General features: G+C 45.1%; 2 protein-coding genes across 2 annotated transcripts; both read left to right on the top strand.

The window, feature by feature from the left end:
- Window positions 1–7,638: 7,638 nt before the first annotated feature.
- Window positions 7,639–14,071, top strand: barhl1b (BarH-like homeobox 1b). The gene is made up of 3 exons (XM_012830116.3): window positions 7,639–9,095; window positions 10,882–11,104; window positions 12,212–14,071. The coding sequence occupies exons 1-3, from the start codon at window positions 8,642–8,644 to the stop codon at window positions 12,504–12,506; spliced, it is 972 nt and encodes a 323-aa protein (XP_012685570.1). The 5' UTR covers window positions 7,639–8,641; the 3' UTR covers window positions 12,507–14,071.
- A 31,016-nt stretch (window positions 14,072–45,087) lies between these two features.
- gtf3c4 (general transcription factor IIIC, polypeptide 4) lies at window positions 45,088–50,345 on the top strand. The gene is made up of 6 exons (XM_031578239.2): window positions 45,088–45,432; window positions 45,755–46,942; window positions 47,271–47,858; window positions 48,170–48,300; window positions 49,209–49,297; window positions 50,073–50,345. Exons 1-6 carry the CDS (start codon window positions 45,127–45,129, stop codon window positions 50,135–50,137), a joined length of 2,367 nt encoding a protein of 788 aa, XP_031434099.1. The 5' UTR covers window positions 45,088–45,126; the 3' UTR covers window positions 50,138–50,345.
- Window positions 50,346–72,089: the final 21,744 nt, after the last annotated feature.

Raw genomic sequence — 72,089 nt, 5'->3', positions numbered from 1 at the left:
CACAGATGCACACATACACACACAAACACACAGACACTTCAATGGAATAAACACAGAACATCTATCTATCTATCTATATATAAGAATATAACAGAATATAAAAATCACAGTATTACATGTACATATATCCAAAATGATAAAAACGGTTTATCTGAAGTACTGGCATTATGAATAATCGTATGCACTAAATGGACGTCTGAATACAAAATTGAGTTGTCAAAGCTTAACATTTTATATTTAACAAGTATATCACAATGGTGATACTGTCGTGATTTCCTGTCCAGGACTTTAAGTGCTTGTTTGTGTAGTGTCCTAATAGGTTTATAGATGGTCTTGCTTGCCTGTGACCAACATGATGAAAATGATAAGTTAATAATAATAATCATCATCATCATTCTTAAAACTACAAAAACAGGCAAATAAGATTCATCACCACATTTGTACAATTCCCTGTTCAAAGCCCATATAGAGACTATAGATAAACATGAGATAAATACTCTCAAAAACACTTGCTTACAACTATAATGCTGACACCCGCAAACATATTCACAGACAGATTACATAAAATGTTCATGTCAACAAAGCTACATAGTCTACTAGCTTAGGTAACATTAGCATTGGGTAAATACATAAGGTACCTACATAAGTGGCAGGCTACATAGTTCAGAAAAATAACAAATTCTCCCCAAAACAAAACAAACCAGATAATTACCTGCCCAAAACATATACAACCATGGTGTCACTTTTCAGGCCCTTCAACTCCCTCAGTTGTTACCATCATTACCTCCTGATCCGTTTGGGGCTATGTTGGATTGGAGAGCTAGGTTATAGCTCATTATGCTAACTGCCACACCAACCACTACAAATCAACAACTGCCTGGCTTCATGTACCTGTGGTGGGTGCTTTTACTGAACTGTCAAGCTTGGCTTCTGGAACCCTTTATCTCTTTTGCTGCCCGTGGACTTCTGTGGCTGAGTGGTCAGGTGACTGTCAGCCAGACTGAGAGGAGGAAGCATGTTGGATCACTGTGCCTGTGCAACTCTCGTAACCCACATATCAGACTGTGCTTTTTAATTTGTGTCACAGAGTTTGTGTTTGTTAATCATGGAGGCCTATCAGTACACAGGCCTATCGGTACACAGCACTATCGGTATACAGCCCTATCGGTACACAGCCCTATCGGTACACAGCACTATCGGTATACAGCCCTATCGGTACACAGCCCTATCGGTACACAGCACTATCGGTACACAGGCCCATCGGTACACAGGCCCATCGGTACACAGCACTATCGGTATACAGGCCCATCGGTACACAGGCCCATCGGTACACAGCACTATCGGTACACAGCCCTATCGGTATACAGCCCTATCGGTATACAGGCCCATCGGTACCTACATAGCCCTATCGGTACACAGGCCCATCGGTACACAGGCCCATCGGTACCTACATAGCCCTTGTGGTTCTCCTCCACCATTGCCACCGGGCATTGTGCTATGGAAAATCGCATTCCTATACTGAGGTACAGACACCGACCTTCCAAATCTCTTCGAAATCACAATGCTTGTCTACGGCGACTGCCAACAGCACAGCACAGCTTCCCAGAACAGTCTGCTCTCCGCTTCCCAATGCCTGTCTTCTGCATGCATTCTGTGAAGCACTATGGCTTCCAAAAAGGTGCTATAGAAATCAAATATATTATTATCAAAAAAGAAAAGAAAAAGAAAGAAAAGCCACACCGATGTTGAGTTTATAGTTTGACCTCCTGCTTTATCCAACCTCATTTTGGTTGTAGCCTTTTCTACTTCTGTCTTTCTTTTCTTGTTTTGTTTAGCAGTGCAGGCTGTTGTAGGGATCGGTTGAAACTACAAATTATGGCTGCACTCTCTCAGCCATTCTTGTGCGACTAGCTTGCCAGCTTGAGCAATATGTCTGCCTAGCCTTGTGGAAGACTCCGGTCACGCGCAATGAGTGCATGGGCAGAGTGTACGCAGGTAGGCTGGTAGGTAGGTAGACCAGCAAGAAGGCCATCCAATCATTTCATTCGGGCCGATTGAAATGCTTGAACTGTTGAACAGTTGTAACATGCTTCTGAGCTCCTGTCTAACATAATGCAATGAAACTCACAGACAACATGTGTGATGGTGTCACACTACCTTAAAAATTTCATCAGTGTGTCTCTTGTGTCTCAAGTTATAGACAGAAGTCGTTCTGTGGGGCAAATATGTAACTTTTTGGACTTTGACTGCACAATTGATGCATTTTGATAGGAGCACAACTAACAGGTGGTTCTGGTCAGTGATTTCCGATCTACATGGTAGTAAAATTATTAGCTGCATGTGTTATATTTACATTATTTTTATCAACTTTTCGGGGAAGTCGGCTGGGGATAATTATAACATGCATTACATACAATCGGTGCAAGTGAAATAGGCCACCTTCTTTTGTGAAATTGTGAAACCCTTGGTCTGTAAGTAACTCTCTCGCTGGCATTTTGAAAACAAACGCTGTTAAGACTACAATTTACAGAGAAGCCCTAATCCACCACTGTTTAGGTTTGAATAATGCATGGCTGTTGCCCGTACATTTTATAAACATGGGGACAGTCGTAACAAAAGCACTAATTGCAATTAGGTGAAAATTAGAAAAAAAGCAAGGCACATATACTTGACATAGTGAAGTAAATATAGAGACAAGAAGTGTACATAGCATATATATGCTAAAATAAAAGCAGTCACTTCTGCCAATTGTTTTGCAACAAGGCAAAACAAAATGTGTTACAACTGCCCGATCTTTCCTAGTTCAAACTACAGCTCTCCACGTGCGGTTACAAGCTTAGTTCCACATGCTTCATGTCTAAGATGTCACTGATGTCACTGATGTCAGTTATTGGTGTCCACATTAATCATTTATTAACGTATTCCCATTCCTGGTTTATATTTGACGTTGTTAACTGCCTACTTATAATTGCCAAATACACCATTAAAATGCCCACTTAGAAAGGAGCAAGCAATGTGAATCCACACACCTGCAGACAATAATGCGAGAAGCTGCATCTCTGCCCAGTCAGTTGATGATATGTAGCCTATTATATTACTATTCTAGTGTTGTAGGGAGGGATTATGGTGTATGCTTCACATAGACCAAGTAATAGAGGATTAGTACGATAATTATGCACTCTAAAAACCTACTTCAAACTGGATTTGAACCCTTAACTACCTAGCTCCAACCTGTAGATGAAAGCTAATATGCACCTCAGCCACAAAGTTGACAAAAGTATTGTGTTTATTTGTAAACACCAGAATAGACAACTGTTCAACGTAAATATGTAAAAGCTTGTAAAAGTTAACTGAATGCAGACAGCAATTTTACGAGATAAGCGTAACAACTTAATCTGCAAGATGACCTAGGAATTTGGAAAAAAAGATTCATGGTTGAACTTGAGGTACCCCAAGTCTCAGTGAGTTTCCCCTCATTAAAATGTATAGGTGTGCCAGTCCAGTTTTTTTTTGGGGGGGGGACTACAGGTGTTAGTTTAACGATTCATCGTACCCCTGTGTGTGCAGGATCAAGTGACACATACATTTCCCATTTTGTCTGTTTCCATACAATACCAAAATAAGATATTGTATAGATTCCCCCCTGTGTAATATGATATTTCTGATGTGCTGCTTTTTCAATGCAGACTTGTTTTTATATCATGCCTACAGAGCTCATTGAATTGAATTGAGTTGAATTGAGGGAGTGATGGGATACAGAGAGAGAGAGAGCGAGAGAGAGTGAGAGAGAGAGAGAGAGAGAGAATGGGATACAGAGAGAGAGAGAGAGAGAGAGAGAGAGAGAGAGAATGGGAGAGGGGGGGGTGGCTGCATGATGGATTTAATCACAAGTAGTTTGCAGAGCCAGTCAGCTGGGTCAGTTCTTGCGGCTGGGCCCTTCCTCGGAGGTCTGAGCGGTGTGGACAGCCCGCTCCGTTTGAGGGGAAACACTCAAAGAGGAGCCCCAGCTCCAACTCCCCTGCTGGCCACCCCCTGGAGAGGAAATAAGGGAGGAGTGGAGGGAGAAAAAAAATGAAGGAATGAAAGAGAAAAAGTGAAAGAGAGAGACAGGCTTGCCTGGAAGCGTGGCACCATGGGAAGACGGGCGACCACTGTCTAACCCTGCCCACCCTGCTCAGGGCTGTCCGAAGATATGAGGTTTGCTTTTCACAAACATCCCTGCACACACACACACATACTGTACTCAAACTCTCTCTCACACACACACACACACACACCGAGTTGCGCACTCTTTCCCTCGAGCAATCCACAACCTCCCCCCTTCTCCCTTCAAACACTCACCGACCAGCTCCCACCCCGCTATGGCTAGGCCTCCAATTAAATCAAAAGTGGTTTGTTTTTATTGGTCTTTTGCGCTGACAAGTGGGCTATCATCCTGACGGCTCTACCTGTCAGTGAGCAAGTGAAAATCCTCAGTTGACAATGCCCAATGCTTCCAATTAGGGGAGAATCAGACTCCTGCCGCGTTGGCTCTCTCTCTCCGCCCTCCCCCAAGACCATCCCTTCCCTCCTTCACTGCACGACCCCCCACCCCCATCCCCCACCCCAACACACACACACACACACACTGCACCCCCTCCGCACACAGGCATACACATACACACCACCTCACCAGAACCACCATCCTCCTCCCCAGCTCCCTGCTTTCTCTGCTCATAGACCCACACTGAGAGAGAAGTGGCTGGTCTTTCCCTAGCCTCCACTCCTGTTTCACAGAAATTATATGTATCATGCATATATGAATAGAGTCTATATAGACTCTCTCTCTCTCTGTGTCACACACACACACACACACATTACATTTTCCTTCCGTTTTTTTTCCCCTGCTAGGTATGTCTCCCCTGCAAATTACTGACACAAAACGGGGTGTAGCGCCGGTGTCGCGGGCCGCTGCGGGCTGGCGGTCCGGGCGCTGTCAGGTTTAATGAGGCGATGAAGGTTTACTCCTGCTGCATGCATGTGCTGGAGTCTTTCTTGTGTGACAGCTGACGGGGAAATGTGAGTGTTAACCTTATAAAAGATTCAGCGGATCTCATTATTTTCTGTCAAGTCTCGTACCTGATGGCTTTAAGGTGCGCGGATTTGCATCCCTGACTGGTCCGGGTTGCATCCATGTATTTTTTTTCCCACCCAAAAAAAACACTGTTTGTTTGTTGTCTAAAGTCATCCATTTTTCTTATGAAATAATCTTTTCTCGTATTTTTTGGCGATGTGTGTTTTGTCGATGTTTCAAAGACAGAGATGCCAAAGTGTACCAGAAAGAGGGCATTTGTATTTGTGCAAAACAAACGTGAAAATATAATAAACATGTATACAGTGAATACAAATACATGGAAAGCTGTTAGTAACTCTGGGTTGGTTTTTGAGGTCGGGGCATCGGCAGATCTCAAACTCTGAACCCCTTTTCACGTGGTCTGCAATTCGCACTGAAGACAAAGCTAATCAGGCTACTGATTTCAGAGTAAGTAATAAATCACAAGAAGAACATATCACCAATGAAACAGTCTAACATGAAAAATCGTACACATTCCTCCCTCCTCTTTTAACGATTATGTTTGCATAAGAGTGCAGGTTATTGCCTGCTTTAATAGGATAGCATATGCTTTCTCCTCTGCATAAAATCAAGGGGGATTGAGACCATTAGCGATGCGCACACTGATCAAATCAACCTTGAGAAATGACACCAAGACTCGAAGCAACCTGAAAAAAAATACTCTCCTGTTTACTTTCCTTGGTTGGACGCATTGGAAAACGTGTGTTACAAATGATACCACTAAATTAAATGTAGAACAATGTAGTTTTCTTTTGTAAATCCATTTATCATCCATCGAAAGCCTCTTTGCATGACTCCTGGTGTGTGTGATTAGATCTTGGTTGGGAATTACATGCAGCATGATAAAACAAGCCGCACGGGGAACCATTAGAGAGAACCTGAACGTCCGTTTTTTTTCTCCAAACGTACAGCATTACTTCCCCACCCAGGCCATGTACAAATGTATGGTTCTGTACATTGGACATTTACAGAAATCAGTATTGAGTTGTGGCGGCACTTTAGCTCAATATCAGTCAAATTATCTGTCAAGGAAGTTTTTACATCAACTTCAAAAAACGAAACATTTAAGTTGGACACGCTACAGCAACGCTCTAGTCGAAATATAAATTCTATGCACACCAAAATTAACAAGGATGTTTTATCTCAGCTTTAGTAATGTTAATGCCAATCAATTAAACTAACATAGTTTATTTTCCTAGAGAGTCGAAAGCAAGCAAAAAAAGTACAAGCTATTTGCCAGTTCTCCTGCATATTCCCATGAGCAGTTTAGACTCAAATCAGGCCTTGAAGGGTGGTTGACGATGGCGTGTCACCTAGGATGAACTTGGTGAAATATTCATAAATAACTCTCTTATTGTTCCAACTTATCAAATCTTTGTGAATGAAATACAATCGAAGATGACATCACGAATTGCTACGAATTAATCAGGGAGCTTAAAACGCTAGCAAAGAAATACCAAACCCTAACATCCGCAGTGCAATCGTAAATTATAAACTTAAGTGAGAACACATTGCTCCCCGTCTCTTCCCCCGCCTCGTTGTGACAGCTTGCAGCCGCATCGAGACCCCTGGGGAGCGGGGCGCGGATTCACTAACCTGCCGGTGTCTACAACCCAATAGCGCCTCCAATCTGGTGTTCTGATGGGGGGCTCGATTATTGTGCCCTGTCGGGAGTCACGAGGGGCTAACTGTTCAGAGGAGAGACATGGAGGAGAAGACAATAGTATTTCATGCGTGTTAAAGTTTTGCGTCACGCCGCGCTTTCAGAAAGCGCCGTGACACTCTTATTGCTCATTAGCTCTGCCTCTGCTCCTATTAGACTCGTATTATGAGCTAAACGAGGCGTTCTCTCGATTATCTGACTGCACGCGTTCTGCAAAGCCAGGTTAAAGCTGTCGGGACGGTCCAGAAATAGTGGAGAAAGTGAAGAGTGGAAAAAAGTGTGTCAACAGATATGTGCAGGTTTTTAATGCTGTTTAAGGCTATATTGAGAGTTATGTGTTGTCATATGGAAATAGCCATTGGTTTATAACCACTACAGGCTTATGGTTTTATTCATTCAGCAAAAAAACAAAACAAACAAACAAACAAAAAACAACCACAACAGTTTATAAAACATCACTTGCTTTACAATAATAACAATACTACTACTACTACTACTAATAATAATAATAATTGTAATAATAGTAATAATAATAATAATCACCATAATAGGAATAATCATAATAATGATAATATGCCTCAATGTTTATTTATTTTATACCCAAGAAAACAAATTATATTACATGATAAATTATCCTAAAAATGAATTATGTTATGCAACCAGCACATAACAAAGACTTTAAAAAATAAAGGGGATGAAGTTTTGAATTTTGACAGAACATGATCGAGCTCACACAGTGGGCAAGGAACGACCAGCTAGCGTCCTATAATAAGACTTTTATCAGCCTCATCAATGATGTAATGAAAGCAAACAGTGTGAAAATTGCCTGTAAACAGTTGGATCTGAGTCTCCTAATGAATTCAGTGTCTTTTAATCAGCGTGAAGGGACGACGAGGGAGGGGGTTTGGGCGTGGGGGGTCCAGTTTTCCTCTCTGCGAGCCAGTCAACACCCAAAAATACCCCTCAGCCAATAGAGGCCAGCCGCTGGGGACTCACGTGGACGAGGCGCCCTTAAAAACCCAGTAACGGAGTTTTTCCACAACTTCATTTTCTAGGCTTTCCCTCCTTCGCGCCTCGAAGCCTAAGTCCCCCCCAATGTGTCTGTTTAACCTGCATTACCTCATTTCTAAGTCGTTTCTCTCGCATCCGCTTTTTCGCTCTCTTTCTGTCTCTCTTGTTCTCCCTTTCGCCAGTCCAATTATGTGGCTGGCATTGCATCACTTAGTTGATACAGAATGATCTTCGCTACTCCAGCCAACTGTAGAAGCCCCAGTGACAGCAGCGACTTCCACTGAACTAATGAAAATTTCAACAATTGTCTCTTCAGTCTGCTCAACTCCAGGTAGTCAGTATAGCGTTGTCCTTGGTGCTGAAATCAACTCGTTTACGCCGGTCGGCTGTCAAGGGTGGTGCTATTCGAAGTGCTGTATAACTTGTGAATGTTAGCGTGGTGTCTGGCTAGTATGATCCATTTGATGATAATTCAAAATTAACGACGTCGAGACACTTTCAGAAAGAAAAACTGGATCCAGCAAATCAATTAAATTCGCCAACTGAGAATATCTTCCAGCGGTATCGATTTTTTGTAGGGCGAGGAAACGAAAATATCTGGAGACGGGGTCGATTTCTTCTTCAACTGCTTTAACCTCGTTAACCTGGTGAGTTTTTTTCCTGTGTGTGTTCAGTTACATGAAAATATATCTGGAACAAGAAACTTTCTGAAAGAGTGGATTTTCGGTGGAATTTCTTCCTGGATACGTTACGGTTAATTTGTAGGCTTTTTCTGCCCTACGCTTTTCAAGCTGAACTTGCCCGAATCTCAATGATAGTCTGAGCTCGGGGCTTCGACGAAGCGTTGCTGAACTATGGAGCCGTCTTCTAACGGATCCAGTTTTGGGATCGACTCGCTACTCTCACACAGACCCGGCAGTCCGGTCATGTCAAAAGGGGACAGCCTTGTTGGGGAATGCCGTTCTCCGCTGGAGTTCAGCCCACGGTCTGACTTGGAAAGCGGATGCTCGTCTCCCCCCTCGCCGAGGCGGGAATGCGGAGATGAGGCAGCCCAGCGACAGGGTCACGCACTCGGGCTGCCGGCCCATCTCCAACACGGCCAGATCTCTGCCGGTTCGCAGCCTCGGACTGTCACCTCATCTTTCCTTATTAGAGACATTTTAGGTGACTGCAAACCGCTGGCCGCGTGTGCGCCATACTCAAGCAACGGCCACCCAACTCAAGAAGGGGGCCGACTGGTCTCTAAAATTGCAGACGAGTTCATTGAGAAGATACACAGTAACTCATCATCAGACAGCGAATACAAAGGTAAGGCGAAAAATAAATATTTTCTCTTCATGTTTTGCAAATATAATACACGATGACTATAGCCCATGGACTGAAGAGAGAAATAGTAAATTATATTTTTAATGGTGGGCTAGTCCGTGGTTAATAGATTACTTTTGTTCACGAGTGTTCACGAGGGAACTTATTGTCAAAGCCGGAACTTTTCCAAATGGTTAAAAATGAAATATAAATGTTCTTAGATTGAATTATATATTTCCTTCAGTTTTGTAATGGTTTATTTCGCAGGAGTTAATTAAAGTAGTTTAGTAGCCAAATACCAGAGCTTACGTAGGCTATAGGCCTCTGTGCCACATTTCTTCATTGTTAAAAACTAGACATTCCTTCTGTTTCAGCTTGCTGAGTTGCTTGTTAACAACGATTGCATTATTATTTTTGGGGAAATTAACAACACCCTTGACATTAAAGGACAATATTTTCATTGTTGATCAGAAATGTCAAAAAAGTTTGTAGGTTGATGAAAGAGTCAGTTCCCGAAGTACCTGCGTTTTCTTCATATCTCGTAAAACGCGTGTTTGGGCCACGAGGTGAAGACAGGGATGATAAAGCATGCAAGAGCTTCGCCTCCAGACACATGTCATCAAAGATCTGTCTAACTCACAGCCTGTCACATTAATAGCACCTGGCATTTTCATTAAAAATTTAATGAGGCGCTGGCCACTTATTCATAGGCCAATTACCAGCATCAACATGTTGTAATGTTCTCTATAAACAAAAAAAGGCTTATGATTTATAATTGCTGTAATTACAAGCATGCTTTTGTGAGAATTGATTCGATTAGGAACAATAAAATATATTTTCTAGCAGGGATTACACTGATGCACATATCTTGATTTTGGGGCCAATCTAAATAATTTTACAGTTTCTCATTGAAATTAATGGTGCTTTATATTTGTAACATTAATGGTTACACGAGACCGCTGTCTATAGTCATCCCTAAGTATAGACATCAATTTACACTGTTCAAACTCCAGGGTCACCGCCTATGGGCAATAGGCTATAGTTTTGGGAGTGCAGTTCTTAAAACAGTTTCAGAAAATCACCCATCTCTATCCGATTTTAAAGCCCTTGTAAGGACTCTGGACGCCGCTTTGATTTCGCTGATTCCGCCTCCTAATATTGCTGGGATTTGATGCAATTTGTTCCTGTGCTAATCAGATTTGTAACGCGTAGAGCCGGTTCGCTCTTTATTTCGCCCTTATCCAGGCCACTGTGAAGTCTTTGCCGTCTCGGTTGAAAGATTCCCTTCCCTTGCGGGTCAATTAACCGGATTATTGTGCTCCTTGTGAGACGCTTCAACTATTCAACTGGCAAGATCTCTTGCTTCGCGTCCTTCTCTTTTTTAGGGGTTCAGAGAGAATAGATGTGTTTTCCCTTGGATTAGCCGAAAAAGAGGGCGAATTAGGTATCAGGCCACAGCCACCAACAAACAGCCACCAGGCATCAGAAGCAAGCTCCTCTGTAGACCATGACAGAACATATCCAATTACCTCTTATGAAACATTGAATCAAATTGATTTTTCTAAAAAAAAAAAAACTGTAGTGGATTTTATAACCATTATCAAGGAAATGTTGGCTTATTTTAATGAAGAAATATAATAGTGATGAAATATTTCAAAGATCAAAATGTTCCAAATCATGAACCACTTTTCTAAGTTGTGACTTTAATAATAATAAAGGGGGAAAAAACGTTAACTTTCTGCTGTGCAAAATTGATACATTTCTGATAAAACTCCATTCATGCTTTCAGTTAAAGAAGAGGGCGACAGAGAGATTTCGAGCAGCAGGGACAGCTCGCAGATCCGCCTGAAGAAGCCCCGGAAGGCGCGCACCGCCTTCACCGACCATCAACTGGCCCAGCTCGAGCGCAGCTTCGAGCGCCAAAAGTACCTGAGCGTGCAAGACCGGATGGAGCTGGCAGCCTCGCTAAATCTCACCGACACACAGGTGAAAACCTGGTACCAGAACAGGAGGTGAGCACATTTTAAATATAGGTTCATTTAAATACTGTTGTGCGACACAAAAATAACTACTTGGTGACAAACTCGCCCGAGACAGACAATATAAAGGTCTGACTGGCAGGTTAAAAAAGAGAGGAAGTGTTTGCCCGTTCTCCATTTAGCAGACTAAAGTCTCGTGTAAAGTCAAATCACACATTCTCAGAGGTGACAGAGTTTATATATTACAGAAGGGACAAAGGCAGGTGCAATTTTTATTTTTAAAAGAAATAATAGTTTTTTGTTGGTGACTGCTTTTCCTCTTTTACAAACATCTGGAATACATAAATTGCAAACATGTTAAGAATACTAATAATGTATAATGGGTTGTTTACAATATGTGTCTTATTTATTGAGACATCAGTGAAAATGAATCAGAATTCGTCTGGGGAACGGTCAAATATCGTCAACTAACCACAGGTCCACAACACATGTGTTAGTATTTTAGGTCCACTGAATGTGTCTAAATCATTCTTTTCATTTAAAAATAAAATCGTAAACGACTAGATGGTGCTCAATGTCTTTTCTCATGACATTCAGAACCTTACAAGATGGATCACGTATATACAAACAACAATTGCTGACATAAATTATAAATCAGTGTAGATAGTCTTTATGAATAATTAAAGTTTTGTCATATACCTTCACAATCATTAATATTATCTATAATTTACTAGAAAAGGCTTGTCTCTATTTATTACATCAGTGTAAATAACGACCGAAATAGGCCATGTCAGTGATTTTAATATGTAGCCTAAACGTATAACAATTAAGTACTTACAGTGTATAATAAAAATTGGGTCTGTAAGAAATATTAATAGACGTCAGGAAATTGACTTCTGAAATTAAATTATCTGAATGCATACAAGAGATTCTGTAATGTGTTTATTATTGTGTGTACCAATAGACAGGTCACAGATTAAACATTTGCTCTCTGAGAATCAGTGATTATGTGGGGTAGGCTATAAGTTGTTTGTTTATAAGTTTTTTCAAGTTCACGTTTAAATTCTTAGTTTAGTAAGATGAGTTTCTCTAATGTTGATATGGCAATACAATTAACACGGCTGTTCTTTCTTTGGAAAGGACCAAGTGGAAGAGACAAACGGCGGTGGGACTCGAACTGTTAGCGGAAGCTGGAAACTACTCTGCTCTGCAAAGGATGTTTCCTTCTCCATACTTCTACCCACAGAGTTTGGTGTCCAACTTGGATCCCGGGGCGGCGCTGTATCTGTACAGAGGACCCTCGGCTCCTCCACCGTCTCTTCAACGACCTCTCGTCCCGCGGATTCTTCTACACGGTCTTCAGGGCGGAAGCGAGCCACCGCCTAGCTTAAATTCCCTCTCTGGCGTGCTGTCGCGGGCCACGCAGCCACGATGAGCCGGACACACTGGACTCACATAAAAGTCGGCAGCTTGGAACTCCACGAACAATAGAAAAACAGTGAGGAAGAAAAAAAATCTATAACTGATGACCTATGAATCAAGTCATATCTTTCAAAAAGCCACAAAGAACATATGGACTGAATAATTGAATAATGTTCATTAGGCCTATTTATTATTTATTTATTTTCCCCGATGTATTTATCTTGGATATATATTTATATATTGTTTACCCTCAGATCTTCCTTGTAGGACAGTAAAAGCAACACAGCAACTTCGACAAGGGCGCAATAATGTTGCTGTCACTTGAATCTTAAGATATCAGGAACCATTTTCTTTACCCAATTATTATTATTATTATATTGCCGGGATATTACAATTACATTGAATACAACTGTAGGCCTATTATTTCCTTTTTGGCCTCTAAATCGAGCCATTCCGTACATTTCAGACTCACAGGCATCTCAAGTTAATTTCTACTAGGAAATTCTTGCAAAATTGCTTTTAATTAGGATTAGGAGTTTTCATTAACATTAAAACAATGTACAGAAGAAAACATACGTGTAAATAAGAATATTTTGTGTTATATTCAAAGACAGAACCTTGATTTAATATATTTTCTCGTTCTCTCGTGTGTATCCTTCTCATGATCTCAAAGCGAAGGAGATTCCAGGCAGCAGCACACCTAAGGCTGAAAATGTTACGATTGCCACAGGCATTCTCAGATTTCCTAACTTCAGCTGAATATAACAAATTGACTGATAAATCTGCGAAGAATCAGACGTTCATTTTCCAAGTTTTGATTGCAGGGTCATCGGGACCAATAGGAGGCCAATAGAAGTTCAAAGTCACAGAGGACAGGGCATGTTAAGATGAAAATTGATGTCCAACAGCCACCAAGACTGAACTGAAATAATTTATCAGCATAGACTTTGTGCCCTACCAATGTCCTTCGGTTACGCATCACATTTTTTAAAGGATAAACATCCAAGCATTCCATATAAAATACCACGAGAGGAAGAGTAAGTGGGAGTGGGAGAGAGAGAGAGAGAGAGAGAGAGAGAGAGAGAGAGAGAGAGAGAGGAAGGAAGAGAGAGAGAGCGAGAGATTACATAAATATCTTCTTCGGTGTAAAGAAAAATCAGACACTTTAATAATTAATCAATGGATTCTGACGATCCATTAGACAATAATTATGGTAATGATGAGTGTGTTGCCAATATGGCTCTCCTTCCCACTCCAACATGTCAGGCATATTCAGGCATTAGACATTGTGCATTATTTCTGTCATTGGGTATATGAAACCATCTTGTTACTATTTTTGGTGAAGCTGTATATTGGACATATTAATTTGTGAAGTGATTCTCGTATTTCAATTTATATAGGTTCCCCTGTGCAGCAAGTGCAATTCCCTTTTCTCCTTTCCCTTCTTTTTTTGTTTGTTTCTTTTTTTTACACCCCCAACACACACCTGCAGAACTACTGAGGTTGGGCGGACAGGGGGAGCCGAAGTGAGGAGCGTTACTTTTATAAATGTGCAAATAAAGATCCTTTCATTACATATGCACTGAATGAGACTCGGGTGTGTATCCACGTGTGTAAATGAGTGGGGGTCGTGTTCGGGGGTGTGTGAGAATATTGCTGCTGCCGCTTCAACTCACGGGTAAAATTGCTTTTTCTCACTTCTCTCCCCCCTTCATTGGGGAGATTACGGGAGACAGATTGGCTACGTGCATGGGTGCAGCAGCATCCCCCCCCCCCCCCCCCCTCATTCGGTGCCGGTGTTCGAGGAACACTAGGCCAAGTATCAATCTTTGAGTTAAGGGACTTGACGCCCTCAATCAATGAGAGGGGCGTTGGATAATATTGTGCATCTGCACAGAGTAAAACTGTCGTGTGTTGCACATGAACTGTGCAATTCAGTAATGCTATTTTCATTCCCGATCGTAAAAAGCAGAATTATAAATTTTCATTAATAGTTTTTATTAAGATTAAATCAAACTATAAAACTTCCTCACGAGATATTTACTGTCACAAACAGTCTATTGTAGAAGATGACATAATTATGTCCAAAGCATCGGGAACTTTCTCGCTCTAAATTTCCAGCACACATCCATCCACTGCAAGTCAATCCAGCTGCAATCAACCGCCTCATACATTGGCTCAGAGCAGAGAAAAAAGATAACCACTCTTTATGCTGTGCAGTGGTTGAGATGTCCCACAGCACAGCCAAAACATTGTGTTTCCACAACCAGACGAATTTTCCAGGCATTCTTCGATTAGATATTTTTTAATAACGACTTTAAAAAAAACAACAAGCGACATATCCGCCAAAATGCAGTACCACACGCTCTGAAACTACAGATGGTCCTGAAAGTTCTGGCACAAATGTTCCTTAAGTTCAGATTTAGCCAGCAATTCATTATTTCTCAGCAGAATTTAAGTTAAAACAGGACTATTGCCTAGACTTAAACCGTTAGGCCTACTGTCTCACATGGTATTTATACTAAACCTAATTAAAGTGCATCCCATAATTTGTGGCTGGAGGATTGGTTGCGTTGGTGGAGGTAAATGACAACACCAACAACTTCAGTCGAGAAACATAATGAAATGGCAGTTCTGGAAATTCTATTAGTGGCAACGTGTTTGAATAATTTTAAACATGTCTGTCAAACACTTTGCTCAAACCCCACACTATTTGGTTAGCATCGCGGATTTAATTTGTCAGACCCAAAAAGTTATTTAAAAAAGAATGTCAGTCGGGAGAGGAGCGATGGAATCAACCTTAACCTTTCGGAGATGCCAAGAGATTATGGCGCGGATTTTGGTGTTGCCAAGTTGCTGGCTAAAAAATGAGAAATTTAATTCTGTCTTGATATCTTGATGTCCCAAAAGTGTAATCTTACTGTATCTTTTTATGAATAGATTAGGTATGTCACATTGGCCTGTGTCTCCCGTAGATGTATTTTTTTCAGGGGGGGGGGGGGCACTGGGGACTAAACATTTCGCATAGCGGTAACCAATGGGTATCTCTCTCTCTCTCTCTCTCTCTCTCTCTCTCTCTCTTTCAACGGTCAGGTGTCCAACAGGGACAAGTGGCAAAGAGCGCCACATCTGATCAACTTACGCGCACATCCATTTTATAATGCCAGCACTCAGCACGCATGGCTGAGCAAACGGCCATTTATAGTGCCATTTTCATTCGTTTTTCATAAACAATATACGGATGAAATATTAATAGCCGGCCTAAGTGTGTAATTGTTTAAGTGCCCCAAATGATCCCATTTGGAAATGGATTGTTTCCATGCTCTTTTCTTGAAAGTGTTGGTAGTCTGCTCTTTGCCAAACGAGTCCAACAGCTGGTGACCGGGCGATGCTGACAGTGGGCCGGATCAGCGAAGGGGACAGCTGGTCAGCGGTGCCCTGGGAACCCCCTCCTTTCTCGCCCCCTCCAGTGCGGAGACTGACTTTAAACAAACCGAAAGATCTGCCCGTGATGCCCGGGGTTTGGGGAGTTCAAACTGACAGGGCCACTGAATGGGATATTAACGATTAGACAAAAGACTTTAATAGCTTTTAATTGAAAGTCGATAACGGGTATGATCGTGCGTCCCCCGCTGCAACTTTCGCATCGCACATGTCACGAGCCTCCCCCGGCGGTCCCTTTGACATTAGCTTCCTCGTTTCCCCATATATCATCCGTAATTGAAACATTTAAAATACAGCTAGGCCGCAGTAACGAAGCGCAACGAAGTTAGCCTATTATTTAAGATTTTACAGAACCTGTTATGAAAATATTTTAATGAGAAAGAACTGACAACATACTACAGTAATCGGACAAGACTGTATTTAAGAATGTTCTCTGTGATCTGATGCTAACTTAAAAAGGATGGCGACCTCTTCAATATTAATGAAAAAAGGGTTATTCTTGCAAAGTGCGCAGCTGATTGCAAGAAAAGCTGGACCAGTCTCGTTAAAAGATGCGGGGGGTTTTGCATGTGAAAGGATCCTGGTAAATCCCCCGGCTCTTAGCACGGATTGTCCCCGGCTCAGGGTTAATGAAGTGCGGATAGAGTCTCGCTGGGGCTCCCGACAAACAAAAACACAACACGGAGAGGCTTAGAGCCGACGGATCAGTGACTGTGATTATGCTCATTGACTCAGAATAAAAACCAAACAAAACAGCCTTCACATGAAATTAGGAACCAATCAAAGCAATATTTGCATTCTGATGTGGGCGACTGTCATTTTTAGACAAAATATTCTCAGTGTCCCTCACCGTGCAAAAACCATGTGGGCCTTCGCCTTTCCGATTTTTACATAACAGGAGACTTTATTGTAATTGTCAGCGAGGTCAAAATTATTATCATAATTTTTTAAATCAGTATGTGGCGGTTTGAATCGTTAATAACAATAACTGACATGAAATGGTACTTTCATTACTACTTTTACAGGGGTAGTTCAGCATAAAAGACATCGTTGTGGAGCAAATAATGAAGATCGACTATATTATATAATTCTTGGCTATGTGAAAGATCTGAGTTAGTATACATACTAGCAAACATACATTTAGAATCATTCCATTAAAGATCAGAAAATCAGACTAATACAAAATAATGTTTTGTTATTATTATTGTGATATTAGGTTAAAAATAACTGATAAAATAAATAATTAGGCAAACAAGGTCAAACTAAGAAAAAAACACAATACAAGGCAGTCCATGTAGAGAGAATTGTCCACATATAAAAAAGGATATCGCACTGTGAAATCATGCAGCACAGTGAAATAATTTTTCACTGCAACTGCATACGCAATGGGTACACAATAAAATAGGTGCGGCCACTGTTTTGTGTCTTGGGCTTAATTTAATAGAATATTAACTAATCCTGTGTTGTCAACATGTGTGAGCTCACCTAGCTGCTCTGCATGCTATATGGGAGCCTTCTCCATACAGTAATGCTTTGGGAGGAGAGGCAGGGAGGCAGGTTACAGAGAGATCCACACCCAGGGATGAGCACAGAAAGTGGGGCAGTGGGGATACATGGGTCCCTCTCACCTGCTGGTGAGTCAAGGCTCCAGGGTGACCCTGTCGAGGGTAAAAAGCTTAAGTGAACGATATTAACTATCTCTCTTATCCTCTCACCATCTCTCTCTCCCTCTCTCTCTCTCTCTCTCTCTCTCTCTCTCATACACACACACACGTATGCAGAGTGATGGATGGCTGGCCACAAACACTCTAAAGTGCCTTATGACAGTATCTGTCAAGCAGGCCATAGAGAAGAGAGCCTGCAGAGGATGACATCAGTAACACTGGTAATAGAGGGAATGATGAGATGAGATGAGAGGGATGTTTTGGAGAGATGGAGGACGCGACTGTAGAAACACTGGAGGAGTGTAAACATTTGGGAGAGTAAGAAGATAGCAGAGGGATTGTGTGTGTGTGAGTGTGTGTGTGTGTGTGTGTGTGTGTGTGTGTGTGTGTGTGTGTGCGTGTGTGTGTGCGTGTGTGTGCGCGAGATAAAGATATACACATAAACACCACAGATTGCCAAGAAGAAAGAGAAAGGTGTAAAGAAGGAGAAGCGGGGAACATGAGTGAAGGACGGATAGAGATACTCAGAAGAAGATATAGGAAAACTGTGATATACGTAGATAGAGAGAGGAAGAACGTTAGATAGAGAGATGGAGTCCCCATGGCACTGCCCTATGTAAGAAAAACTAGTGTAGCCTGAAGGTATGATGTGTTGGGAAAGTAAAGCCTGTGTGTGTGTGTGTGTGTGTGTGTGTGTGTGTGTGTGTGTGTGTGTGTGTGTGTGTGTGAGAGAGAGAGAGCGAGCGAGATAGACAAAAGCAGACAACCCCAGCAATCATCTCCCCAATAAAACCTAAAGTATTCCAAACCCAGGTGAGGGTCACAAGTATTGACATCCCAATCTCCGCAAATAATGAACATTTTTCTCACTGGCACACAGAGGGAACCAGACACACAGAGGGAGAGGGGTGGGGGTGGGGGTGGGGGTGGGCAAGAGGATGTAATTAAGTGTACAACTAGCAACCAGCATGAGAGACGCCTGTCTGAGGACACACGTTCACACACACACGCTCACACACACACACACACACACACACACACACACACACACACACACACACACACACACACACACACACACACACACACACAGACAGACACACACACACACACGCTCACACACACACACACACACACACACACACACACACACACACACACACGCTCACACACACACACACACACACACACACACACACACACACACACACACACGACACACACATCCATTTTAATCTGAAACCTCTGCATATAGATCTCAAAAACTCATATAAAAGATTTGTATACACATATAGCTCCACCAGGAGCACACATGTACTGACACAGCAGATACAAAGAATTACAACAACAAAGGTTAGGGGTTCCTGTCTCTCATTTCACTGACCAAACCTATGGAGAGCGTGACAATAGAACTCGATCGGTCTCTCACACACACGCGCGCCCTCTGGTCAGGAATAACTACCTTGTCACACAGTAGGGGGGCATGTAAAGCACACTACTATAAGATGACAGGGTGATTATCTAATCAATAAGTCTTGGTTAGAAAAAGTGCTGCGGTCACTCAATACCACCCACTACCCCCCCCCCCCCCCCCCCCCCGCCGCCCCTCCTTGCTTGCTCTCTCACACCCACCCCCCCGGCACACAAAACCACAGACACATGACACATGACACAGAGTGGAGAGGATGCCTCTGCTGTGCATGGATAACATGTCTGTGTGCCCAGTTGTTGTGGAGTGGCCACACTGACTATATACATAGGTGGTTAGGAAGTCAGCAGCGTTTATCATGGTGTTGGTGTCCCTGTGTCTCTTTTACATGGTAGTGCTTACATGTTAGTGTGCGTGTGTGTGTGTGTGTGTGTATATGTGTGTGTGTGTGTGTGAGAGAGAGAGAGAGCTGCTCTGCAGTGACCCCAGCTGGCTACGTCACATCGTTACCCGCAATATTGTCATCTCTTTGTGTAGTATGAAGGGACAAAATAAAGGGAAAATACCTACACCACATATATGTACACACGCACACACACACACACACACACACACACACACACACACACACACACACACACACACACACACACACTCGCACAGACACACACTGAGAGAGAGAGAGTAGTGTCACACTGTTACTTTGTGATTACAGAAAAGTAGACGTAGTGGTTTCCTTAGCGATGGAGCAGGGTTAGGGTTGTGTAAGACTACCAAGGTCCTGTTTCACACGGACAATCACTGTGTTACACTGTACTTAATGGTACAGTTACAGTGCAAGCAGGGCTATGAATTATAGATTAACATTCGATTTCTTTTATTTTTGCTCTTACTCCTAATTGCTTTCACTGCCAACGACAATAATTCAGGCCAGGAATTTGGCTCCATCACAGGCCACTCAGTTTACGCAAACCACTAGACTGCTAATTTTAGTTGTCTAACTTTATTTGCTGATGTAACAGGTACCTGACTAGTTATGAATCTGGCCACTATGTTTATCTGTTATCCAGATAACAAAATACAGAAATTTGGGACTGACCAACATGTCACCTGTCTGAATACTGGGTTTCCAAGGTATGCTATGGCTATAGATGCACCCTCAAAAACTCACTAGGACCACATTAGTCACAGCACATACACATACACAAGGCTAGACACACAAAACAATAAGCCTACACTTTTTAGAAAGAGAATGAGATACAGAGTTAGCTCAAATGATTATCTTTACATTCAAGCATCATTATTGTAGTAACTTGTAATTTTTATAGTGTATCAGATGGCGCTAATGATTTCTACTATGACTTTTTAGCTAGGCCCTACATAGCTAGCCATGCTGTGGGTGTGTGAGTGTCTTTCAGCTATATTTTTGACTGGCTTGGTCCCTTACTGGCAAACAAGTCGCTTATTTTGCAGCATTTAGCTACATCTGTGGTAAGGGCCTTTCTCTTTTTTTTCCCCTCTCTCCTCCACCTTTCCTTTTCTTTTGACAGAATGATTTCGCCAGGCGACTTGTCTAAAATGTTATTGTAGAGAAGCAGGTAGACGGTTGCTATGTGCGGGGACACTGCAGCGAGAGTCCTGCCTGAGGTCCGTCAACTCATTCCTGCTTGCTATATTATCGCTGGTCAAGTTGAATGGTCACGGCAGGCGAAAAATGACCCACAGGCCACCGGGAAATGTCCTGGTGCTCCCAACGGGCTGTCCGGCCTGGTCATATGACTCTACAATATACTCCAACTCCAAATACAGAATTTCAATGTTTTGTTTTTGTTCATTCACCAGCACCAATAATGCAAAGAAGTATACATACATTTGTAGACATGCACAGTCCCACACACAGACCCCCCCCCCCCACACACACACACACACACAGACACACACACACAGACACACACACACACACACACACACACAGACACACACTCCCTCTCTCCCTCACAAGCAAACATACACAACACAGTGTGGTCTAATTTGCCCTGCGGAGAATAGCATGCACCCGGAGCCACATTCATCACCATTCCTATTTATACAACACCTATACGCTACCGTGCATATATGGAGCAGCCGCCCATGCTATGGGCTCACTTAAAGAGCGCAAGATTAGGAGAGGGAACTTTCTGGAACACCTTTGCTCCCCCCAGGGTCAGCGTGGGGCACCCAGGGAGGCTGCTTACTCCATAAACACGGCCAGAAGAAAGCCCATGAATTAAGGATGAGCAGAGGGTTACATGTATTTTTAACGCCTTGACTGTGAGATGCCTGGCAGACACCAGCGAAGGGGGCAGCTGCCTGAAGGATGGAGGAGTGGGTGTGTATGTGTGTGTGTGTGTGTGTGTGTGTGCAGACAATCTTGGTGTTTGTACAATGTTGGTGTTGCATCTGTGTGGTGTTCTCTTTGTAAATGTGTGTGGGTGTGTTTGTGTGCATGTGTGTATGTGTGGGTGTGTTTGTGTGTGTCTGTTTGCATGCATGTGTATGTGTGTGTGTGTGTGTGTGTGTGTGTGTGGGATTGAGGGTGAACTAACAGTGTCAGGACATAAGGTGTTTGTTTTTGTTAGAGCGTTTTGAGTTTGTGAGCTTGAATGCTTGTTTTTGGTGTGGTGTATGAACAGCAGTGCTGCTCCAGGAGCTTGCTTTGTTCCCTGGGGGTGGGGTGGGGGTGGGGATGGGGGGTTGTGAGGGATGGAGAAGTGGTCTGGATACCAACAGTTCACTCACAAGCCTCCAACAGTGTTTTCTACCATCAAAGCCATTTTAGACCATCATCTCACCTTCCAGGGCGCCAACAATAACGTACTGCCAATCGATACAGCAAAGCAAGAGAACATACAGTATGGGAGAGGAGAGTTATTATGGAGACAAGAAAGGAGCTTTCTTCATTTAGTCTGATCTCAATCCGTAGTGACACTGCAAGACGAACGCAATCATTTATTTTTCAATTAATGTACAGTATGTATCTGAATGTATGTATTTCTACATGATACAGTTTTGTATTTGCTTTGTTCTATCACTATATATACACTTTTTTCTATTATGTAATTGTTATAATAGTTATGAATGGCATTTTGTCTAGGCTATAGTATGTGGCTGTGAGTGTAAGTGTGAGGTTAGTGTTCAGTGGGGTTGCACATGGCCAGAGTAATTGTGTGCACTGAGCAAGATTGGGTGATGAAGACGTACTGTGTTTGGCTACATGTCACGCCTCAATAGGCTTGTACCAGCATGGGGACAAACACCACAGGGAAAATGTGTACGACGGCAACACGGACACACACTCACACATACACAGCCAAACACATACACACATATCCCCACAACAACCCCCCCCCCCCACAAACTCTATTCCAACCAAAACCACACACATACACACACAAACAAACATGAACACATCCATCCACCCACCCACTCACACACGCTCATGATTAGATAGCGGGTGTAGTGAGTGGCGCAAAGCGAGGTCAAGCAGACACTAATTGGACATGTGATGTGGGCAGCGATGGGACTGGACACCGGGGCAGTGACCAACCCTTGACTTCCCCATCGCCTCGGAGACGCCCTCAGGGCTTCGGTACCAGCTGTCCGACAGTACTGGAACTCCAGGGCCACAGCCGGGACCCGAGGCTAACAAGGGAGTGATAGAAAGGGAGTGGGACGAGGTAAGGAAAGGCGGAGAGATGACAGGGAGGGGGGAGAGAGATGGGCAGTGGAGGTAGAGGTAGAGGGAGGAGAGGATGCTTTACAAACACACAGGCCCAAAGTGGAGAGGAGAGAATGGGAAAGCAGGAGAGGAGTGCACCAGTTTAACTCCACCTGCCGGCCCGGTGTAAAGAACAGACAATCACCCCTGATCACTCACTGCATGAAGCACATTTCCCAGAACAAAAAAAAGAGAGAATTTCTCTCAGCACAGTAAAATGGCTGCCACTCGTTCATCTGAGGGGAAGATACATAAACATTTGCACAGAGGCCAGGAAGATCAGAGAGATCACAGGGCTCAGTTTTAGTTTGAGATGCCGTGAAGTCTCTTTCTGTCTTTTCTGTTTCTCTCTTCCTCTCTCTTTCACTCGGAGTGCACCTAAGGAGCGCTCCAGCATTTGAAGCTTGTCAAAAGTGGCAGCCTGAATAAAGACCGGGGAACTGTGATGCGACATCAGGCCTGCAGACGTGAGGAAAGGCAGAGAGGGAGAGCCAGAGAGAGAGAGAGAGAGAGAGAGAGAGAGAGATAGAGACAGAGGGGGAAAAGAAGAAGAAGAAGAAGGCTTCAAACGTTTATCAATACAATTGTCTTTGCCAGGCACAGCAGTTTAACCTCTTTAGCTCGTTTGACGCCTCTTAAGCGCGAGTGACTTCCTGACTCCGGGGTGTCTGTCTCATGCCTGTCTTCACAGTGCTGCGCCAGAGGTTGATGGGTGCACAGATCCCCCCTCACACCCACCCCCCACCCCACTCACACACACACACACACACACACACACACACACACACACACACACACACACACACACACACACACATTCCACTCACGCAGGTGGAGGTCCCTTTGGAGTTCTGGGAAATTCCACAGACAGACAGACAGACAGACAGACAGACAGACACACACACACACACACACACACACACACACACACACACACACACACACACACACACACACACACACACACACACACACACATATAGACATGCACAGACACACACACACACACACACACACACGCACACACACACACATAGACATGCACAGACACATGCACATAGACATACATGGGAATACACACACACACATACACACACACAAACACATGAGTACATGCATGTGCAGACACACACTTACCCACACAGACAGATACACACACACACACACACACACACACACACACACACACACACACTTACCCACACAGACAGATACACATGCATAAGACACGAAAGGAGACGAGGATAAGACATGAAACAAGACTGACTTTTTTCACACACCTCTCAGAAACAGAGAATAGAGAAGAGAGAGAGAGAGAGAAGAGAGAAGGTGAAGAAAACAAATACAGACAGGATGTCTGCTGTTTACCCTGCATTGTGGATTTCAGCTCCTGTGTGCTTACATTTGAGAGTGAGTCTGAGGGTATGTGTGGTGTGTGGGCCTGTGTCTGTGTGTGTGTGCGCGTGCAAAACGTGAACTACTTGTTACTGACAGAGGTGGAATCCATCATCCTGCTGAGAGAAATTTAAAAATAAAAATAAAAGTATAATGTGAGAGCTTTCAAAAATGAAATGGGATGTTTACACATACAGACACCGAATATTACAAAATCACAGTTACTACAGGGCAACTACATTGATGACATCACGAGAAGACAGTGACAGCCCCAGAAGAATTGTTTATACTCTAACCACCCTGACCACGTGATATAAACTGAGCGATGTAATAGCAAATGCACCAACAACCTAATTGGGAAAACACCTCTAGTAAACAGTAAACATTGTGAGGACTAATACAGGCAATAAAATTAGTGCTTGTCAAAATAGGCATTGGAGTCTGGGTCGGGTAGAGAGATACTGCACTCTCACCATGAGTACTCAGGTGTTTGCACACATGTATGTGAGGGGAAGGATATGGGGGAGGGAGAGGACTTGGGGCCCCAGGACTCTTTGATCCGGCATACACACAGGTCTCTGCTGACCCCGGTGTGCCAATAGTCTGTGTACACTCCCCCCTGTTACACATTCAGTGACACACACACACACACACTTGGTTAATCACATTCCCTGTATAACTTTAAAAGTGCGTATCAGTTTTCTGTCCCGGCACTTGCTATATAAAAAGCAGAACAGTAGACACTATTCTGCACCAGCCCCTGACCCAGCACCCTACCTCAAATACTCTGACCACACTGAGGACACTTCTGCCATTTCTGCTCCCTTTACCTCAAATACCCTGACCACACTGACACTTCTGCCATTTCTGCTCCCCTCACAGATAGCCATTCTGTCCTGGATTACAGGAACACTGTGACACACTTCGCCCAGTGGTGTGAGTGTAACTACCTTCACCTCAATGTTGGGAAAACAAATTAAACAGTAATTGGAACCCCATCATTACAGCTCCCTATCTTCACCAACAACGAAACAGTTCAAATGGCAGCTTCAAATAACTTGGACACTGGACAATAAACACAGCTTTGACCAGCCCACAAAGGACCTTAAAAAAAATAGTCATCAAAGACTATTCGTTTTCCGTAAAAACTTGAAAGCCTCTATGTCGCCCCATCTTCTCCTACTGGTGTACCAGAGTATTGTCCACTGTTCCACCTGTTTCTTCAACATGCTGTCTGTTACAAAGCGTGAACCAAAACAAACACGCCTAACGCACACTGCTGCAAAGACCATAGGTGTCCCCACCATAGACATCTATATATGTCTATGGTCCCCACACCCAACCTCTCTGAGCCCAACTGTAAGGCCATCACACATTGCAATCACAATAGCACAGGACACACCCACTCACTCCCTCACACACCCACTCAACTGCCACCTCACTGTAATGCCTCCTGGGCGCAGGTACGGGTCCCTGATGCAGAAGGGCTCGATCGGGCAAAAGCCTGGTTCCCTCAGCCATAGCAGCACTACAGCGGATACCTTGCTGAAGGAACTATGAGTCTGTTTTTCCTTTTGCCTTCTGAGTGCTAGTACTGTCTGTTATTGTTGTGTGATGTTCTGTTGGATGTGCTGTTGTAGGATGTAAAACGTGATGTTGGTTTTCCTTTTTGATGTACAGTGCTGTGGAAAAGAATTTCCCCCCAGGGACAGTAAAGTGTAACGATCTAACACTCATAAATTATATATTGACAAACGAACTACTACCTTTAGTGTCTTTCCTAATCGCCCATCTGATAAAACTGCATCACTTCCAAAGCACAAAGGATACTCCTGCAGATGAAGGATGCAAAGAAAGAGAAAGACAGAGACAGGGAGAGAGCGAGAGAGAGAGAGATGGTAAGAACAAGACAGCAGTAGAATGGTAGGTGTACATGAGGACTAGATAAGAGCAAGATAGGGCACAATTACACGAAAGGGAGAATGACCTGATGCATAGAGGGAGTGAGGGAGGGAGGGAAGAAAGGAGCAGAAGAAAAGGAGAAGAGCAGCAGGGAACAGGGGATGAATGGAGAGATTTAGCAGACAGATAGTCGGAACAGACACCAGAGGAGAGGAGGGGTGAAAGGAACATTTGAGTCACCTCATCCAGAGAGAAAGAAAGAGAGAGAGAGAGAGAGAAAGAGAGGAAGAGGAGAGGAACACACAGTGGGGGCAGGTAGGTAAGATAGACTGTCAGATAGAAGAGAGAGACAATATAAACACACACACACACACACACACACATCTTGTGTTTGATAAGACCTTAATGTTTCAAGTGGTTTGTCATTAGCATTTAAGAAATTATAGTTTCTCCATTTGATAAAACCCCTACAGATGTATATGTAAGACCTATGAAATGCGTACGTAGTTTATACACTATATGGGTTACATAAGTGGAAGAAAAAGTCTTTAAAAAGTCTGTAAATGTCATCTAAAAGAGTTTTGTGATTTTTCAAATTATGTGTTTTCCGACGATCCATTCTCGTTAACTTTAAGCCCAAAAGTTTACCAATGAGGCGTCACAATCTCCTCCACAAGATGAAAAGAAAAAAATCCGCTTAAGAGAAAAACTTATTATTGTGTTTTATATGAAATCTATTCCCTGGACGTTCCGGTCAATAATGACTTGATATTCGGTTACAGTCCTGCTATTTGCCTGCTGTTTTCCCGGTGTGTTTTCGCTCGGCGCGATGGCGAGCGGCTATTTTTCAATGCGCCGCGAGGCCGACCTCTGTTTGATCAAAGTTTATGGGAAATTTCCCTGGGCCACAGGGGGAGCCCGTCTTTATGAACTGTAATAAAAAGAGTCATTTTGATGGCGCGACCCCGCAGCGGAGGTGAGGAGGATTTGGTTAGGCGCTCTGTTTGCCAGGGAGGGGGGGGGGGAGAGAATCAGGCTGAGCCCACGACGACGACGACAGAGACGACGCAAGCGGAGGCGGGGAGGGGTGGTGTGTGTGTGGGGGGGGATGCAGGTTGCAATCTCCATCCCTCCCAGTAGCTTAGCTTTGCTCATTAAAGTTATCAATAAGCGGCAGCATTAGCCGCAAAATCACAAGCTAATCTATTCATTTGAAAGGAGGAAAAAGAGAGAGGGGGCTGCGGCAGTGATAGAAGAAGACGAGACTACAAGGGCCTGGTCAAATAGATACATCTTATGAGGTGGAACACGGAATCAATAATGGGTTGGAAGTGACCTTTATCTGATATATACGAACAGCTGATGTCATCACAGTTTAGGTGGAGGGGTTCATCTCAGGTGTGATCTCAGTATCAGTCCATCGCTGGATGTATATGCAGGTGTGTGTGTGTGTGTGTGTGTGCGCGACAAAGTGTGTCAGTTTGTGAAGTTGCGTACATGGAGCACAAAGCACATAAGACATGCATGCTGCCTTCTTGGAAATTATGTCTGCTACTAGAATTTCATTCAAGCTTTGAGCGGCTATTAGCAGATTACTTTGAAATGAAACAATCCCAGAGTAATATCAGTTTCTTATGTAGGCGCATAGCCCTGAGATGTCGAAACACTGATCAGACAGAAAGCAGTTGTTGTTTATTTTCTCAGTGTGCCTGGCTGGCGTAAGTCGCATTTCCTTTCGGGGGGAAACGCAAAATGAAAATGTTCACGGCGGATTGAAGACAGGGAAGCCTCGTGGCATGCCTTGTTTTTTGCGACACCTCTTCATCTGGCGCGCGCGCGGGAGCGGGAGAGGATTGGTGAGCGGTGGGCGCAGATAGCGGTATAAGCCGCCCCAGGTCACCGGAGCTGCCATAGATATCGCTGTCTGATCCATAAAGCTTTGCTTTGACAACATTGTTCTTGTTGCTCGTTCAAGACAAACTAGAGGTGTCACAAAATCAATGATGTTTGCTCGCAGCTGCTGTCTGACACAAGTACACTTTCACTATTGCTTTCACACACAGACACAGACAGACAGACACACACACACACACACACACACACACACACACACACACACACACACACACACACACACACACACACACAGATATTTTGGGTAAAAGCAGCTGCTTGTCTCCAGTAAAGAGCTGCCCCAAGCTCACTGATCATGGCATGTGGCTCATGGGTTCGGGTGTGTTTTAGGGTGCCCACACAGAAGGAAAAATAAATAAATAATTTCAAATGAAATGCACACACACTACACACTGAAACACACACACACACACACACACACACACACACACACACACACACACACACACACACACACACGTGTACAGAATATACACTGCACAATAAACAAATGAAGAAGAAAAAAACGTCAGTGCTGAGCTGGAGGCACACACACACACACACACACACACACACACACACACACACACACACACACTCACAAACCACACACAGGCGTGCGCCACTCATGCGTCGCTAGATTATTGAGGCAGTGTCATAGCAGAATAATAAAGCAGGTTCTTAAGATTTTAATAAGAATCAAATGAAACAGTAACCGCACAGGGGCCAGTGGGGTTAATCCCCTCTATATTACTGAAAATAAAACGGATAAAAAACACAGAGAGGGAGGGAGCAAGGGATGGCAGGGAGAGAGACAGGGGGAGATGGAGAGAGGAGGAGGAGGAGGAGGAGGAGGAGGGATAGGGGCATGGTAAGAGAGGGAGAGAGAGAACATTGTTGCCTGCAAATGTGATGGAAAAAGCAGAGGAAATAGCTGTCTGGGTACTGATGCTTTGAGAATAATCATCGTCACAAAAAGTACTGACGCAGGTAAATTATCAATACGCCTGTACACATAAAACATTGCATACGGCTCCCGTAAATGCACAACTTTTAATGATAATTGAATACGATGAATTTCCTTATATGGAGAAATACTCAAACACAGGGACACAAACACGAAGACGAAGACACAAAGACACAAACACGAAGACGAAGACACAGTGGCACAGTATAGTGTTGGTGCCTTCCCTCTTAAAGAGCAGCATGCCCTGGCCTGTGTGTGTGTGTGTGTGTGTGTGTGTGTGTGTGTGTGTGTGTGTGTGTGTGTGTGTGTCGCCACCAGCACAGGGCCCAGAAGCAGCAGATGGCAAGAGACAGTTGGCAGAGAGCGGGCACGGCTATCTGTTCTCTAATAACTCTTTAATTACAACCTCACGTTAGCTTCTCTATCTGTTCTCTAATAACCCCCGTAATCACCTCAGCTGGGCCACGGGCGCACACACACACACACACACACACACACACACACACACACACACACACACACACACACGGACATGCACACGCACACGCACACACACACGTTTACATGGTCGCATGTGTAAACTCGCATATGCACATGCACGCACATGCACAGATACACAAGAAATACATGCACTCAGACAATCACACATACAAGTGTGCACTTACAAACAGTTACACACTGTACACAATACTTAATGTGAAATCTTCAACCACTGGGAAAGATAACACACCTCAGATATGCAACTCAAGCAAAGCATACACACACCGACACACAAGTACTTCTTGCTAAATTCACATTATTAGTGACTAATTTTAGACACAGAATACCAAGTAATTTCAACCGAATATGATGAGGACATTAGTCTCAGCAAAAAAAGATTCTCAGCACTCTGTGCAAACACTGCTCATATGCAGAATGTGGGTCATTGCTTCCGGAGACAGAGAATGGGAGGAAGAGAGGGGGGGGGGAATAGAGAGAGAAAGAGAGAGAGAGAGGGAGAGAGAGAGTAAGAGGGAATTTGAATTTTAAAAGTCCTTTATTACATTGTATTCACATCACTTAATTTACAAAATAAAAACAACAGTATATACATCCTCTTGTACAGAACTGGTTCAGATAGAGAGCAAGAAGAGAAAGAAAGAGAGAGAGAGAGAGAGAAAGAGAGAGAAAGAAAGAGAGAAAGAAAAAGAGAGAAAGAGAAAGAGAGGGAGAGCGAGACTGGGATGGCACCATTACTGATTGTGTGTGAGCATTTCCAGCGTGCTGTATGTGGTCTGCATGCGGGGTAATCAGGCAGACTGGGCGGAGGGGCTCATGCTGGGGGTGAGTGCCAGGTGAAAGGCTGTTCATCTTCATGCAGGTGGGCAGCTAGCTCCATTTTATGAGTTTGAACCCATCGCTTTGGTTTAAGACCGAGATGCAAAGTAAAGAATCACAACCCAGACAAGGTTGAGATTCATGACATTTCACACTGATCTTAAATATCTTTCTCTCCATAACGATCTTCTTATTTTTCTGTTTCCCATTTTTCATTAACATTCTCTTAATATCGCTCTATTGTTCTCACTTTGTGTTTCTCCTGATCTGGATTCTCTCTTTATCTCCCTCAGCAGTTTCTTCTCTATGTCTGTTTTTTACTCTCTCTTTTTTTTTTCATTCACCAGATGAGAATGAAATCCATTCGCATGGTGCCCTTTCCACAGCAAAAGCATACATTTTAATGATGAGCCCTTTTCTTTTAAATAACTCCGCTACTGGAGCAAAATAAATTGCTGTTCAAGAGGCGATATTACTCTTGGCATTGTGGGATTGAGGGGGATTGGGAGGTAGGGAAGGGGCTGACCCATACATCACGACCAACCTGTATAAATTAAGATACAAGTAGCCCTATATAGAGCAATTTTACCCTGAGTGTGTGAGTGTGTGTGTGTGTGTGTGTGTGTGTGTGTGTGTTGTACGAGTGAGAATGTGTGCAATGTGTCTATGTTCCTAGAAATTGTGTGTGTATGTGTGAAAAAGATACATGTAATTGATCGCGTTTGTGAGTGTGTGTATCTGTGTGTGCATGTGCGCATCTGCTTATATATGTCAGTGGACTGTTTGTGCATGTGTGTATATAGAGGCCGTGCATTTGTGTGTCTGCATGCTGTAAAGTGTGAGTCTCTTGCTCTCTCTCTTCTTCTTACACTCTCTCTCCAACACACACACACACACACACACACACACACACACACACACACACACACACACACACACACATATAAATCCCTGTGGAGTGTTGGACAAACAGAAACCGGGGTGTGTAAAGGCTGTGTAGGCCTTGGCTGGTTATTGTATACTCCTTCCCTGGATCCCCCTGTAAAGACCCCCGTAACCCCTCTCTGATGCCCAGCCCTCTGAGCCTCTGGAGCGGCCAGGCATTAGCCAGAGCCCTGCCGCCGGCTCCAAAAGGAAATTAAAAGGGGATTACGTCTGCCCGACACACCGGAGGGATTCGCTCTGCGCCCTGCTCGCTTATTTATTTCCCAGAATCCACAGCTTCTGCTGGTGGCAGTTAGAAGGAAAGGGAGAAATGGAGGGAGAGAGAGAGAGAGAGAGAGAGAGAGAGAGAGAGAGATGGCCACTGAACTCAGAGTCCTTTACTTGTCTACATTGTAAAAGTACTGAAATAACGTAGCTGAAAAGAATATTGACAGTTCATGGAGATGTTTGCTTTCTCGCGGTCTTTGCATGTCTATTTTCTCTTCCCTTTCACAATCTTTGCTTTTTTAATGAATAATCTTTCTCTTCCTCCCATGCTCCAAGTATCTTAATCTTTACGTGCTTCTCATTCTTATGGCTCACTTTTTACTCCTCATAATATGAATAATACAGCCTTGCTAACTCTAATTAAACAGTCTCTATTTTATTTTAATAGGTAAAGACTTCTCTCAATTGATGTGCTGGCCTATAAACATATCACATTACAATTTCTGCAGTTCCTAACAGATCATTGAACTAGTATCAAACTAATGACAAGGTTATCATTATGGATCTGGCACTTCAAACCAATTAGCGCATACCTTTGATCTTGAAGTAAAATGTATTTAAAATATTACCGCTTCTAGCTCATTAAGTATATTTAAATATACTTATATTTCCATACTGATTATTTCAGCTTATTGTTATTCATGTTTCTTCTCCTGTTGCAAATGCGTTGCTTTGTGTGTGTGTGTGTGTGTGTGTGTGTGTGTGTGTGTGTGTGTGTGTGTGTGTGTGTGTGTGTAATGAGATGGAGAATAAACTCTGGGTTTCTTTCCCACAGGAAGTAATAAGGCATCTACACCAAAGAACCTCTCAACACTTGCTGCTACCCTATTAGCCTCCCACACAAAGCATCTCAGGGCAAGACACACATCCTAGCAGGCTTCGGCGACTGCGTTCTTTTTTAGTCGTCGTTTCTCTGTAGCTTGCTTGTGGGTCTTTCTAGAGCAGGGGAATCTACAGTGTCCCTAATGGGCCAGGTTTGCCCTGCTGGCATTCAGTAGCGCTTCAGTCAAATGTTCAAAACATTTGAAAGCAAAAAAGAAAAAATAATTTGATTAAGGTCTTTCTTGGGATATACGAGAATATCTAAATATTCAAATATTCCTTAGATGGATTTGTCCCTGAATGTCTCATAAGACTTGCATAATATACATGTTTGACTGTGTCAGTAGACATTTCAAATAAGTGGTGTAAGCCTCAAACAAAACCAAGTATTTTTAATGTAGTACGCTAGTTAGTATAATACGGCAAAGTTCCACTTTTCTTGGCAATATAAAGTGACTTTTAATACATTGTGTAACTTATTTAGAATTTCATTGTTACATTGGTAATTTACCCTTTACTTTTCACACATTACTGTTTCAATATTTTCATAAATTAAAGGATTTCCCAGAAAAAGGTATCAGGTTCCGTCAACTTATTTAGTAAACTATTCTGCACTTTCTTATGATGGGAAAATCGATTTCTTGGCTCAAACGAAGAAAAAACGAACCCACAAGTAAATGTCCAGTACACTTACCAATAACACTTAAAATCTGAGAAGTGACGTTGTGCACGACTGTAAATCCTCCTACAAACCTGCATAACTCTTATAGTATAGTATAACAGAATATTGTGAAAGTCTCTTTCATATGCTCTCCCCTCTCTGTGAACTATAGCCTCTCTCTCTCTCTCTCTCTCTCTCTCTCTCTCTCTCATACACTCACTGACAAACAAACATCTTTCTCCATTGCCAATGCTATACTACTTTACTTTGTTAAGGCTGATGTCTGCCTAAAGATTTTTTTCAACAAGCATCTGGTCCCTTTGGCTCAGACAGCACTCTTGAGGAAATCAGTGGCAGCTGATTCCAGCTCCTCTAAGACTAGAGCTCTCTCTCAGACTCTCACACTGTTTCTGGACCGCTGCACTCTTGTAGAAAAGAATGCGGGAGGGAGAAGAAAGCGAGAGAGGACAGTAGAATATGTACAGATGGGCATATGTGCTGCATGTCTGTGTGTGTGTGTGTGTGTCTCTGTGTGTGTGGGGTGTGTGTGTGTGTGTGTGTCTGTGTGTGTGTGTGGGGGGGGTCGGTGTGTGTGTGTGTGTGCGTGTGTGTGTGTGTGTGCATGCACGGGAAGACTGACAGCAGCCATGGCGTTATCAATTATCCAAGAGGGCCACGTCCGGCTCCATCCGGTCCCCTTCCTCCTTCCCTCCCTTCCTTCCTCTTCCCCCTTCTCCAGCGGGCCCCAGATCTGGTGTTAAATTGAGTTGTCAGCGCTGTCTGTGCGATTCCTCCCCTCCACTGGCCAGACGCTGATGAGCAGCGACGGCCGCTCACCGCCTCGCCGCTCCGGCTGCCGTGCTGCATCGCGCCCGCCATTCATCAGCCAGCCGCCCGCCTGCCTGCCTGCCTGCCGCCCGCCTGCCTGCCTGCCTGCCGACCGCACGCCCGCCTGCCTGCCTGCCTGCCTCGGCCGGCCAGGCCTGCGCCAGAGCTGCGTGCCGTGCACCGCTGGCAAGGAGGCAAGCTGATCACCTTCCAAAAAGGAATGTGGGGAGGAAGGGAGGGAGGGGTAAGTAGTGGGGATAAATAAAGAAATGAGTAAAGTAGCCAAGCCTCAAGATGGCCGCCAAGGATATGATGAGGTTGGAAAGACTGGGAAGTTTTTTGGGGTTCAATCAGCGGCTTACAGCAGGTGTGTGAGTGTGTGTGTGTGTGTATGTGTGTGTGTGTGTGTGAGTGAGTGAGTGAGCGTGTGTGTGTGTGTGTGTGTGTGTGTGTGTGTGTGTGTGAAGGGAGGGAGGGAGAATGAGAGAGGATGAGAGAATGATTATGAGAGAAGAGAAGGATAAACAGAGCAGAGTACAAACAGGGAAGGCCATTTCCCAGGACACCTGCAGCTGTGCCAGTGCCCATGTTGCCTTATGGTGTGTGTGTGTGTGTGTGTGTGTGTGTGCGTGCGTGCGTGTGTGTGTGTTTATGTGTGTGTCCTGAGGGCAAAGTGGAGGGATGACATCTGTGATTCACCCGCTCCATGCGCCGTGCCACACAGTGTTGAAGGGCACAGCTGAGCATGAGAATACAGCAGAGGAGAGGCGAAGAAGAGAGGAGACGAGACATAAAAAAGAGAGAGAGAGTGAGAGAAGAAAAGAAAAAGGAAGAGAGGAGAGGAAATGTGGGGTACAGGACAGAGCCAAAAAGAAAAGCGAGGAAGGGGAAGAGCACTGGTCCAGAAGAGAGGCGAGCCCGGGCGAAGGATGAGGCCAGGCGGCGGGGCTGACAGAGAGAGAGAGAGAGAGAGAGAGAGAGAGAGAGAGAGAGAGAGACAGAGAGAGAGAGAGAGAGAGAGAGGGAACGAAAGCGAGAGCGCAAGCTCGGGCAAACGGGGAGGAAGTGTAAAACAGCAGGACGCTAAGCTATCTGTGCTTAAGTATTTATCCGTGATGAATAGTAATGACGGCACACTTACAAAGCGCGTGTTTAATGCAGCGCCGCGCCAGAGGCGGGCACCGAACTCTCTGTCCTCCGCATCCCTCCCCATGCCCAGAGACCCGCTGCCCCACCCACTGCCCACTGCGCCGGCCAGGCACAAAACATTTCCCGTCCCTCTACAGTGTCTTTTCTCTGGCCCTGAATAAAACATTGCATTGCCAGTTGTGGATATTAACCTACTTAGTGAGAGGAGTGAAAAAAGTCAATGATTTATTTCAGAGTTTGCATAGCCTACTGTATGATGCTAGCCAGCTGTCACGGCCTCCGCTGTTAACCTAAATAATCAAACGACGCTCTGGCATTCTCAGGGATAGGGATTGGAGGCTGCCATAAAAGAGGATGAGTCCAAGTTTGTGTTTGTGTGTGAGTGCTTGCGTGTGTGTGTGAGAGTGCTTGCATGTGTATGTGTGTGTGTGTGTGTGTGACTGTCTGTGAATGTGCATTTGTGTGTTTCAAAAGCACAGCTTCAAAGACATATAATGGACCTTCTCTTAATGAGGTTGTTCTGTGGTATAAAAAAGGAACGGACCTTGCCTTGACCGTTGTTTTCTAAATGTCTTTTGTGTGTGAGTTCAGAGCATCTCTCTTTGAAATTAGGGAAAAGATGGCTGCAGATGGTGCTGGTGAATGTTTCACCAAAGCGCCACAGTGCGCCACAGTCTCTGTCAGCTTGCCCTCGTCTGAGAAAGAGAGTGTTTGTGTGTGTTTGTGAATGTGTACGTGTATGTGTGTGTGTGAACGGACGCCCGCACAGCCCAATCAGATGCCAGCCGCAGCACTGGCACGCATGCAGAGCTGGCAGATCACAGAGCCATCAGCTCCTACTCTCTGACCATAGGGGACATGGGGAAAGAGAGAGAGACGGGGAGAGAGAGAGAGAGAGAGAGACAGAGAGATGAGTATTAAGAGTTTAGAGAGAGCTATGAATGAAAGAGTGGAGAGACAGAGATAGAGGGAGAGAGAGAGAGAGAAAGGCAGAAAGACAGGGGGATGAGCCGCCATGGAGAAGAGCAATTTGTAGATAAAAGGAGAGAAGATGACACCTCTCACCTGACTGGTGTCTGGAGGGTGGCAGAGGGGCGTGTGAGGAAGGGCATCTTAATTGGGCACTCACACCCCTTTTCTGCTCTCTTCTTGAGCGCGGTCACATGGTCACATGGCCAAACACTCACAGGGACGCCGCTGGAGCGGAGAAATCCCACCGAGCACCGAGAGGACATGAAGCAGAGGGTTTAACGCCTCCGCTTGCCAGTGTGTGTGTGGATGTGTGTTTGTTTGTGTTTGTTTGTGTGTGTGTGTGTGTATGTTGTGTTTGTGTCCTCCCTTCCTGGCTTAGTGTTTCTGTATGCAGAGAGGTGAGGGTATGATGGTGATTGTATGCGCCTGCAATGTGTCCTTTTCTGTTTGTGTATGTGTGAGTGTGCTTACAGTGCATTTGTGGTCTTAATCCAAGACCTTACCGCGAGTCTGTTCGAAACAGACATGAGACAATAGTGGAATGGACACATTTCATGGACACATGATTGGAAACATTTCCTAGTGTGCTGAATGGACACATTTCCTAGAGCTAATTTCCACACTCGAACCACTAATTTACTTGATCCTAAAAATGAAGCCAGCGCAGAGCAAAGACTGAGACTCTTCCAGGATAGGTTGACATACCAAGAGGTCTGCAGACTGAGGTCTGAAAATCATTTAATGTGTTGTATCTGCCAAAAATAGAAAATAATAATGGTGATTGAAACAGAGCATACTGAAACTTCACACCATCAATGTTCATTTCAATGTTCATATTCTGAAATATTGTGTAATGAGGGGTGTCCGGAAATATAACTCGATTGACAACTGCCAACGCAAACAACTGGTCCCTCTTATGCTATGGTCTACTTTTGGTCTGGCTCTTAAAATTTGGTGCCAAAAGTTGGGTGACTCCACATGATTTTCGAAACCACCTTGCACATTGCACCATAACCACATTGCCATAGGGAATAAAAGAGCTGAGTTAATGTGGCCACACAACAAACAACAAACACCAACTTCCTCTTTCTCTCTCTCCAATCCCTCTTTCCCTCTCTCCATTCCCTCTTTCTCTCTCTCCATCCCCTCTTTCTCTCAATCTTTGTCCCCTTCCTTCCAGTCCATCAGCGCCTGTGGACGTTAATCCCTTTTCTTATATAAATAGCTCTTTGGTGTGGAGGGGTAGCTACCGCATGGAGCTCTCACCCTTCTGTCCCCTGAAGCCGGAGCCAGGATGAGCAGGGCGTTGGGTTGGCACACGGCACAGCCTGGGGCCCGGCGCGGCGCTGGACGCCAGTACAGATGGAGGGCATGGCTGGGCAATGCCAGCCTGTCAGGCGGATTAAAACGACTCATTTATTCTCCCAAGCATCTCACAAAGCGACCGGGCCAGAGCAGGGTGGCATGGAGAGGCCAGGCTGAGGTGAACAAGGTGTGTGTGTGTGTGTGCGTGTGTGTGTGTGTGTGTGTGTGTAGGGGTGGGTCTGAAATAAAGGGTGGGTTTTCAAAGTGAGAGATTGAGGGCTCACAATACACTTGCCCCCTTCCTGCTTATTAGCCTCCTATCCCCTCACCCCCCCCCCCCCCCCCTACTCACTAAACTAATTTCTCTCTCTCTGTTCCTCCTTTCATTTTTTCTCTCTCTTTGTCTCTCTCAATCTCTCTCTTTCTCTCGCTCAATCTTGCTCTTTCTCTCACTCAATCTCTATCTTTCTCTCTCTCTCTCAATCTCTGTCGCCATCTATCTATCCCTCCACTGTTTTTCTGGCTTTTTTTCGGCCATTACTTATCTTTCTGTTGCTGCCAGAAGCCATTACGGAAGGCAGTGTGCGGAAGGCGGCCAGCGGGGCGGCATCCCCCCCGCGCACGGGTGACAGATTGCCGCTCCGCATTGGTGGCAGTGCGGGCGAGGGCGGAAGCCGATTGGCTCCCAGGGCCAGGAAGTGGGCACTGAGGGATGGTGGAGTGGGGGAGGACAGGAGGAGGAGGATTGAGAGAAAGCGAGAGAGAAAAAGAGAGGGATGACAAGACCTAGCTGTGTGACCTTTCGCATTAGGTGAGATACTTAAAGAGGCAGCGACTCTTTTTTTTCCTCCTCTCTTCTTTCTCTGTGTCTTGCTTTTTTTTCTTTTTTTTTTTCTTCTAATGACTGTGCTTGGCAGAGGTGGGCACCGTGTTGTGTTCAGCTTTTACACAGATGCCAGGGCATGGCGAGGGCAGGGGTTGAGCGCCATCCAGGGTCGGATGCCCTTTACCAAGCTGCGCCATTGCCTGTGAGCGGACGGCGGGCGAGACAGAGGGGATGACTGGAGTGCCCTGCATCTCTGGCACACGGGCATCACTGAGTTCCTCAAAAGCGAAGGTCTCGCTGTCCAGTTGGTCGGGTCATTCGATTCAGAATGCCCATAAAAACAAGTTAACTGCTTCAATTATTTGCTCAAGGATGAGTATTTGACCCTGAAGGGCTGCTAAAATAAGCTTTGAAGTGAACATTTAAATATGTTATCCCTGCATACACCTGTTACTGACAACATTGTCAGGTTTTGTTGTGGAGGATATAGAGGTTATGTTAAGGATACAGCCTTAAAAATGCACATCTAAAGTTTGAACATAAACGAAAGTAAAGTGTTGTGATATTGAAAATAGCAGAACTCTTTCTCCAGACGCCAGAGTTAAGGCTAAGCTGGATTGAAAAAAGATGGGCAATTTCTTCCCCAGACACCGGAAGGCAATGACATCGGACTCTATTAAGGGCACTGAGGGCCAAAAGAAAAGAAATAGAGGGCAAGAGAGAGGGATGAGAAGGAGAGAGAGAATATAGTAAACAGATAAATCCCCGGTGCAGTATTGTTTTCAAGCATGTGTTTCACTCCCCTTAAGGACCTGAGCTCGTGGTCAGGTTGTGGTGGCTGCACAATAACAGGCCATGTCACAGACAGGTTAACGGCAGGAGCCCTGCATGCCAGCAACCTCTCCGCCTCTTAAATCCTGCACTCTGGTGTCACTGCCAGGCCAAAGGAGAGAGAGAGAGAGAGAGAGAGAGATGGAGAGGGAGAGGGCTAAAGAGAGGGAGGGGGTATGATGGGGGGGAAAGAGAGTGGGTTAGAGAGAGATTGAGAAAGGGGGAATGGTGGGGGTGAGACTCTAGAAGGGTTTTATCGGGTCTAATTACTCCCGATAGCTCTAATTTACAGGTTGACAGCGGGGGGAAATCGGCGAGATTCACACTTCCGCGGGTCAGCATCTGTCGCCATTACGAGGCAGACGCGCGGCATCGGGCGCGGCCAGCCCGGTCGGCTGGTTAGCCGGTGGACGAGCGGACGAGCGGACGAGCGGACGAGCGGGGAGGAAGTGGAGTAAACAAGGCGCGGCGCGGGTGACAGATTAGCAGCGCGGGCTAAAGGACCTTCCGCTGACACGCCATCTCTCTCGCTCGGAGAGTTTGTTTTCGCGGCAGCTGTCACCAATAAAACAGAGAGGCAGGAGAGGAGGGAGGGAGAGGAAAGAAACAGGGAGGGGAGGGGAGGAGAGGTGGAAGAGAGAAGAGGAGATGGAGAGGAGAGGAGAGGTGCTGGCTTTTGTTCCAGGTCCAGAGTTGTAGGTGGTGGATAGAGGGAGAGAGAAAGAAAGACAGAGAGCTAAAATGAGAGGAAGAGAGAGAGGAGGGAATATGAGTGACCTGTTTATAAGTCTGGCCTTTTAGTTTTATGAGGGAGCCTTTCAGAGTGCAGGGGGTGGGAGGATGGCGGCGAGGAAATAAATTAGGACAGGATCTACTTGAACTGCGCTTTTTTTCTGCTGACTTCCTCATAATTACTTCCATTGGTGTTCTTCTTTTATAGGTCCACGATACAAATGGCCCCGCGTCAGGCTGATGGTGGTAATTTTAGTTTCTATTTGCATCAGCGTGTGTGGCGGCACTGAGGGATGCTCGGGCCTAACAGGACAGAAAGCCCGCTGCTGCTGTAAGCATTTGCGAGATTAAACACCGGCTCTTTCCAAAAAATGCCCCGCTGCCCGCACCTTTGCCCAACTGACTGACTACCACTCGTGTCGGGGGCCATGCCAGCCAAGGGGTTGCTGCCAGTGTGGGGGGATACACCACTCTCGCCCCTTTTTGGATGCCCATCGCATTCGCCCAATTCCTGGATCCACACACGCACTTGGAGAGATTCTAATGGGAGCTGGCAAAGGAAGTTTTCCTTCACCTCCAGCTGAAGGGCGTCCTCTCTCCCTGTTGTTGTCTGACGGCATGAGCTTGTGTGTGTGTGTGGGTGTGTGTGTGTGTGTGTGTGTTTCTGTCGGGAGTGGTTTCCACCTGAATGCACAGTAGAAAGGACTAATCACCAGATACTGGCCAATTCAGCCCTCAAGTGATGAGGATGAGGAAGGTCAAACTGGCCAGGGTCTGCTATGGGTCACTTGTTGATTAGAAACTCTTGTTAATGGAACACGGATGATGAGTAGGTCATCCTCTGAACTGATATTGGAAACTTCATACAGGTGAAGTTATAAGATGAGGAAATTCTCCATCAAATATTGGACTCGATCCACAATCCCTCTTGCCGGTAATACATTACAAAACTTGATAGCGGCAATCTTGGTGTGACAGTAATTATCACCTTAGTGGCCTACTTAACACTTGTCAAGGAGAGAGCTTGGTAATGGCTGATATGAACTTTCCGAAGCTGCCCGGAGCTGAAGGGGCTTTCCGCCTAACAGGCCACTGCTGCTGTTGTCCAATCACCAAATGCATCCATAACACTGTCCCCGCCTCTGGTGTCCAATCACCAAACACATCAATTACACTGTCCCGGCCACTGCCACTGCTGTCCAATCACCAAACCCATCCATCACACACTTCTGGCCAATGCCACTGCTGTCCAATCACGTAACACATCCACTGCACTGTCCCGGTCACTGCTGCTGGTGTCCAATCATCAAAGCCATCCATAACACTGGATGGGGCGGTAGGAAAGCGTCCAGTTTCGTATCTAACTGAATACACACACTAATATCTGTGTGTGTGGGTGTGTGTGCGCGCGTGTGTGTTTTTGCTCAGTGCCATATGGGCGGTCCGGTCTTGTCCCATCACCCAGAGAGAGGCAGGGGCAAGAGTGGGCCTGAGCCCCCAGCCCTTAGTGCCCTCCCCTGGCACTGCCACAGGGCACACTCTGCCCACTGCCCACCACCAGCTGCCAGGCCCAGGGCACAGAGCGGGTATGGCTCCCATACAGCGGAGGAGGAAAATAAACCAACACAGCCACATAGAAGCACACACACACACACACACACACACACACACACACACACACACACACACACATTACTCTGAAGAGTGGAACAAGTCCTCCATCGTGGTGTGACTCACAGTGCACAAAAGCCTAAAAAATACACACACCTGTTTTTCTCCTATCTGTATGAGGATTTAATGGATTGCATTCATTATAGTAAAACCTCTTTCCTTGATTGGGGCACAAACACATTTCAAATACAATCATTTATTTCACTCCTTCTGTTTAGAAAGTACAGAAGAGATAATAGACCTCGTCATGTCATTACATTTACTTTTTTTCTACAAACAGCACAGCATACTTCCAGTCATTTGCAAATACATGTGATTTGTGAAATAGGCAGAGTGACAAAGCAGGTCAAGAACATTGCCATGGCTAGGGTGTAAGGAGAGAATGTGTGTGTGTGTGTGTGTGTGTGTGTGTGTGTGTGTGTGTGTGTGTGTGTGTTAGCTTGAGTGGAGGCGTGGGTGTAAGGTGAGGTGTAAGCTAATGTGTAAAACCTAACCCTAATAGGGGTGAATTCTACACCTTAACAATCCACTGAATGTGAACAGAGACTCTGTGTGGGTCAGAGTCTGTATGTGTGCCTGTAGGTGTATCTGTGTGTGTGTGTGTGTGTGTCTGTGTGCGTGTGTGTGTGTGTCTGTGTGCGTGTGTGTGCCTGTAGGTGTATCTGTGTGCGTGTGTGTGTGTGTCTGTGTGCGTGTGTGTGTGTGTGCCTGTAGGTGTGTCTGCATGCGTGCGTGAGTGTGTGTGTGTGTGTGTGTGTGTGTGTCTGTGTGTCTGTGTGTGCCTGTAGGTGTGTCTGCATGCGTGCGTGAGTGTGTGTGAAAGAAAGAAGAGAGAGAGATGGTTAGTACCGGCTCACAGGACAATGTACTTGTGTGTCTGTGGCTGTCCCAACCATAGGACCTGAAGCCTTTTTTTAATTAATCATTGCAGATAATGAAATATTAATATGTTATCACAGCACATCCATAGGATTGATCATTTGTCTCCTGGGTTGCTTTTGTGTTAATTTTCATAGCTGTAATGAGCCATTCTGATGCAAAATAGAAGCTTTACTTTTGCAAATACTTACACTTAGTGCACTTTGGTAAACTATAGTGACCCCAGTACTGACTTTAATTCTAATTGCACCCTGTTCTTTGGCAGCATGAATGATTTATCTACAGCAATTATGTGGAACAGGAAAGCACACTAACATTTGAGTAAATAAAAACATGTAATATAGCACTGAAGTAAGCAATATACTCCACTTCATGAGAATGAAATATAGTTATGTGGTTGTGCACAACGTGGGGGTGTGTGTGCCTATTCTCAGTAAATAGAGGATTAGAATTAATCTAAAATATATTAGATTTAAAAAGAAATAAAAGTCTTGCTGTTTTTTTATTGAAACCCTTCTGATTTGTATGTCTAATTCCAGTCTGTATTGTTGTAGAAAAAATAAAACCTAAATAATTTTTGGTCAAATTGATTTCTCTTTAAAAGTAATACATTCTCAAATCAGCTATACAAAAAAGCATACCAATGGTAGCAGACTTGACTAAATGCTGCATGCTTTGTGAACACTGTGGACCAAATCTCTAAAATCCCTCTAAACTGAACACAAATGACAGACAAGGCGACATGTCACCTTGCCTTCATCAGATTCAAACTCAATCATGCGAAAAAGAAGACTGCATGGAGTAGATTCTAAAAATATTCTCCAGAGCGTAGGGCTTCCTGCTGTCCGGCGCTTGCATGCCCGCTGGTCGGGGGTGGCTTAAGCCCGCGCTCTGGGCCCCGGCTGCTGGCTCTGGGGACCAGCGGGGGCGAGGAGGCCTCTCCTGGATACGGCGTCCCAGAGCAGGCCCCCTGCATCCCCCCTATCCTCCATCAGGCAGCCACAGCGGAGCTCTGACAGAGAGCAGCACCTGTCAGGTAAGACACTGCAGTCGCAAGCGTACGCGGGTACAAGTGGCAGGCACATGTGGGACATCCCCTCGACCCTGCCGCCTAGTTTCTGATGAACAGCTCTACAGGGATACCAAAGGAAAGGGGGAAGGTAGTTGGTGTGTTGGGGAAAAGGGGGGGTGGTGGGGGAAGAGACGGGCAATCGGCTGCTTGGCATCTCCGCCCGTGCCCACGTCTCTCACCCGTCCCCCAAAGGAGGTGGGGAGCGTAAGGGGAGAGAGAGGAAACTGCTGTGGGCTGCTGTGCTCTAAATGCATTTCATTATCATCATGATGATTATATCACTGATTGTGTGTTTTGGGTAACGTACTGCAGCAGCTGTCCCGGGAGGGGAGCCTGTGTGTGTGTGTGTGTGTGTGTGTGTGTGTGTGTGTGTGTGTGTGTGTGTGTGTGTGTGTGTGTGTGTCTGTCTACGCTTCTGAATGATTAACACCCGCCTGATGAGCCATGCGTCAAAATCTCCCCCAGGAACATGAACGAAGGAACACGCAGAGCGAGTCCCGCCGAGGCTACACACACACAGAGCGTGCAGAAATAATAATGCATCCAGACAGTAATTCTACAGCACGTTATTTACACATGCCAAGCTTTCTCCCACTCATTCACTCTAATACGGCAGAACAACGGTGGAAAAGTGGTCAGAAGTGAAAATAAATAGCTTTAAAAAACAAACACATGCTGTGGCTCATATCCTGTAAAATTCATTGCGCGCCCACAGCATCCAATCCCTGCACTCAATCTGCCTGAGAGGACATCAACTTGACTTGAACATGCCAGCGACTTCAACCCACTGGCTCTAGAACACGATCCGACCCAACAGACCCAGAGGTCCTGCAGGACCAGGTTTGCCCCGAAGCTCAGGGCTCACAGGCAGGGGTCGAATCTAAGAGACAGGCTTTAATGAATGTTTAATCCCACAGTCCCCTCTACACGTCTCACCGAGATCAACGCGAGTCAAAACCCACAAAAAAGATGCGCAGCAGGGCTCTGAAATATTCATCTGCTACATGCTTCATTAAGACTGAAATACACCCAGGTTCCCCTTTACTTATTCATCTGATTATTGAAACAAATGACAGAAACGGGAGACACTGGAATGAGTGTGGCACTATTATAATATTTGTAACACAGATTTGTAACCATTTGTTTCAGAACAAAACACTCTAGGATGATACATTCCTGCACACTACTTTCCTCTCTCCTTGCTGTGCCAGCGAGCTGCAGCGGTAGCATGGCAGCATTAGCAAGGCAAAGGTAGCAAGGCAGCAGCGGAGTCCAACAAAGACAGGCTTGCCTGACCCCTGACTCTTCCTGGCCAGTAAAAAAAGCATTATCTTACATGCCACTCTGTTGCCTGTCACACCAGTCTCTGAAAAAGCAGCAGAGAGCTTGATGGAGATAATATTTTCACAATGAATTAATGACCACTCCAAATCTCAGCTGGCGTGACAATTTGTAAAATGGCACCAGCAGTGTAGATGCTGATAAATGATCCTCTACCGGACAGTTATTAATCCAATCATTCACTTGTCTGTGCTTTATCACATTGGTAGCCATTTATTGGCATTGCATTTACTGGAGAGAATCATGTAGTATCCTATTTATAATGACCTATTATACTATGTTTCTTGTTTTCTTTCAAGTCATAATCATATAATAACAAGGGCATATTCAATAATTATATGAAAAAGTGACTATAAAACCAGAAAAAAGTACAAACCACCGTATTGTTATGAAAATTAAACTTTCAGTCTATGCAGTCAGTCTTTCACAATACACTTCTGCGAGACAGTCAGGTTGTGTTGGGGGGTTGTCTTCATCTGGCAACCGAGAAACGCGCTATGTATGTCCCTCCTCCGTTGCCGTTGTAATTTCCTGGAGACGGAATCTTTATTTTTCATTTGGAAAATGGCGGCTTCTAGCCCAACTTGTGCCCCAGATGGGGTGGGGGACGAACCTGCTTCTGAACCCGAACAGGAGACCGACCCATGGATGGCACTGGGACCGTTCGTCAAGAGAGAACCTGAGATAAAATTATTGAGTCCGATCAGTGGTCTCGAGCCCCTCGCGTGGTCTGAGGACCACCGACTTTCAGCTTCTACCTCCACCAGTATCTCTGTTGTGGAGCTCGTGTGTGATATTAATGTTCATAACCAGGACTTGATTCTACACCGAACCATGATTCCCGTACCGGAGTCTGTTTACGAGTTGAAGGTAAGATTGACTCGGCTCCGGCATTGTTTCATAATTCTACTATACTAGTAATCAAAACAGTTTGCTAGCTAGCTTAGCTGTGTATGGGTTATTTGTGTAACCTTACATCGTAAGTCTTGCGTGTTTATGATGACCTACGCAAATTATAACATTATGAATTAGCAACAGTATAAGATGCTGTATTTCTTCAGAAAGTTTGTTTTAGTGTCGTCTCAACTTGATATCTGGGCCATATTGTGAGATCTAGGCCTACTAATAATGTTAAAGGAGATGTATAAACAGTCCTCATCTACCTGAAAATAACCCAACCTTGTTTCAACAGGTGGGCCCAGAGGAAGAAGTCTCGAAAGTGAAAAATGACTTGGCCTCATCGAATGACCCGACTGTGTCACAGCTCTTCATGATCGACAAAGTTATGAATCCCCAGACAGGGGTACCACGGGGAGTCAAGTACACCAGCTGGTCACCTCTGGGCTGTGACGTCAATGGCCGCTGCTTGCTAGCCACTCTCACACTGGACAACCGGCTGACGGTGCACAGCAGCCGGAAACGCCTGCAGTGGACGCAGGAGGCGGACTTAACCAAACTGTATGGTGAAATGCTAGCGTCCCGTAACTACTCATCTGTCGCACCGGACAGCTCATCCTCTTCCTCATCTTCCTCAACCACTCCTGCGCCACTGTCAGACCCCGAGGAGCTGCGGCGGCGCTACCGCATGCAGACACCCGTACGCATGGAGTGGTCGAGCATGTGCACCACGCAGCAGGTGCAGACCAACAACAAGTGCCAGGAGGTAGAGACGGTGCTGCTGGCAGTGCTGATGGAGAACGGCGACCTGGTGGTGTGGCAGTTCCGCTTGCCGCTGCAGGGCGAGGACGCGGTGCTCTCCTGCAACACCATCCCCTCGGGCGTCGCCTCGCCCAGCGTGCTGGCGTGGTGGGAGTACGAGCACGGCGGGCGGCGCATGAGCGGCCTGATCGTGGGCAGCAGCTCCGGGCCAGTCAAGATCCTGCCGGTCAACCTCCGCGCCGTCAAGGGCTACTTCACGCTGCGGCAACCCGTGGTGTTGTGGCCCGAATCGGACCGCATCCCCGTTCACCAGATCCGCTGCGTGACTCTTTTCCATCCGCAGCACAAGTGCAACTGCAGTCTGGTGGTGGCGGCGCGCGGGTCTTACCTCTTCTGGTGCCTGCTGCTAATCACCAAGGCTGGCCTGAACGTGCACCACTCTCACGTCACCGGTCTGCACTCCACACCCATCACCTCGCTGAACGCCGGCCACCACGGCGGCTCGGTGTACACCTGCGCCCTGGACGGCCACGTCAAGAAGCTCACGCCCATTTTCACGGACAACGCCGTGATCTTTAAGCAGGAGGAGGTGCCCCTGCCCGAGGGTGTGATCGGGAGACGCCTGCATGGCATCAGCATCAGCCCGTACGGTGCTTACATGGCGCTGGTCACCACGGAGGGCATGACCAACGGGCTGCACCCGGTCGAACGCCACTACCAGGTGAGGCGATTCTAATGCTGTGTGGCACCTGTGATCACACACTTTGTATTTGTGACCTAATGTACGCCGTACACATTGTTTCTATACCAGCTACAACAACCCCTATTGGCTTAGATCTGATCTTAAGCAAATCAGCAACTGAACAAATAACTAGCTAAACAATAAAGTAAACAACCAACCAAATACTCTCAGTGTTCCCTCAAAAACTCCTCTCCCTTGACCCAACTTGATTTGGTGAGACTGGCAACTCTGCCAGGAAAGGTATTCCCTTTCAAGGCTGTTGATGGCTCAGTCTGAAAATCTGATAAGTTTCCGTCCTCAACTCCAGGTCCAGTTTGTGACGCTGAAGACACCTGAGGATGCTGCCACTGAGCTGCTGGAGTCGGGCGTGCAGAATCTCTTTCGGCAGGCCGACCTGCTGGACCTGCTGCGCTGGAAGGTGCTCCGGGACAAGCGCATCCCGCCGCTCCTCCTGGACGAGCTGGACGACAAGGTGCACAGCGCCAGCACCACCTACCTGTGGAGACTCAAGCTCTTCCTGTGCCGCGTCTTCTACCAGTCGCTGAAGAAGTCGCCCGCAGAGTCGCGCTGGAGGCCCAACCACGAAGACCACAAAGCCCCCATGTTGGGGGAGGACGAGGGGGAGAGGGGTGAGGATGGTGATGGGGCAGAGGAGAGCCAGGTCCAGGGGGAGGGAGAGGGGGAAGGGCCGAAGGGGGCCAAGGCCGAGGAGGACAGGATGAATGAAGTGCAGGCCTGGATGGAGGTGGTCGAGGTGCACCTGACACGCGAACACATGAAGCGGGTCCTGGGAGAGGTGTACCTGCACACCTGGATCACGGAGAACACCAGCATTCCCACGCGAGGTGTCTGCGACTTCCTTGCCAGTGACAGTTGCGAGGACCGGGCGGCTACGGTGAGGGCACGGCTGATTAGTCTAAATCTAATGACCTGAAAACGTTCTTCTCAACCTTAAAAGTTGCAAAGGTCTGCTTGACTGATGAGGAAATGCCAGTAAACATTGTGGAAAATGTCAGCTTGAGGTCAGTGTGTTTAATATTTAGAGGATAGACATACGGCTGTCTGATAACATTGTGATTCTGTCTGTAAGTGAGCAATTTTCAGTGGAAAACAGAACCAAAACCCAAACCAGGATGTTAAATCACTTTGAAATGCTGAACTCGCCAGTTTCCACTCATTACTTGGCCCTTGTCTTTGACCCCTCAGGTTCTGATTGGACACGTCTGTAAGAAGATGAACAAGCAGACGTTTCCAGAGTACTGCAGCCTGTGCAAAGACATACTTCCCTTCAACGACCGCCGGCAGGCCGTGTGTCCAAACGGCCACCTGTGGCTCAGGTGAGACCCAGCCTGCCTCTCTTCCTTTTCCTCCTGTTTCCTACTCCAGAGCATTACTGGGCAAAAACATCTGAGCGCTTTCGGTGTACAGAACAAGGCCAAAGTTTTCTAATTGTTACTATCCTTTTCTATACTCATCCAATGTCACACCCACCACTCATCTAACCATGCTTCCAGATGGCCACATACAGTGGCGCCTTGTGATAACAAGAAAAATTCAACAACTTTAAAAATGCTTCACTCAGCTTTGCTATTTTCTGTTTAAAATTGCACCGTTAGCTTGAGCTTCACCCCCCTTACAAGGCATTTTAGTGGTTTCAAATAGTAGTTACCTAGTGCTTTGGCCTAGGAGGCAGGGAGGCTCAGTGTAAACCTGTTGTTGGGAAATGATCATAAGGTTTGCCTAGGAACCTGGGGTTTCTCTATGTAATGTGGCTCAGCCAGAGATGCAGTACCCTGAAAAATCTACAATGCTTTTGTTAACACACCTCTGACTTGGAGTTGGATTTATTAAAAAATTTGGCTTTGCACTTGGAGCAAAATGTCGCACCTGAATAATGTGAGGTTCAGTGCAAAAGATGCATTACTGCCTCTTTTTTTCCCACAACTGCAACAAGCCTTTTGTAAAACAAATGGTTGACTAGAAGAAGTACAACAGCCCAAATATTTAATGTTGACAAAGTCTGGACCTTAATCCCAAAGAGCACCCAGTTATCTGTTAACCACCGTGGTCTCTGATCCTCACCTTTTCCCTGTGTTGGGTGGTGTGTGCTGCCTCCTATGGTTGATACAGGAAGTGCATGATATATCAGTGACTATCGAGCCAATCAGCCACTACACCTCCCACCACCACCACCACCTCTGAGCGTGTGTTTGTGTCTCACCTTCTTTATCTCGTCTTCTTCCAGGTGTATGCTTTCATACCAGGCATGCCAGTCCGTGAGCTACAGGCGCTGTTTACTGCAAGATAGCATCGCTCGGCTGCCGGGGCCTGAAGGTGAAAAGCTTCTCCTCTCCTCTCAGTCAGTGTCAGCATGAAGCTCTGACCCACACCATCCCCACCCCCAAGCTGTGACCAGAAAGAAAGGAACATTTTTAGAAGATTAGATTTGAGCAAATGTCAAGTCAGTTAAACAGGCTGTTAAATAACAATACTGGATATGTTTTCATCATTGTATAGTCATTCAACCGTAATGTCTGTTCTTGTTTTGAGGGTTTAGAGAGATTAACCTTATCTGCAGCACCTATACTTTCTGTTCGTATATAGAAGTTAAAACCACCCTTTACCTTTGTCACGATCATGGGTGCGAATGAGGTCTTAATGTGCAGGTCCATCTCCATCAGGTCCATCACAGCACAAAGTAAACGGCCCACTTTTCATTACGTCTGTTTGACTCTTAAGTTTAAGTCAGCAATGAAACTCAGAGCTTTTTGTGCTTTCTTACAGCCTCTGATTAAATATGACAAATCAATGTTAATCAATCAAATGTTAGCATCTCACAAACCACTAACCTAAAATGTAGCCAATTTTGTTACTGTGTGTGGTGAAAAAAAGAAGGCACTGTCTCAGTGTTTTTCCTCTCCTTGACTTGAACCCGTGACCACTGCAATGCCAGTGCCTGTCCTAAGACCTGTTCATGTAGGACTAACCCCGATGGGATGGTGCTTCATCTTTCTCACCACACAGCACTTGTAGCATTACAGACTCTGTACAGCATGCACTGTTCCGACCTAATGGTTCCCCCTCTCTTCTATGACCCTGTGACCCCCAGACCCGGAGTGGATCAAGAGGATCCTGCAGGGACCGTGTGTATTCTGTGACTCCCCCCTACTTTAGGATCCCACCCGCCGCTGAGGGGGGCAAAGGTCACTATGCCTGAAGCAGCCAATCAGGATGGACCATGCTGCTAACAGATGCCATAAGAACTCCATTTCATGTTGTCATATCAGCATACGAGAGTGAATTTTATTTGGTATTTTGCAGAGTTTTTATATACATGTTGGTGTGTCTATATGTATAAATAAACAATTCTTTTCGTTGGAAACCTACGCTTAGGTCCTTCATGAGAGGCAGTAGAAAGGCATTGCTCTCCCTTTTCACAAAGTGTTCATTTTATGCAGTATTATGTGCATAATTATTATTATTTTTAAATATTCTGTTTTGCTCGGCAGAAAGTATTGGCATATTTTTAGGAGCATCAGACTTGTTTTTGTTTTGGTTCTTGCCCTGACAAACAGTAGAGGAACGGAATACATTTCCCCTTCACCACGAGAACCACACAAACACACACACACACACACATCTCGCTCCACATTGTTTTAGTAAACGCGTCTGTTTTAATTGGCTCAGGAAATATTGCAGTGCAGCGGTAGTCATCGCCTGCACCTCTCTGTGAGTTCAGAGGAGGACTTTATATAGATGAGGAGAATGAGTGCGGGTGTGAGAGAGAGGAAGTGTGTTTTAAACTGATTGGGTCCCTTCCCCAGGGGGCTTGTGGGTAATGAGAAGACCAAATAATGAGGGCTGGATAGCGGGTGCAGATGTGACGGTAATTTTAATTAAGGGAGGCTTTTACGCAGCACATCGTTAAGTACGATTAACCCTTTTCTTTTTGACCTCTTTCCTCCCCGTTTCATTCGACAGTGGTGGACATATTCACTGGCAACGTCACAACAGTTCACCCCTCCATCGCTAGGCCCTGTCTCTGTATCGCCTTGGCTCTGCCTTCAGCTCCTACAAGGGGGTCAGTGTCCGGTGATCAAAGCTGGAGTGGGCCTCGCTGTTGGCCAGGGACCAGGAGCATGTTCAGTTCCCCGTCACGTCCGCTCTTATCCCCGTGGCTCCTCACCCACACTCCCCCCTAACCCCAGTGCTGTCACACCCCCACCGCTCCCCCCCCCCACCCCCACCCCGCCCCGAGACCTGATGAGAGCTCGCCCCGAGGCTACGTGCTCCGAGACGTGAGGGGTGTCAGAGGATCAGGACAGGCCCCGGCCCGGATGAGGCCGGACAGATAATTACCCACAATCCCCCTTTCCCTCCTCTCCCTGAAAGGCCCTCGTTGCCTCTAACTACCTGCCTCTGACCACTTCCATCTTTTAAAAGGGGCTAAAGAGCGGAGAAGAGTCACTCTTACTCTTTTTCCTTGTTTTAACCTCCCTGTTCCCAGGCTGCTCAGCTTTCATTACCAGTTTGGCAGCCAGTAATACTAAACCCTCACGGCCGAGGGAGAGGCGTTTGATGTGATATTGAGCCAATCAACGCAGGCTTGCCTCACCGTACGGTCTATTGCATGCATTAAAGCAAAGTGGCCCTTGATCAAGAGATCCATTGGAGGTTCGGAATAGTGGGGGGCTGCTTAGGTGTCTCCAAAGTAATCATAATATTCAGGTCCTAGTCTAGAGGCCTGGGGTTGATTATCAAGGCATTTGTCTCTCTTGTGGCCTCCGCTAACCTCCCGCAGTTCTGTCTTACCGCTGATGATTACTTCGATGTCACAAAAGAGAACACAAGGATGTCGTCAAATGTAATTAACCTCCCCTTGGAGTGACACCCACCAGGTTCTTACACGGCAGAAGACTCATTCCATATTCTGTTTCTGACACAGAAAAACAAAATGGAGGCCCTGTCTTGAGTGTTTTTTTTCTCTCTCTCTCTCCCCACTCCCCCCCCCTCTGCGTGTAATTCCCGATAAACTGTTTGTTTGTCAGGCTTATCTCTGCGATCGTGTTTGGTTGGTTTTGTGTTAGGTGGAGACCGACGATGGTGAAGAGGTGATTGGGATTTCTCTCTCTCGCTCTCTCTCTCTCTCTCTCTCTCTCACTCTCTGATGGATCCTCCTCCTTCCTTTCGTGTAATAATCTGTCAGGAACCATTTCTACCATAATTACAAATCACCACCACCCCCCTGTTCTTCCCGCTCTTTGTCTGTGCTCTCTCTAGACTTCAAACAGAGATTTCTCTTCTCTCACTGCATTCAATATTTATGGCCTTTGTGTCAGGGAAGGGGCTGCAAGGCCCTCGTAGCTTTTGTGTTTCATTTCATTCAATGGCATTTTCCCCTCGTTTGATAACATATTCTAAAAGATGCAGTGTACGCCAGGCAAGTGTGCGGCGTCTTCACGAAACTCTTCTCACGTCAGGCCGCGCCATGTCAACAGACACTTCGGCACACTCACATCATTTACACCGCGAAGCACTTCTGTTTAGTTTAGTCAGTGTTCTCTCTTGTTAGTAGTTGTTTACGCAACATAGGCCAGTTTTCTCTCTACAGTGTCAGTCTGTTGTGTGAAACTTGTCATTGGCACCTATCGTCATGGTTATTTTATCATTCTGCCTTCTAACGTTTCTGTGGCAGGTGGCGGCATCCCACCTGAGACCAGACTTCATAACCTCCTTAGCGCTTGACCAGTGATCTGCATCAAGCAACATTCTGTCGGCACACACCATTTCAGTCAGTCCCCTTGATAGTCTGTAATGGTGGCATTTTCTCTGATAGCCTCAGGATGTTTTTATGTATATTCTGAAGGGGACATCTGTATTTATTGGCGCCCTGCATTACCTCCACTGTCTGAAAGCCACTGGAAAAACAATCAAAAAATAAATAAATCTTACTATGTATGAAATGAGTTTTTGAAATAAATGTTTTCATATATGAGCTGTTTGGAAATTTTCTGCCTAGCCCTCCTTTTGCAGACTAATTTTATTCACAATTTTATTCAGATAACAAAATAGGAATAAATTTGAAGGAAAAATATGAGAGAAAAATTTTACGCAGGCTCGTTAGCCTCCATGTATTTCATACATATATTAAACGCATGCCAATATTTTATCTCGCCAAAAGTGATTTATTTTCTTTCTGTTTCTGAATCATCTCCATCCAAGAGAAGTGAGAATTTCAGCTGACATCAATAATAAACATCATGTATATGGTGGATGTCAAAAGGGGACACACTTACACACACACATACGCTCACTCATCAGTTTCCCCCCCGAGAATGCATTTCCTCTGTGGTGTTAAAGTATTCAGCAAAGGAGCGTCGCCTCAAACTTGTCATCAGTAATTAAGCCAGTCTGGGACTTGTCTTGCAGCCTCCCGCTTTACAGGGATTTTTAAATCAGACTGTTAACATGGCCCTTTACCCAGAACAACGGCCCAAGGGGACTCGACTGCTGACCCGTGACTCCCGTGTGTGTGTGTGTGTGTGTGTGTGGAGAGAGGGGGTGAGATGTCAATAGTGCGTCTCACTGCTTGTTTCTGGCAGTACGGGTGCACTGGTGTGGAACTAATGCTAGGCCACACAAAGGCCAGAGCCACGGCTGTTGTTTAGAACCATGTTAATTAACCCCCGTGAACACTCCACTGCCTCCAACTCACCACCCTTATTCCTCGTGTGTGTGTTTACGTGTGTGTGTGTGTGTGTGTGTTCATGATCTAGTGTGAGTTAGCATGACCCATAGGAAATTAGTTTACGAAATACAGCCCTGCCACCTTGAAGACTGTGACATTGTGACCTTCAATGCGCTTGTTTGCACTTGGTCAACATGGCAAGACAATCTGATCAGTCACAAAGAATCCTGCAGCACAATATAAAAATAATAAAATAAAAAGACTCTGCACCCAGCAACAAAACGAATGCCTCCAGATGAGACCAAACCAGCTAAATCCAAAAATACACAATGGCACATTACTGTGTTGGGGATAATTGAGATGATAAATATCTCTACAAGATAATGACAGTCTACAAGCTCTTCAGACGCAGCACGTCACAAAACAAAACAGACCCAAAAACAACAGGAGCTGTGCCAGTTTAATATAAACTTGGCTGAATAATTTATTGTCCCCAAGATCAAAATCCTGATAATAATAAAAAATGACGATATTAAAAACAAACAACAAAACGGTGCGACACGGAGACTCTGCTCTCCATCTGCTAGCCCCAAGCGGCAGCCGTCCAAAGGAATTCAGATGATGTGGGCCTGCCTGCCGAGATTGCCGTAAGGTGTCGGGATATCATACGTCTCCCCTCAGACTTTCCCTTTTCTTTACTTTTCACTCGTTTGAAGAGAGAGCCTCTCTTTGTAGTTCTTTTTTTAACACTTCGGTTTCCCCCCCGTCTGAGAAATGTGATAATGTAAGCTCATTTGAAAGTTGATGCTTTAATATCGGGGGTCTTTCAAAGATCAGAGGAGTTGTCACACAGTCCTACTCACAGGACACACACACACACACACACACACACACACACACAGAAAGAGAGAGGGAGAGAGAGAGAGAGAGAGAGAGAGAGAAAGAGAGAGAAGAGAGAGACATGGAGAGACAATTTGGTGAACGCATACAATGTGAAGTGAATCACAAAACTCCAATCTCATGTCACGACACTGACTCGACAAAGGGAGTGCTTAAGTTGTTAGTCTATCATCATTTCAACATCAGAGACAGCTACGGGGACAGAGGTAGTTCCCGTGCCACGTCTGCAGAAGATTATGCCTGGGATTTTTCCCCTGCTATTCACCTGCTGATGATAATGAAATTATTGTGCTTTGACAATAGAATAAATCATTAAGAGCACAATCATTGATTTGATCTATTTTCTAGACCCTAACTAAAGCATTTGTCTCAGTTGTCAAAGTGGTTTGCGAATAACACAATCAAGAGGTAATAGGTCCAACATTAGAATAAATAATGGCAATGGCAGTTTGTACTTCCACAAGGACATAAAAAAATACCACTCTAAACATGGAGAACTCGTTACGTGAACTGACATGTTCAATGTCATGATGTCTATAACATTTTACAGAGGCTGTGATGGCCAAGGGTCAAGGGTCAGACTGTCAAAGCCTCACAGCTATTAATGAGTGGGATTGGAGAGTTCATTTGATATTTGATGAACACAAATAATGCAGGTAATCATTGCTACATTCATCATTATAATTCCTCATTGCCATCTTTATGGTGGATGATACTGACAAATATGTCCTCTCGTGTTCTTTCATTCTCCAGGCCAAAACAAATCAAGGCCTAATCTTACTTATTGAGTTACTGAATCACTGGGTTACTCAAGATGTTCTGTTGAGTACTATTAAAGGTTCCATTAAAATTATGAAATGATTCAACGCATCAGAAGGCATTATTTAAGGCCACCTTTGAAGTGATTCTAGCAGCTATGCTTCGGTACTGTTCCTGCCCTGAGCAGGACTTCAGTAATGACCACTGACCAATGACATCCACCCATTAGCACTACTCTGACCTATCAGAGGGAAGACCATTCTGCCTGGGATCTGGTGCAAACTGACCACATCCAAGCCAAATCAGGTCCAGAACCATTACAGGGTAGGATGTCTTTTCGGGTTTTTGTTGCGCTTTCATATACAGTATGTGTTTGAGATGTTGCAGCTTCTTCCTGAAGTTAATCTACAGAACTCCAATGGAAGCCTCAGTGACGTTATCCTCTCTCCATCCCCAGCACTGATAAGGTTAATATTCATATAGATGGGTTGTTTCCTAAGTAAGCAAAGAATTGCCTCTCAGTGGTGGAAGCTTACATGCCAAGCCCACAGTCCTGGCTAAGGTCAGTGAGTTACTGTTGCCCTCCGAATAAACATTTAACTGTGTTTGCAAACAGGATAACAAAAATAAATCTCCTAATTGTGTTTATGCTGGGAGAGTGTGTGTGTGTGTGTGTGTGTGATTATTTCGGCAGGGTTGGTTATGCAGAATTCGTAATGAGTATTTTTGTATTTTTTTAAGAAAGAAATACCGGTAATAACTACTATGCAAAACTATTAGAATGAATATTTATGGGACCTCGTTATGAAATATTCATAAAGTTGGTATTAGAAAAAAGGAACAGAAGAAGTGAAATTGGAAAGATGTGAGTGAGTTAGGGGTGAGGCTCTGTGTGTGTGTGTGTGTGTGTGTGTGTGTGTGTGTGTGTTTATATGCATGGGGGGGCGGGGTGGCAGTAGTGGAGGATGTGAGAAGGAAAGGGAGCTGCCTTGCTAGTGCTGCTGACAAAACCCCGGGATCTGGTTTCTGACATCTATTAACAAAAGCGCAGGCAGCATCTTCCTCTCTGCGTCTTTTTTTCCAGCTATCCCTCCCTCTTTTCTGCCTGAGGTGACCTGATCTCTCTCACTCTTTTTCTCTCTCACTCTTTCTCTCTATCTCTCTCGCTCCCACCTTTCTCTCCTTCTTTCCTCTCCCTCGTTCCATCTCCCCAAATTAAGAAATTAATGAAGGATAGATTCTTTACCGACTGCCCCCGCAATGTTTACCACTGATGAAATTATAATGCAGGGCCCTGCTGTATAATTTATAAGCCAATTAGAGGAAGTGTTACTTGATTTGATGGGGAGTCGACACACAAAGTACATTTAACTAATGGAGAGCAAGAGAGGAGACGGGGGAAAGAGATACGGGGAGAGGGAGGGACAGAGAGAGAGAGAGAGAGAGAGAGCGAGAGAGGGAGGTAAAGAGCAAGAGAGGGAGAGAGCAAGAGAGGGAGAGAGAGCCCCAAAGCTGACGATGGTCTGCTCCGCTCTAGGATTACGTGGCTAATTGCTCTGCTTTATCCGCCCGTCATGGATAGCCATGCATATTTCAGCGCTCCCAAAGACTTTGATTGTCTGCACTCGTGTTGGGGCTGTAACAAGGAGAACAGTGGCCAAAGTGGAGTGTACTTAAAGAGTGGCAACAGAGGCGGAGGAGAGGACGCTGCGGGGAGGAACTGAGCAGACTGGAGAGGGAGGGGAGAAGGGCGAATGAGAAAACTCACTCATTGTAACATACGTAAACACTCCAGGGGTACGTGGCTCTGGAAGAGATAGGGCTAGCAAGAGGTGAAGCACTGGAAAATATGACTTACTTTTAATTAATTTAATCTGTCATCTGGAGCGACATTACAGCTGTAATTACAGTGCCCATCAATGGGTAATATTATCTGCCCGTAGCCGCCTGGGCCTCGCTGCACGACACAAAGCACCCCTAATTAAATCCCATATTTACTGTGTTTTGACAAACGATCTGTCAAGCCATGACACTTCATGTGCAAGTGTGCTTGAAAAATACATGCCCCGCAATCATAAATTACCAGGAAATAAATAACAGGACAAGTACACGAGACACATTAGCATAGATGTGATAAATCTGCTGATGTACAGGGGAATTTCAGAGTGCAGTCAACTTTAAAATGCACCTTGCCTGCAAAACAGAGCTGATGTAATGCTTTACACCATAAATGTATGAGAAATATAACTAGTTGAACCTTCCACTAACTAACCCGTTCAAACCAAACATGATTATATCTATATAAAATTGTAATCTTTGACAGTCAAAAGATAAGCTCTGATGGCTAGATGGATGACAAAGACACCGGACACAGAACAATGATAAGAGACGTAGAGGTGGACAGCAGAGTGTATGAAAATAACAGACAAACAGCACCTAAATAGACAGAGAGAGACTGAAAAAACCGAGGCGCTTCTCGCAATGATCAGCATTTGAAAGCGGATAAGACACTGGTGTAATGCATGGAGGGAAACTGGAGCAAAGGCATCTTTAATCATCTGATGAGGCCGGTTTATCTCAACGGTTTCCTTTTTCCCCTAGCTGCCCCCCTTTTTCTTTCCGTGCTCATCAGGGATCAAATGGACCCGTTTTACATAACAAAAGAGCCTCCTCCGCGCGCTGACCTGGTTTGTCTCAGGCCGCCGTGATGGGGCCCAGTGGACTCTCGCCATGGTAGCAGTAGCCGTGCGTGTCATGCCGTGTCGGGCAGGCCTTTGAGCCAGGTAAGAGGCGAGGTTACACCGAAAATCAGTTCATTTGTCTCTAAATTGTGAATCGCGGGCTGCGGGCAAAACAATTAGAAGCGCCCATTGAATTAAACATGAAATGCTGAGAGTGGGGAAAACCTGTGTGCTATTAAGGGGAAAAAAGGGAAGAAAAAAAAAGGAAGAAATGCAAAGCAGGGAAAACTAGGGAAAACAATTCACCGCAACCATTAATTATTAGACAACAGCACAAAAAACAAGATGACCATAATCGATGTAATAAAGATCTGGCCTGCTCCCATAAGTCTATTAAAAAATGAATTGGTCTGCATCTGGTCACCAATTTTAACTTCAGAAAGCAAAGTATTTTAACTGGCTGATAAAAACTCCTTTTACAGTTAAGTTACATTAAGTTGTCAGGGATGTCATGATGATGTAAGAGTGGGAGGGATGACTTCTTCACACGGAAAAGTTTGGGTGTGCCGACACCCGGTCCCTGGCAGTTCTGTGTCCCTTAGAGACGGAGAGGCAGGGCAACCACAGGTTTCCAGTGTGTCTCCTCACTCAGCTAACTGATTAAAAGTCTTAATGACGAGCTGATTGAAAAGCATTCATTAGCACGGCTCGTGGAAAGATTATCCCGAATTCTGTAAGGTCGTGTTTCCTGTCCCTGATTTCAGCACTAAAACACTCGATCAGCCTCCCTGATGGGTGATGACAGCTCCTCCAGTGATTTAGCAGAGCGAACGGTTTTATTTATTCATTCGCTTCTTTACGTGGTTTTTCTCGGTGAGGGAAGACGGGTAAACGGATACGTCCGTCTCATTGCTCCTCCCAGCTCTTCTGCTTGGCCTATACGCATCACATCAGTGGTTGCTTGACTTATTCATGTGTGTGATAATGTGTATGTGTGTGTACCTGCTTAACTATGTACATCACATCAATTGCCTGGGTGACCTCTCCATGTGTTTATATGTGTGCATGTGCGTCCATTTATCACTAAGGATGCATGAATATGTGTGAATTTTGGAGCATCTGAGTGCTTGAGTGCTGTTAAGTCCACATGGCGTACAGTGCGGCAATATGTATGTGTTTGTGTATATATTTGGTGAGTGTATGTGCACATGTGTGTGTGAGAGAGAGCATGTATATGCTGGCTTACTTTCCCATCAGTAGTAGCTGGCCTGACCTATTCATTTGCCTTTAAGACCACGTAATGGGAGAGCCGTTAATTAATATAGCTGTCAGGCAAATGGCAGCTGACCGAGCATCCCAGCACCATCAGTAAGGTGATCTCTGCCACACCACATTCTTGCACTCAAGATGACCACAGACACACACACACACACACACCATTCAATTACATTAATGCTATGCAAACTAGGCCTCTGGCCGTTAGCTAACACATCAGGATACATTAACGACATAATTGGTTCATTTCTGAGGGGCCAATTGAAAAGGCAATTTTCACAGCCACTTTAAATGTATTCATAGTCTTAGTCTTTTAGGCGACAATGCAAATTAATTGTAGTCACATTTAGCCATTATTTAATTAAAACATTTTTTTACCGTCATTGGTTGTGACATAAATATTTTGTATAATTAGCTAAGTTAGCTAGCTAGTGTCAATCACGATGTTGCAGTTCGCTGACTTACTGCTGCATCTCTAAGTGGTGTCTTCAAATGTTCGTGGTTCAAGGTGTTCTTCTCTCCAATATTTTTCTCACATGGCTTTTTCGTTTATCATTTGGTCTTTCATTCGTTTTTTTAAAGTCAAATTCTAATAGTACGTTGTGAAGCTCTGGTGGCATAACCTAGCTAGGTAATAGCTCATCAGTTCAGAAGCCACTGACTGACTACACTAATCCGAATCACGGGAGGGAAAGAGAGGCACGAGAGGTATGAACAGGAAACAAATGGTTTGAAGACTCTCATGTCAAAGGCACGCAAACGAGCATGATTTAGTGGAAAATGCAGGTTTATTAATTTAATATTTAGCCTTGATAATGAATGTAATTTTGATGTGTACATTGCGTCTCATACTCGAGGTTTTGTTCTCGTCTCGTCAACGGAAAAAGAAGTAGAAACAGGCCAACTTTAAGTCGTCGTTTTCAAAGACTCAATGCTTTCATGTTCATCTACCTAGTCTCCAGTCCTGACTACAGTAAAAGGACACTTCATCATCAACAGAAATCAACCAGCAAAAAAATGGGATCTGAAATCTAATAGACAAGAATGCAAAATGCACAAAGGGCTTGAGTGGTGAAAAATTAAGCCCAGGTAGTTTCAACTGTCCTTAACCTTTCTTTTACTTGCTTTTCATTTCCTTCTTTGTCTCTTTCAGCTATGCTCACAAATGTCTGACTGTACCTATGACAGAATCTTAAGAGATTTAATTTCACCCTCAGTTTAATTATTATTGCGGTACAGATCGTTACAAATCATCCTAGGGTGAGGCAGAGAGCCTGCAAAAGCCTCTCTCCCTCACTGCTGGACACACGTATCGGAGCGGTTGGGAGAGGTCTACGAGGGAATTTTAAGAGTCAAGCTCCTCTAAAGCTTCCTGCCTCTTCACCCGGAACATCAATAAAATAAACACCATGTGCCCGCTCTCCTGCACTGCCCACCCAAAACATCCTGAGCCACTAAAGCGGAGAATCCTCTCTCTCTCTCTTTCTCTCTTTCTCTCACACCTCAGGCAATGCTTAATATAATCCATGTTTTGGTTTTTCATGGGACTTTAAATGTCTGTGATCTCAGGTGGTGTGTTGGTTTTTAAAAGGCGGAGGAGGTAAAAAAAAAAAATGTTAACACATGCCGCGGCGGCAAGTGTCAACGGCTGAGAGACGCTATCGACCGGCGCCGCGTGTGATTAGTGTAGTGGATCCGTGCCAATCCCAGACATGGATCGAAAACTCTGCTGCTTTCAATATGGATGCGGCTCCCTCTCGGCTGAGGCCACGTCCAGCTGTCTCCATTGATTTTTTCCCCCCCTTTTCCTCCTTCAATTATATAATGGCAGCTCGATCCCAGACTAAAGTCTTGTACGTTTGCTGAGCTGATGTCCCAGGAATCAAGCATTCTTTCTCTTATCTAATTGGATTCTCATCAGCAGTATTTGACACTCTCCTCCCCTGAGGCCTTTTTGGCTGTTTGTGCGTGTATGAGTCTTTATATTTTGCAATGTTGTTGTATATTGGTGTGGCTTGTGTACGAGTCTTATTTAAACCAACAACCCCTGGCAGATGATGCAGATAGATAGGTAAGATCCGGACATGCACTTAGCCCTGAGCCATAAACCAAATCCTTGGATTACTTCCTCCATGCGGCACCCTGGATTCCAACTGAGGCCCATTTTTTTGTTTTTCTCTTTCATCTTCCACCAACCGTAGAGCAACTCAATACCCATTAACCTATAGGGTTTGGTTCAAACGAGGACACACACACACACACACACACACACACACAAACACACACTGCACTGGTGTAAGTGTGACAAAAGCCTACCCAGAAACTTGAGCAGTGCGAGTAAACAGCGCACAGCAACACAGAATATGAGCCTTTCGATCTATACACCCATGAACACCAATATACATCAGGTATCAGTGGCCCCACACTTGTAAATTGAGTCCCATTCCGTTCCACGTAAGTGTATTTACAGTGTAGTGTAGTGTAGTGTGTGTTTCAGAGAGGGAGATATTATCACATGAACAGCTTTAGTACCAGTGGGGCTAACCAAAAACAAAGGCTCAGTGAAGATAGTTGCAGTCGAGTTCAAGTACACTAAAAATCTGGACATTACAATGGGCCCACCTGACTTCTGATATGTATGTAGAATTTCCTTTCATCAGATCAACCTTTTAGAATCAAGAAAATAGCCTTTTTTTGTACGTGTATCTGGGTTGACATGAACCTGAAAGCTCTAAGCAAAGAGAAGTATTAACAGCCGCAATACCCAGTTAGTTAGCTGCTGCAGTTCAGCTGGCGTGTTTAATGTTTCAATAAACAATTCTGAGTGTTGAGTTCATAGCACTTGAGCTTTGTCTTTGAAAATGTATTAATCTCTTAATCTTCAAAAGGTTCAGGGGTGGACAGTAATAAAGTAAAAGTTTTGAGTATCTGAACTTTACTTGTGTATTGATTTTTTTGGAAACTTAGGACATATTTTCCAGTACATTACAAATATTGTACTTTTGACTCCATTACATTTCTATGAAGGTTTCCGGCACTCGTTACATTGAAGCATTTTTCTTCCCTTTTCTAAAAAGCGAAAAACTAATCTGCCTGATTTCACTGAAAGACTTTTTCTGTCAGCACTATCAAACAGTAATACAGCTGAAGTAATTTAGTCTAGGAAGCCTGCTGCATCAGGACCATCCCTTTTACATTCTACATTCCTTAAGCAGAGGCCTTCATTCAAAGCATCCTCCTTCACAGTGTGCATGTAATATTGCCTGGGAAAGAGCAATAGGACCAAGACATGATGACCAGACTTCTGATCCAAATACATTTACCGGGACAGGTAACTCTAATAAGGAGCTGCATCCAGCTTCCTTCGATGACTGAGTCAACAGGATTTACAGCCGCGCTCAACCCCGTTTTAATTGGCCTCGTTACTACACCAGATAGGCCCATTATCTTTGCATGCCATCAGATCCGAAAGGGGCCATCGGGGCCCTGGCCGAGGAGTAACCTGAGCAGAAGATGCTAATCTGTGGATTTGGGGATAATTGTAGCCCCTACTGAGCTCAGGTGATGATGATGCTGCCACAGACCTGCAGGAGTTAAGCCCCAAGATTTCAGCCCTCAATGTTCTTCTGTCTGTCGTCCTCCGTGCTCTCTCTCTCTCTCTTTCTCTCAATCCTAATTCCTTTGTTTACAATTATCTCCCCCTCTCATTTTCCTCGTTCAACTATGCATTTCTACCGTTACCTGCCTCCTTTCACCACCCTTCTCCGCTCTCGCTCTCGCTCTCTCTCTCTCTCTCTCTCTTTCTCCGTATGAATATGCCGTGGCACGCCTGACAGGCCACAGGCAGAGGGTGGTAGTGCAGGGGTCAGCGGCGTAGCTTTAACAGGAGTAATGAGGCCTAATCCCTCGGCAGCCTCCGTGATGTTTAAACAGCTCCAGCCGGAGACACCCAGTAATGGAGTAATTAACCCCGGAGACCCGGCCTGCCCACGGGCCTCTGGCAGACGCTGGTCCCCTCTCCTCCCTTTTTCACTTGCTCGCTCACACACACACACTCACACACACTCAGCCCACTGACTGCTAGAGTAGCCCCAGAGCTAAAGTACAGCTAATGCTGGATAATGTGTGAGAGTATGTGTGTGTGTGCTACAGGAGGCAGAGGGTGAAGATACGCAGAGAGACACCGAGAGAGAGAGAGGGAGTGTGTGTATGAGAGAGGGAGAGAGAGACCGAGAGAGAGAGGGAGGGATAAAACAACAGAACAGATGAGGCAGGACAGAGACAGATGCAAAAGCAAAATGGTAAAAGAACACACCAAAAAGGGCAGAAGAAAGCAATACAGTACAGAAGGATATATGTGTGTGTGTGTGAGTGTGTGTGTGTGTGTGAGAGAGAAAGAAAGAGAGAGACACAGGTATCTGCAAAGCATGTTCTGAAGTAAAGGGTCCATTGATCCACCAATGCCTATCTAACCCCTGGCCATAACCACAAGAGCGACTTAACCTTTTGCGGTAGCCGTGGATACGCGCGCTTTCATGCACTTGGTGACCACAGAACAGAGATCTCCCGCTGTTGGGTGCGCACCTCGGTTTCATCCCTCCCGGAATATCCTAAGGAGCTTTCAGGAAGAACACACTTTCATGTGCTGGAACCTAACCTTTCCATACCAACATCATCATCGCCCTTTCTCCTGAAGTAACCTATGTGAGAGAAGTTTAGGTTGTACTTTTAGATCATTATTTCTTTTTGGATAAAGTCTACAGACAGCATATTTATAGTATCTCTGATGAACTACTCTTTTGATGTGTTGAGAAGAGTAGATTCCATGTTTGTTTGCTTGGTTTTATTCAGGTTTGGTGATTCATTAATATTTAATAACTGTTGGCTTCACTGAAATCCCGCAACATGGACTAGATAAGAACGTAGAGCGCAGAAAGGCATGTTTCCACTGACTTCCTTTTTGGCTTAAAAAAACCCCCAACATCAGTGACTGGGGAATATGTGAAAAGCTTTAATATAATATATTTGAAAACATAGTACTTACACATTGTATTCGTAGAGTGGTCAATGACTGGAAATATCCGATTACAGTTTTTCTCAGTCCCTTTGGTGCATTTCTCGAATCATCATTAACATTTGCAACACAATAAGTGCATTTCTCGAATCATCATTAACATTTGCAACACAATAAGTGCATTTCTTGAAACAGTTCGTACAAACAGCACCACACTATGGATAACCTGCAATATTTATGTCAATGAACACGTCAGGGCCATCAAAATGTCAAGCCCTTGTGTCATTGTTCATGAACAAGATGGTAAAAATGCTTAGCCATGTTGTCAAAATAATGTAAGCATTTTTTTGTATCAATTATTTATTGATAATATAAAGGTAGGGATACAAAAATAGTAAGAGTTTTACATTTTAGATCAGTACAAAAAACGTACACCTAACACAAGCAGAACAATCACCCCCACCCCCCACCCCATGGCGACCCCCTTACCCACCCCAGTCCCTGATCTCTCAATGTAAGCATTTTCTAATGTAAACTATGGCTAAGGTTTTGGTTCCAATGCAGCCTTGTGAACTTTCATTTTGTGAAAATGTGGCATATACCAATCTCAACAGCACAAAGTTACACATTTGCTGTATGTGGGAGACTGATTGCAAGAGATTGGACAGGATTCCCATTTATGCTTTTACTGTTTATACTGTAATTTGTTGACAGACCATGCCATGGGGATACAGAAAAGAAGCCCAGGATTGTTCTCACAGCACTGCATAGCACAAAGGAGAAATACTAAATTAGATATGTACACATGCAGTGGTGTATGGACTCAGTCTCGCCTCCATACCCTTCCACCACACAGCCTTACTCTCTTCCTCCCGGCCGTTGACCCTGTTCATTTCCTTGTTCTTGCATGGTCAGAAATAGTAAAACACCATGTTCTGTGTCTATATAGGCTTGACAATTGTAAAACACTATGTTGTGCTGTCTATATATGCTTGACAATTGTAAAACACTATGTTGTGCTGTCTATATATGCTTGACAATTGTAAAACACTATGTTGTGCTGTCTATATATGCTTGCATGAGGCACCCCTGAGCTATTTTAGAGAACTGGTTGATCATTGGTTGATCTAACGCTTCACATATTCCCCTTCATAAGTGAGAGCCAAGATTCACCTGAGAATTAATTCACCTGAGAGCAATTAATCAATTCAGGATTATAATAATAGAAAATATGCTTGACAGTATGACAACTGGTTCATCACTTTTGCATTTAATGTCTTATGCAATGAACTAAAGCCTCCAGTAGATGTTTTGTGGAAAAGACACAGAACCAGTATAATGCATTTGGATCAACATGACATAAGCAATTTATAATGTAAGAAACTGCAGATAATTGTACATAATTATTTGCGGAAATGTGCCAAAGCATTTGCCATTTGTTCAAAAGAATGAGGAATTGCTTTTATGATGTGCACAAGTGACCACTGCTTTTGTGATGTGCACAAGTGACCATTGCTTTTATGATGTGCTCAAGTGACCAAAAGTGACAGAAAAAAAACACACCATGAGATTCTAGAGATTCTAGCTCACAGTAGATGTTATGGGTTGGCTGATGTGACAAATTGTCCTCAGTTGAATAAACCAGTCTTCAAGAGTAACTCTGACCTCTGACCCCTTGCATTTGTCAATATTGTATTAAACTCATTTGGCGTACTGACCTGGTGTGGATTATAAATTTGGCTTCGGACATTCTCTCCAAATATCGTTTAAACTGTGTTTCACCAAACATAAAATGCTGTACATTATGAAGGACTGAGAAATGAACTGAAAACCATTTTCAGGGCTAGCGGTGGGAGGTAGTGAAAGGTCATCAGAGGGAGGAGAGGAACTACAGAGAAAAGGAACATACAGGGGACGATGATAGTTTAGTGTAAATAGTTTAGCTGTAAGTAGTCACACATACCTGTTTCAATGACAATTAACCTTTTGGCTGGAGTCTGTGTTGCTGCTTATGGTTCTGTACTCAAACATGCCAGTTGGTCATATGGTCACAAGCCTACCAGAGCCAACTGCGGACCTTAATTTGAACCTGATGAGAACACTAGAGAATCATATAAGACAACTGTGTGTGATATGTTGTTTTTTTAAGCTCGCATTTGCCACAGCCGTTCAAAAATGATCAAACACCACATACAATATGCAACCACAAATCAAACAATGCACACACATGCACCTGTTTTTACCTGTGCCTCTATCTCCCAGGCACAGGATGATACAGAGAGACCTAGAAGGAGGGAGAGGGTTTCAGCGTTTGAAGAACCCTGCCTATGCATATTATGTGAGATGAAATGATATCACACGCGGCCGGTGAATGGTTTGTGTCATTAAGAAAGGGAAAGAGTGAACAAGGGAATGAATGGAAAAAACACACACACACACACACACACACACATATACATACATACACATACACACACACACACACACACACACACACACACACACACACACACACACACACACGGCAACAGCTGCCTCGGGAAAAGAGAGGGGAGGAAAAAAAAGTGGCTGGCGTTCGCTGTCTGAGCGCGAAAGAGCGCAGAAGATTAAGGGATGTTCAGAGACGCGCGTCTGTCTCGGACTTCAAACGGTGCCACTGACACTCCTTGTTCTGGCAGCGTAGCACACCAAATCGCACAAACTCCTGTTGCCTCTGTGGCTGTCAGCGGCCGCCTGACATCCCCTTCATCAGGTACACGGTGCATGAAAGCCAGGAAGAGATAAATAAATCAACAAGGGGACCAGCACGCTCCTCGTCGCCACCTGGTGGTGAGCTGCTCTGCCCATACTAAAATCAATAGGAGCTCAATTGGCTGAAAGAGACGGCCATTGGTGTTTTCGGCTGCTGAACAAAGACTAGGCACAATGCATACAGAAAGACTAGTAAATCACTGACATGGCAAGAAAAGTGTAATGAGGCAAGTTATTGATGAACAGAACATAATCATGTCAAATAATCAACACAGGAAAGGTCTAGAGACAGAAAAAAGGAATGGTAAGAAAAAAAACTGGCAACTCCAACTTCGAACATCAGAGACACATCTCTGAATTTCTTTTCCACTCTTCTGGCAAATCGTGGCTCATCTTGATCGCCGTGTGTCTTGTGCCATGAGACGAAATGGAATTGAATTTCAAAGCGGATCTTGCTTGTACAAACAGAGAGATGTGTTGCTTTTCCCCTTACCCCCCAACCCCCCAACTCCCACCCCCACCCCCTCTCCGTCTTCTCCAGGAGCTCCATTTTGACACTGGGTACAACATCTGGAGCAGCCAGACAGCAGAAAATAGAAAGAACAGAGGAGGATAAATTAGAGCTGACGCACCGACATGCAGGCAGACAGATGAACACACACACATACACACACACACACACACACACATCAGAAGCCTTTACTCAGCTCAGTGGACCCTTCATTTGTGTTTGGAGAGGAGATTCTTCTACTCCCCCCCCCCCGCAATCCGAAAAAAAAAACAACAACACAGGGGTGGAGAGTGTGAGACAGACAGCAAGAAAGTGAGAGAGAGAGGAGAGAGAGAGAGAGAGGGGGGGGGGGAGAGAGAGCGAGAGAGAGAGAGAGAGCATGTAAACCAACAACAGGGCATTGCATCAGAGAGAGGTGAGAGACTGAGGGAAAGAATTTCATATGAGCATGTTTACACTGGGATACAGAGAAGGAAGAAAGAAAGGGAGAACAGTTGAAGAGGTGGAAAATTAATTTCAAACACCACCCAAACCCAGCATGACAGGCATTTGGTACGACTGTCCTGTCTGGAAAAAAAATACACAGTAACTAGCATAGAAAGAGAGAGAAGAGGGAAAGAGAGAGAAAGAAGAACTTGTGTTGAAAGAACTTGTGCTGCTCAGTGTTGCTTTTCGCTGGTTCATTTTGTTTCATTTTAAATGCAGCGGTTGTGGCAGGAAAGAGACATGGAGATATTTACATCAAAACCTGAGATCTGACACGATGGATTTGAAAGTGTGTCTGCCTCTATGCATGTGTGTGTTTGTGCGTGTGTGTGTGTGTATATGCATGCGTTTCTGCGTGCAAGTGAGTGAAAGCGTGTGTGTGCAAGCAAGCAAGCGAGAGAGAGAAGCATCCCTTTCAGAACACAGAAGAGTAAGAGTAAGAGAGACCAGGCCAGAGATGCACAGAGAGAGAGAACACAAGTAGGGAGGACAGGGAGGAGAGGAAAAAGAAGGGTCAACGACAAAGGGAGTGAAGGAGGTAAAGGAACAGTGGGAGTGTGTGTGTGTGTGTGTGTGTGTGTGGGGGGGGTGTAGAGAGCAAGAACGGGGGAAAAATGAATTTATTTCCTATAAGAAAAAAAAGTGTGAGACCCAGGGGGTCTCTGTTACTGGTGAAAAATTAAAAGAGATGGTTTCAAACTGTCCAATTTCCACATCAAACAAACGCCCAGGCTCTCTGCTTCTCCAGAACTGGCTTCACACACACACACACAGCCTGCATAGCCCTGAAACGGTGCCCCCTCCCTCCCTCAGCACACAGTCACACACACACACACACACACACACACACACACACACACACACACACACACACACACACACACACACACACACACACACACATACATACACACACACATATATATACACAAACCCCCACCCAAGCCCCAACCCTGGCAGCACCTTGTTTTTGTAGCCCCAGCACTCCTCTCCATTTCCTTAATAATCCGGCTCTGTAATTCCCCTAAGCTCTGTACTGGTTACACTAGCCACTGTCTCTCCCCCATCTAATTATACCCTTGTGAGTCTATTAATCAACTTGTGAATTATTTAAGAAGGAGCGCTCTTCTTCCTGTAACTGGCTTTGACACTGTGTGTAAGAGAGAGAAAGGGAGAGAGTGAGGAGGGGGTGAATATGGTAGGAAAGGGGGGAAGAAGAATTAGAAGAAAGGGGGCAAGAGCGAGAGGGAGAGAGAGAGAGAGAGAGGGAGGAAAATCAGGGTCTACTATTCTGAATCCCTAAGGACTACAGCTCTCTGCCACTCAGTGAGGCAGACCTTGGTCTCTCTCTCTCTCTCTCACTCACACACACACACACACACACACACACACACACTGTTTGTATTTTTTATCCTCTGTTTTCATGCATAAGTTTTCATCACAAACAGGAATTCATGAATAAATGTAGCAATATAGTGAGAAATAAAGTGCTTGAAAGAGAGGGAGGAATAAGACACAGAGGGTGAAGTGAAAGAATTGAGAGATAAATAGAGCGAAGGCATAAAGAAATACAGACAAAATACAGAGAAAGAGCAGCATACAGGAACAAAAGGATGAGAAGAATAAATAGGGGACAGAGTAGGACGGACGGACGGACGGACAGACACAGACAGACTGACTGACTGACACAGACAGACAGACAGACAGACAGACAGACAGACTGACAGACAGAGAGATTGTTAGTGAGTGCCTAAAAGTTTTCTAGTGTTTGACACTGAAGCAGGCCTGTCTCAATGGTACACAGTGTTAGCATGTTAGCTAATAGCATGCTGGGTCTACCCTGGGCCTATGGGCTAAAGTGGAGCTTTTCAGCCAAGAGGCACAAACTGTCCTTACCACATTCTCTCTCTCTCTCTCTCACTCACACACACACACACACACACACACACACACACACACACACACACACACACACACACACACACACACACACACACACACAAACGGACAAGAGCCTTATAACAACCCCCACTGTCCCACTGGCATGGCTGGCAAGGCAGACAATGCCACAGTGTGGAGACACACTCACAGTGTCTTTTAACGACTCCGATAAGCCCAACAACACCCACCAAGCTTGGACACACACACACACACACACCCTTTTAGAAGTGAAATCATTATTATTGCTAGAGTGCTGTCCTGTCTCAGTTAGCCCCTGACACCCAGCAACCTGATAAACAGCATTGCAATGAATCCAATAAGCTGGTTTATTTTTTATTTCAGACATTAAGATTGTATGCAGGTCTGCAAGTTCTCCACTCTATGATTGTCCATCTGCATGTGGACTGAACACTAGTGCTTCTCCTTAGTGTGAGATGGGAGAAGAGGGGCAATTCACTTCAGAAAATGCACACTTGGGTAGGTGCTGGCACACACGCACGCACGCACACACACACACACACACACACACACACACACACACACACACACACACACTCCAGAATGTCTCAAAGGGATGTTTATTAAATTAATAAAAAGTAGCTGAAGGCAAGGGGATCGGGGGAAAGCCCAGAGCATCCCAGTGATTGGCACCACTGCTGCATTTCACACCCTCTGGTCACACACACACACACACACACACACACACACACACACACACACACACACACACACACACACACACACACACACCTCAGGAACACACGCTTGCTTTAACTAACTGACCATGACTGAGGGGCATCACTTGACAAGCGTCGACCCCCCCTCCTCATCTCGCTCTCTTTCTTGCTCTCACTCTCTCTCTCTGCCTTGTCCCTCTCCTTTGAGAGTATGTCTTTAAAGCTCAGTGGGAACCTGAGTTGTTGTGGACACAGAGAGAGGGAGAGAGAAAAAGAGTGTGTGGATGAGAGAGAGAGAGAGAGAGAGAAAGAGAGAGAGTGCACAAACACATACTTGAGAAAATAAGCCAAAAACTTTCAGAAAGCTTTGGTAATCTTCATAATTTGGATAGTTAAGAGACATTATTCATGGATGAGAACGTGCAAGGGAGCACCTCCCTCTAAAATTAGCGTCAGACTCTCACTCGAGACTCTCTGCAACAGGGCCTCTACCACTATTTCTACCCCTTTCAAAAACAAACGCCGGAAATAAACAGCCCTAATCATCTCCCTTAAATCCTTTTCATAAACAAACAAAATAAACAAAAACAAAACATGACAAAAAAGCAGCTACCGCCCCCGCCATTCTCTCTCTCTTTCTTTCTCTCTCTCTCTTTATTCCTCTTTGGGCTGAAGGCTCTCTGAGGAGTGATGCCGCGCAAGAGAAAGAAAGACAGAGAGAAAAAGAAATGGAGGGAGGGAGGGAGAGAGAGAAAGAGAGACATTAGCATATAAACTGCGAGGCAGGAATTGTCATGGGCGGCACATTTAGACGCGGGGAGACTCGGGCGGAGGCCATTTTCATGTGCAAATCTCTGCCGTGCCGTTGACGCGCCCCCATTATTATTTCATCAGCGGCGCTCAGAAGAGCTTCCCGCGTTCCTCCGCCGCATCCCTCGTGGATGCTTCCGGATCCCAACACCACCAGCACAGCACCGCCGCCGCCACTCCCCACCGAAACCAAACCTAGCCTCTAACACCCCCTCTCCTATAACCATTTCGGGAAAAAAATACTCCCCCACCCAGCACAGCACTATTTACAGCGCCACTAAAAGCGACAACCAACAGGGAAACGGGGCAGAGAACCGCATAAGCCCCCACCAGTCGTGATTGGTGCCGTAACGGCTGTTCTGGGCATTGGGCTTCTTGTAAAATGGTGAAGGGAGTGAGCCAAGGGCTAGTGGGCTTTTAAAGGGGAGATTGGGCGGGAGGGATTACAGCCAATTAACCGGCCTCTGCATGAGCCTTAAGCCTGGAGGGAAGGAGGAGCGGAATGGAGGATCGAAAGAAAGAAGGACAGAAAGAAGGAAGGAAGGAAGGAAGGAAGGAAGGAAGGAAGGAAGGGGGTGGTGTAGGGCCTCTGGTGTCTGATTCCGAGTGCCGCTCCACAGTATGTCAACAGTC

This window comes from Clupea harengus, chromosome 12, assembly GCF_900700415.2.
Source record: "Clupea harengus chromosome 12, Ch_v2.0.2, whole genome shotgun sequence".
NCBI lineage: Eukaryota > Metazoa > Chordata > Actinopteri > Clupeiformes > Clupeidae > Clupea > Clupea harengus.
The sequence above is the reverse complement of the archived record's forward strand: the minus strand, read 5'-3'. Positions and strand labels throughout refer to the sequence as shown.

What these genes read in the sequence shown, in the direction of transcription:
- barhl1b (XM_012830116.3), top strand. Translation starts at nt 8,642, where the DNA reads ATGGAGCCGTCTTCTAACGGATCCAGTTTTGGGATCGACTCGCTACTC. An exon ending in ATCAGACAGCGAATACAAAG is followed by an intron (nt 9,096 to 10,881) that starts GTAAGGCGAAAA and finishes TCATGCTTTCAG; the next exon opens with TTAAAGAAGAGGGCGACAGA. An exon ending in ACCTGGTACCAGAACAGGAG is followed by an intron (nt 11,105 to 12,211) that starts GTGAGCACATTT and finishes TTCTTTGGAAAG; the next exon opens with GACCAAGTGGAAGAGACAAA.
- gtf3c4 (XM_031578239.2), top strand. Translation starts at nt 45,127, where the DNA reads ATGGCGGCTTCTAGCCCAACTTGTGCCCCAGATGGGGTGGGGGACGAA. An exon ending in CGGTCGAACGCCACTACCAG is followed by an intron (nt 46,943 to 47,270) that starts GTGAGGCGATTC and finishes CCTCAACTCCAG; the next exon opens with GTCCAGTTTGTGACGCTGAA. An exon ending in AACGGCCACCTGTGGCTCAG is followed by an intron (nt 48,301 to 49,208) that starts GTGAGACCCAGC and finishes GTCTTCTTCCAG; the next exon opens with GTGTATGCTTTCATACCAGG.